Source organism: Saccostrea cucullata, unplaced genomic scaffold, assembly GCF_032062105.1.
Source record: "Saccostrea cucullata isolate Sc308-1 unplaced genomic scaffold, CSIRO_AGI_Scuc_v1 ctg432, whole genome shotgun sequence".
NCBI lineage: Eukaryota > Metazoa > Mollusca > Bivalvia > Ostreida > Ostreidae > Saccostrea > Saccostrea cuccullata.
In genome coordinates, this window is record NW_026931879.1 from 160,359 (window position 1) to 232,447 (window position 72,089).

Sequence of the window (72,089 nt, forward strand, 5' to 3'; positions counted from 1 at the left end):
TAAATGACTTAGAGTAATTAAATGCATCCTGGGTCTTTAAAGTTTGTAAACTAAAAGGGTAGGTCACCATGACCTATTTTTTTTTAATTTCTTTTCGGCCAAGGCTTGAAGAGCTAATGCCATGGCCATTTTGCAGTGTGCATCAACTTCTTAGAATATGGGCCATATCTCAAAAGCCCTCATCCAATCTCTGTCAATATGTCAAAGAGTATCCTTGGTCCAAGGGCTCTCATTTATACCTAAACTAGAGATGTGACCCTTTCACTAAGGGGAATAATTAGGGAAATCAAAACAAAAGTAGCAATTGCCCAAAAATCTTCTTCTTGAGAACCACTGGACAGACTATCACCAAACTTACACACAAAGATGCATCCTAAAACGATGCTAGTCTCAGTTTAAAAACACAAAAATATGTCACAAAAATGAAGCTTATCTTGAAAACGTCTGTATATTCAAAGATATTAAGTGTTAAATATCGGATTCTATTCTATGGCGAATGAATGAAGCTGCAGCTGCAACAGTGTTTCTATACAGAGATTTCGCGCTTTTCTTTGCGTAGGAATCTCAGGTAACTTTTTACAGTCGCCGACAAAGCATCCTTGGAGGAGTCCACTGCAGACTCTGAAAGGTGACGCAGGTTACCCCATCGTTAACAAATTCTACAGTGCATAGCCAGAAAATGTATGGCTGTATACCCCCATTCCCCAACTGAAATTGCTTTTCACGGGCCTGCAAATGATGTGCACTTTGAGTGACAGTAAAATAATAGCACAAAATCAATATTAAATTCCGTATTATCTTAAGCTTTGGTAACGTAACCTATATTATAATAACTTCTTTTGGATTCGTACGGAAGATGTTTTGGACATGCCGCTCAGCTAGATGAACCCCATCGTCTCAAGCTACGGTCCGGAGTAGGAGAGGATGGTATATTTTGGCCTTTCGTAGATTTTTTGAAGCCCCCCCCCCCTTCCACTTTGAAAAACTTTTCTACAGGCTTGTAGCAAGCTATTTAGATTGGTGTATAATTATATTGGTCATTAAGCAAAGAATACAAAAATCGTATATAGTTTGAAGTATAATAAAATGTAGAATATTTCAATTAAGAAACGGCAACGTTACTATGCTCTATAAAATATTCTTGAAAGTGTGTCACGTAAATTCATCTTAAGAAGTAGTTCGATTAATTATATTTCTTCAATATATGAATTTTGTTTCATGTACATGTAGTTTATTCAATAGAAGATTGAACTCGATCAATAGCCTTCATCTTATATCATTTTAGGATATTAATGACACTTCCTATATTGACTTTCTACAGCTTGAGTATTTCTGACGTTTTGTCAGTATATACTTGTTTAAAAAATAAATGTTCAAGGCATCACCCTGGGGCAAAAGGCGGGGTCTCAAATTCATATTAAAGTTGACCAATTTTTTTTTATTGATACTTTACTTACTATAAGGACTAGGATCATCAAATCTCGTCAATTGTAGTATTTTAAGAAAGCATATCAAGTTAACTCAAAAGTACTAGTAGGTCATTTTGACCTACTTTTTTGACCTTTGCATGTACATGTATTTATTTTCAATTTAATTTTGAGGTTTGTCATCAAAACTTCTCAGTTTATACGTCATGGGGCATTGAAGTGTGTCAACCGAAAAGTAGGTCACCATGAATTTTATGGCCCATCATTTTCTGAACATAAAAGGTCATTATTTGGGAGACTGAGAGGTTTGCAAGTTGACGCATCTTGGACTTTATAACATATTTATTAAAAGTAGATCACAGTGTCCTCTTTTTATATTTGCAGCCATTCATTTTTTTTTTATTTGTTTTAGAGGCATATTTTAGTCACTTTAAAGCCTACGATCATCAGACAATGTCACTTGATGTATTCCAATGCCCCAAAATTAGGTCACTGTGACCTACTTTTAGAATTTTATGGCTATATTTAATTACTACGGATACTAATTGGCATAAAATCATCGAAGTACTTTTTAATTGACGCATCTTTGGATCTCAGAGTGTGTCATTTAAAAAGTTGATTACCATGACCTACTTTTGGGATTGTATGGGTATTTTTAACTACTTCAGAATTTAATTGGCTCAATCATCAAAAATTGTCAGTCGAGGCATCTTGGGTCCTCAAAGTGTGTCCATTGAAAAGTAGGTCACTGTGATCTACTTTTAGAAATTTATGGCTATATTTGTATATTTCAGATAATTGGCTTAGAATCATCATATTTGTCAGTTTATGTATCTTGGTTCCTTGGAGTATTTTAATCATCTTTTTGCATATCATTCAAGATTTTAGCTCTACACTGAGTTAAATAAATGCTGATATTTTGAATGCGCCCTGGGCTCTTGCCACTACTGCAGATGTGCCAGCTCCAATAAGATTTTCTTTTTTGTATATTGCACTACAGTTACTTTCCCTTGTATTAATACATTACATTTGGCTGGTTAAGTCAAATGACAAATCAAAGTCTGAGAAGAACCTACAAAAACAAATAAGGCTGAGCAATGCTTTTTTATAATTTTTATTACTGCTTTATAACAATCGTTTTATTCTAACAATCTGGGTTCTCTTAAACCAATGACTTATAAGAATAACTGTTGTTAAGCTGAACACTTATGTGTATATAAAATATTTAGCACAAGGACATCAAACTATATCGTTATGAACAGCAGCCATGCAGTAAATCCAGCAGGCTAATTTTTTCCCCTCATTTTATTGTGTGTTGTGAATAAAATTCTATATGGGGGTTAAATTGATGGAATGTTTACTTCAGCAGGTGATTTTGAAGCCCCAAATTAAGATCATCAATATAAAAAGAATTTAGTTTTGTTATTACCTTGCAAACTCTGCACAAGGAGATAAATTATTGCACCACCAAAATAACCCTCTATATTTGATATACTGTACACTGTATATTCTCAGTTTTCAGTACTGCAAATAAATAATAAAATAATACAAATAAATATACTTGTTCACATCAAAATGCTATAAAGTCATTATTGATTCTGCTGTGTTCATACAACATGACAATAATTTGGCACCAATGCTTACATTTGTTTCGTTTGCCAGGTAGTTATAAATCTATTATGCTATCTTAGCAGAGATTCAATCTGACTCAAATAAATGAAAAACTCCAAATTATAGCATCAACAGAAGCACTCATTATACACAAATAATAAACTTAAATCTCTGACGGAGAAGACAAGCATTTGGCATTTTTCTGATTCATATACAAATTCGTATATAATAAAGAACACACCATCATAACAAAATAATAAAATTAAAAACAGATATACACTGTATTTACAATTTGTGTATTAAATGTGAATATATTATTGTGAATAAAAATATACCATAATAAAGCAGATTAAAAATATGCATTCCTCCAGAAATATGCACAAGTTACACACACCAGTGAAGACAGTAAAAATTTATACATGTATTTAATGTCACACAATATATTTACCAAAAGAATACAGGTATATTACAAACGATATTATGAAATAAAGCACATTTTATTACGAGCAATTGTAATATAGCAAAAATGCTCCATTTTCAACAAGTAATCTTTTTTTTCGAAAGGGATCTAAGAATTTATTTAAATTACAAATGAACGAGTTAATGGTATTTATTAGAATAAATATTTCAGTTTGATATTTTACAATACAGAGGTAAAAATCAGTAGTGTCCACATTATTTTATGATTTAATGACAAAGATAGCATTATCACAGTCAGATGGTTATATTAAAACAATGTATTCTAATGCACTATACACACCCATAAAACCAATATACAGAAGCCAGTAGGTCTCCTCATCAATCAAAAAAACTGTACAAAGTATCCGATATAAACAAACTGCACAATCTAACTACTTGTTTTTGCCCATAGGCCTCGATGGTCATGTGAATTATCAGGAATATTTCTACAGATTCTTTAAGACAGGTGCCCCCTTTGCCATTTTTCAGGTGTCTGTTTAATAAAAACTTTTTTTAAAGCCCCCTCCCCCCTCCATGTCCTTGATGAGACTGATATTTTTATGAATTATCTTTCATGAGTACCGGTAACTGTTTCATCAGCAAGGAACCCCTATTGTTTCCCTCTCATTGGGGGTAACTTCATACTTTTCCCTACAATAACCTGACTTTGGAATATTGTTGTAACAGACCCTTGCAGCTTAACCTATGAACTTTGATTCAGTACCTGTCTGTGTTAAATGGACAGATTATTTCATCTTCAAAAATTGTAAACCCCTAATATAATGCCCTGTTCACACGGAGAGTTTAATTCGCAGTACATTAATGCGAAGTAAACTAATACGAATCAAGCTAATGCAAATTAAATTGCATTCACATGACAGCTAATGCAAAGTAAACTAATGTGAATTAAAATTTTATTTCTGCAGCCTGGCGTCAGCACGGCTATTATGACGTCATTTGCAAATCACGTCACCTTATGCAGAAGCAAATCCATTTGACATAATGGCAAAGTGTCTGTATACACATTCTAATGATTAACAAAATTTTCCTTAGTTTTTCACTCAAAAATAGCACAAGTACCTATAGCTGACCACCGACAAGTGGCATTTGACTTAATTTTGCCATTACGCATGCGTCAGAATTTAATTCCAATTAGCTTCACTTAGCGTTCACACAGAGCTAATGCAAAGTAATTTAATGCGCAGTAAACTAATTCGAATTAAACTAATTCGCATTAAATTGGCCGTGTGAACATTTAGCGAAGCTAATTCGCAGTAACTTTACGTTTAATTCGAATTAAACTCTCCGTGTGAACAGGGCATAAGTTACTTTGTTTTAAGTCCTTTCCACCAGCTTGAACCTATAGGCCCATGAATTCAAAAGTTTTTGTAGGTGTCCAGGAGTAGAGATGCCCTTGCTTAAACCCATTGAGGACAGGGACTTTGAAATTCATGATTTGTTTCCTCTTTATCTCTAATAATGCTACAATTTGAAAATATTGGAAATTTGTTCAACAGTTTCAAAAGAGACAAATACTTTCTCACTGAGTTTACAACCACAGTTAGCAGTAGGTCACCTGAGCTATTCAGTTGGCCTCAAAATGAATAAAGGTTTCATTTCACTTAAGTAAAATTGAAAACCAAAAAAAAAATTACTAAACAATTCTTTGAAAAATACACTGCTACAGATTTTGTTATATGAATGCAGTATTCTTTCATATGATGACAAATATGTCTTCCATGGCTTCAACATGCAAAATTTTCCCTTTTATGCATGGAAAGGGGATATAATTTTTGGTTTTTTCCCCCAGTTTATCTGTGAACAATTGACCAATTAATATATAATATATACATATATAGCAAAAATATACATATATAGCAAAAATCAAATTCATATTTTACACATATAAACAAAAATGTTGAAAAACAAATTATGTACACAAATTCGTGCAATGTAGTTTTGGAGCTAAGCAGAGCCATCATTATACACGGGGTTCTGTATCCTGTGATGGCCTCCTTATCTTGATCTCGATAACGTCAGACATGACTTGATTAGGTACCAGACTCTCCACTGATCCGTGGATATCCTCCGAATCTTCTTCCTCTTCCTGTCCGGATGTGCTCCCCCCTTCTGTGTCCATTTCACTGACTACAAGTTTTGCAATGTCACTGATCCTGTCACTTTCATCCAGAGAAATTTGACGTAGACGGTGCTGTATAATGCGTTCCATCTTTTTATGTTGAAGTTCCTCTGCATTTTTTAATCTAACATTTTCCACGATCACAACTTCAGATTGTTTCCTCTTTTTCTCCCCTTCAGTTGTTCCCTCCCCGAAAAATGTCCCCGCAGATGTTGGACTTGCTGACGGACTTGTATCCACCACACAGGAAGTGTCTATTTCATCTGTGATGGTGGTGTACTCGGAACTGATCGAAGTGAGAATGGGAGTCATCTGAGAAACTGAAGCAGGGATTAGCAGATTTGTTTTACTGTTGCCATAGACAGCAGATGTAATGGAGATTCTGGGAGAAGTGGGAGCGCGGGCACTACCAGGCATCTTCATCTGATCTTCAGCATAGTTGTACGAAATGTTCCCCGGCGCCCCAGTGGTCATGTTTGTCTCTGCTGTAATGTATGCTGTGGTGTATACTGCTGACTGATTTTTGTTTATTTCTGCATCAGGAGCATGTGTGGCAGCAGACGCAGCATGGACACCTGCATTAGCCAGCTCTATGTTAACATTTAGTTCTGTTGGAACATGTCTGCGCTGGGTTAATGGAAGGCTTTCATCATATTCAATAATAGGACTGGATTCTTGTAACTGAGGGAGCATTTTCTTGCCCTTTATGCTCAGATTGTATTCCAGTGACTTGCGTCTGGCAGGACTGGGCGGATGCTTGGAATAATCTGTAAACTTTTTCAGCTGTTCTTCCTTGACCGGATTTTTAGTATGAACTAACAATGGTGATGGAATGCTTCTCATGGTGGAATTAGATTCATTGTGTGTAGGACTGGGAGAGTCCTTGCCCAGAGTGAAAACAGGAGTTGTCATGGATATGGTGTCCTGGTCAGGGTCGATTTTGGCGGGGGTGTCTGAATCATAGATTACAATATCATTGTCCATGAAGGAGTCCTGGCTGACCAAGCTGGGCTCATGAACCTGACTCTCCACTGACCCTCCACTGAAATGTCTGACGTTCCTAGAAAGGTAGTTTTTCAGCAGGGCCAGGGTTTCGTTGGTCTGTAGGGCTACCTCCTCTAACTTAGACATTCTATAATCTACAGTCTGTAGAGAAAGCTTGATAGAGTTCTCCTTTTGATTGACATCATCCATTCTCATTGCCATGTTCTCAACTCTGTAAAATACATAAATTCTAAGATGAAATAAACTTTATTCCTAAGCACTATATCCATCACATTCGCATCAAGAGACTTATCCCAAATTGAATTCTCAAACCAGTGTGTAATTTCAGAGACATTCTGACAATTTTGAGCTCCAATGATGAACCTAAGCTGACAAAATTCGGTAGAAGTACATTACCTTTCATTAATGACCCTGATTCGTTCATCTGAGGAGGACTGGAATTTGTAATCCTTGTAACGGAAGTAGTCTTCTACACACTCTTCCTCGAAATCGTGAAGTTTCTCCTTATCATCAGGTGACAGGAACAGCTCTGTAAGAAAGGGAAAAAAAGTTTCTGTTTAAAGTCCACATCTAGTAGCTTCATGAAGTTTTAGATATGAATGCCCCCAATATATGCCATCTACAGCTACCATTTTCATGGATATGAGATCATATTCCTAGAGAATAATTTTACAGATGAACAGATTTTAGTCTAGCATTTAATATTTTTAAAGTAGGAATTTAATACTTTTCTAACTTTATTGGTATAATTTTCAAACCTTTAAAACAAATTACTTTAAACACATATGACCAGCCCCCCCCCCACCCCTTTCTTCATCTCATTTTTCAATGCCAAAAATGAAAGAAAACAACATACTCAGCCCATTGTCAAAGAAATCCCTCTTTCCTTTGCAGCGACGAATGATGTACTTGAATGTGAGGTAAATATGGCTGATAATTGTGAAAGGTGGAGGCAAGATTGGGCGCATTTCATATTTTACAATCAATTGGTATCGCTGGAATTTCCAAATTTCCCGAGACTTGGCATTGTTTCGTATGAAAGTGGCACTGAAATTACAAAATGTTATAAATTAATCTTAATTTAGTTCATGAACATATGATACAATGAATTATTTGTTCAATTTTTTCCGACTTGTAACATTTTTCATCATTTTCAGAGAAAATATTTTTTTGGGATTATGGAATAAGTTAATGGTTTTGATTATCTTTTATTGCCTGGTACTTACTTAAATCTGGCAATAAGCAGGTTAACCAGGAGTACATTGGACATGAGAAGGAAAACGAACATACAAGCCGGGGCCACCCACGACCCATACACACAGCCATTAGGGTGACGTTCAGGGTCCGTGCAGGCTGAAATCAACAGGTTTTAGTTTAACATATCTGTTTGGCCTTTAGTTCCTTAATCTAATTAGAATATCTTTCCCCAAATTATTTAAAAGTAATTCTCTTAAGGTAATTAAATGTTGCTTGAAAAACAAATCTTTGTGTTAAACATCTATAGACTAGCTATTTCATTTTTTTAAAAAAAAGTTTTTATGAAGATTAACAAACAAGAGTTTATAGAACAACAAAGGTTACACAAAATGTAAAATCCAAACTCAGACTTACTGTCTATTTCATCTGCAAACAACTCTCCATAAATCATCCAGTAAGGGTAGAAGAACATGTTTCTGACAAGGAACCAAGATGGCTCCTCATTTTGGAAATGTACTGCCTGACGGATGATTCCGAAACTCATCACCACCAACAACATGATGATCAGGAAATAGGACATGTCCCTCAGCTGAAAGACAGAGATACAGGGAATATATCACATGTGCAAGTACACATCATCCAGTAAATTCATTACACTTTTTCAAAGGAATATGATGTCATGAATTCTTTTTCTAGGAATTTAAATGAGATTCTATTTATAGTTAAAAAATAACATAGTGTGCATGCTATGAATATCTGGAACTTTTTGACTATATAATAAGTATTGCCATAAAAGTCAAAATAATCTCAGTGACCATATACATGTAGTTTTGAGTTGCGACACACCTAGCTTTTCTCTGCAAAATGTATCAAACTGCATTAAAAACTACTGGTATAACAGATTTGACTATCTGATCTTCAATTTGTTTTAGTGAGTGCTCACCAGTTTGCCAATGATTTTAACATATGGCCCCAGATACTGGTTGACGGACAGAATTTCTAGGATTCGTATGTAGAAGAACACTATGTTTAATGTGTAGATAATACGAGCTGCTTTCCGTGTTTCATCAAACATTCGAAGTCCAACTGCTGTAGAAAACATCAAAATGGCTACCATGTCCCAGATGTTCCAGTACTGACTGAAGAACACACGTAACTTCAGACTGCACTTCACAGGTTCTGACGCCACAATCTAAAAAAACATCATAGTTACCACCATAATTAAAATCATATTTATCAAACCATCTAGAGAATTCTAATAGGATTTTTTCTCAATTTAATAAAAATCATAATGCATGCAGACCCAGCTTTCTGGAGAATGTTTAATCACTTTCTTTTCCTTCATTAAATTCAGGTACCAGTAAAAACAGGCTGAGAAACGCTAACAAATCAATACTTAAGTACATGTATCATATTCAACACTGTCAGAATGTTCTCAATAACAGACCAAATTGTTTGTTTTCATGACTGGAAAGATTTTGATAAAACCTAATACACTGTTTAGTCAGATATATGATGCATCTTCACATTCATGGCTGACAGTCATTTAATCATTTATAACACACTTCTCTACAAAACAAAATTTGACTAGAAATGAGGAAAGCTAGCTCTTACAAATACTTTGACTTTAGCAGTCACATAGATACAGAGATACAGAGAAGTTCATGCAGCTGTAAATTGAAAGGATATAAAAATTGTGTCTGACATTTTTCTTCTTATCACACAATCTTTGAAAATTTAATATCATTAAGCTATTTTAGGTAAACACAATAGGTAATTTTTCAACAAAAATTATTTCTTATGAAAGGTGAATTTATAATAACTTGATCAATACTTTCTTTCATTAGACAGAAGGAAGGAATTATTTTAAAGAAGTTAATTACACATGTCATACAAGAAATAGTCAGAAGGTCAAGTCTTTTATGCAATTGAAATCTTTTTTTTTTCCTTAAGCAACACTAATCTAACAACTTTACTAATCTATATTCATTACTTAATACACTTTTCTTATTTTTACATGGAGAACATTGAGTGAGTTTTACAAACTTACAAAAACAACTTATTATGACTCAAGATTCATCATGGAAAAGTTTGGTGACATCATAGGCATCTTCACAGGGAAAAACAACCTCTCACTAATAAGATATTGGTCAAGTATGGATTACTTGTCTGAAAACCTTTTATATGGGAATGTTCTAAAACATCTGGACAATGGTACATCAGATAAAATACACAGGCTAACTTCTTATACAAACAGTAAGCTTTTAGGGTCCATCAGAGAATCGAATTCTCTACACCTACTCCCCTTTACTCTGACATCATACCCTCTCACATAACACGAGATACTTGTAACATTTCATAATAAAAGTAGCTCTGTAAACAGAGAATATTAGACAAAGTAGCCCTTTTTCAATATTCAAAAAATTTATTACCTAAGTTTATTTGACACTTTTTGAATGTTTTATATACAAATACTAATATATGAAATTGTAATGGAAGTAACAATCAATTTGATGATGTTATTTGATACACAAGGAAAGCAATAGTCACGGGGTTCATACATCAACCTCAATATCCCATTGTCTGACATAAAGAGAGCATCTCATGAACAAAATCAAATGGTTCATATGACTTGTTAAATTCACAAGGGCCTAAAAATGATCTCCTACCAAATTTTACAACATACTGATTTCCACATTATGATAGAAAATATGTCACAAAGAAAATTTTAGGTCTGACTAGATACAACATAAACTTTATAAAAAATAATATACAGCTTACAAAAAGCAAAAGATGGCAACAAATATGGCCAAAGATATGATCATCAGATCATATCCCACGCCATCCATTGCTGTTTTAAATCTATACATATTCCAAATTAAGACCCAAAGATATATGAACTTATAAGATTTGACCATCCTGAGCTTAAGTTCCAAGCTAAGAGATTCTATGACAATCAAAACAAATTAGAATGTAGGTCTCTGTGACCTACTTTTAGGGAAACATTGTCATTCCTGTGCCCCAAGGTGCATCAACTTTCTAGGTTTAGTGACCTCAGTGTTCATAACATATACATAACAGTATCTATATTAAAAGATCTCAAAATTTTAAGATTTGAATGAGAAAAGTTGTGACTTTCATATTTGACATGCAACTAACCTGTTTCAAGACATTTAGAATAAATGATTTTTGACCCCGTGACTCTAACTTGTAGTACTTTCCAAAACTTTAATATTGGTATTTTGAAAAGACAGGAATTTCATATTTTATAAGTTACATGTAGCATCTTTCAGAGAGAATTATAATCCTTGACATCATAACCTTTACGTAAAAGTTTTATAGAGTTTTATATGATGGACAGACAAGACAAGACAAAAAGACTAAACAAGACAGATAGTCAGGTACAATATATCATTTACAATGACCAATAAGACACTGGAAGACCCCTTTGAATTCAATTGTCAAGTTACATTTTCTATATCTTCTCATGTAAAATTTTATTTTCTGATTTAATTGGCCCCATCGATCTCCACAGCTGTGATTTGAACAGTGAATCTGCACTTCCTGAAGGATTTCATTCCATCTCCATGGTTATGTTATAACTTGTAAAAAATTTTGACACATGCACAGATGGACAAACCTCCACTTCTCATACATTTCTCCTACATTTCTGATGGAGGCATTAAAAAGCCCATAATGGAAGGAACTCCATTTAAAACTATTGAAATTAATGTGATTTATAGCACTTCAACTAGACATTTGCTCAGTAATAGTCAATAATTCATTGTTTTGATATGAATTAAATTTTTTGTATGTGAAAATGGTTTACTCAACGATCATAATTGATTACCGGTAACTCTAAAAGTTTGTTGCAATGAAGGTAGTCTTTTTTAATACTTGGGAAAAAATATACAAAGCTGTCTACTCAATATAACACTTATTAATAGGTCAAAGTTGAATTCTGTGAATGTACACTTTTCCTAAATCTTTCAATTTTATTAAAATCCTGATATGTCTTCAATAGAAATGCACACAGTTAAACAAAATTTGAATGGGAAAGTCACTACTAGTGAAATTGCAAATTTCTGTGGATAAGTTTTCAAACTGACTCTTCAATAAAACCTAGCTATCATCCTAACCAAAAATAATAAATATCTATAATTATTAACACATTAACATGGGTCAAATATTCCACTAAAAATTTCATATGATATAGAACAATTTCGAATCAATAACTTCCATTTCTACATTAAAATCACTTTTGTTGAAAACAAATTTATAGTGAAAGTTATAAATAGATATTACAGGATAATAGTAAGTTTTTCTGTAATTTTATCAATTTAATGATCAGCATTGAAATTAAAATTTGTTTGAGAGATTTCTACTATGCTGTTGCTGCCAACTGCTATTGGAAACTGAAAATGACTTAAAAGCCTGGATATTGAAGATAAACAGAGACAAATCATCAACTATCCGCTGTATTTGCAGTGGACTTGGAAAGCTAATCTCTACCAATATTCTAAGACCACCAGTGCATTTAGCATGGTCGTAGGAGTTAACAAGAATTGTTAGTAAAATTCTCACTTTCGAAAATTTTTTAAGTGTTTGGAGTATTGTTTTTTAAAAATGAATTCATTTGAAGTATCTGAAATCTGTTGATCTGGAAGAAATGCGTCTACCTTATATAAAAATACGGATTATAAAGATTGAAAAAAATATAAGGACTTCAGTACTTAAAGGGGAATGATTTTTACACAAATTATTTCAAAGACTTAATGCAGCATCAACAAATACATTGCTACAAGACAAATCTGCAAATATGGAGACAATTTTAAATGACACAGTATCCTTCACAGCAAACCTTACAGGGAAATTAAATGGAAGCAAACCTTACTTTTCAGGAGACTTGAAATCAGAGCCTTTCTATGCTCTGGCCATAGACTTGATAAGGTATGTGCTCCCCATCATCATATTTGTTGGAACATTTGGAAATGTAATGAGTTTTTTGATCATGGTACAGAGAGAAATGAGACAAACCTCTACGTTTTTCTATTTGGCCACTCTGGCAGTGGCTGACACAGGAGTTCTATACATCAGCGCATTCAAAACCTGGATTACTGTGCTTACCGGATATGAACTTCTACACCAGAGTGATGCTGCCTGCAAGATCTTGATATTTCTGACCCATTTCTTTGTCCATTTTTCTGCCTGGTTGATTGTGGCTGTTACAGTAGAGCGCTTTTTGGCTGTTTGGTTTCCACTCCGAGCCACAACAATGTGCAGTTTGGCGAGGGCCAAATTTGTGACAGTGATGATTGCAATGATCTTCATCTTAATCAACAGTCACATATTCTGGACAGCTGAACTGTACTCATTATCCAGTGGCCAGGTTAGATGTGTGTCCTATGCCTATCAGAACCTTGTCTGTAAAGTTTTTCCCTGGATATATCTCGTTTTGTACTCCTTCCTCCCTGTGTTAGTTCTGTTTTTATTCAACACTTTGATTATTGTAAGCCTTGTCAAGAACAAACCCTTGTTTCAAGCCATGACCAAAACTGACCAACAGATGCGTTATGATCACCAAAAACTGGCAATCTGTTTACTTATCATTTCATTCACTTGGATTGTCACAACCATGCCGAGACCACTTTACCGATTCTTTATGGAGAAACCAACAACTATTGAAGAACAAGCAGAGGCAGTCTTTGTCCGAACCCTGTGCTTTATACTGATGTACATTAACCATGCTGTGAATTTCTTCATCTATGGACTTACAGGGCAGAGATTTAGGATGGAGCTGAAGCGTTTTCTGTGCCGTGTTCACCTCAGAAAACAACAGCCCAAACCCAGACTGACCTTTAAGTCCAGTGGGAGTGGTTCGGGCCAGGAAAGCTCTTTTCCTCTGGTCAGCACACCTCAAACTGAGATGGCCACCTTTGCATGAAATACATTTTTAGTATTTTCATATTTAAAGGTACAATGTGTTTTTACTGTATGTGTTAGGATGCAATTTTATCATTTTTTTTTCAATCATTTGTTGTATGATTATCAATAAAGCTGTAAGTATTTTTTCTTTGTACATTATTTGTTTAAGCATTATTGAAGATCTAAATTCCAAGCTATTTATTTGTTTGTGAAAAATTATTACTGATGAAATATCATTATCATCATATATAATCCCATGATGCAAATGAATTTTTTCAAGAGTGCAATGTACTTGTATAGCATGTTAAAGCTAGAGCCTACAGGCCAACATCACAGGTTCTGCTACCTCTAATAAGAAGTTTTTGACTTTACCGATACTTTATAATGCTTAAAAAATGTTATAATAGGGTGCATTTTTTTGTAAAAATATTGAACAAAGCATACTGATCATTCAACAAAATATTTGATAAGAACTTGTCTACCATGACAAATAGCAAAAAGACACCTGAATTTCTCTATTACTCAGATATGATCTGGAAACCAGTTTCTACTGTATATATCCTTTGATCTTTATGAATGACAGGAAATTCTTAAAAAAAACTTGTGCCATTCCCTGTTTTGAAAGTTAAGTATGGTTCATCTATAATTTTTTATTCTACTGATGCTCATTAAAATGCTTCTGTTCCTAGGACAAGTGAGATTTTTATACAGTATGTTCTCTCTCAAAAGCAAGAGGACATGCTTTGGTTATGAATGAAAGGTTATGTAACAGGTAATTAAAATGAATATTCATAGAATGACCATAATACATAAATAGCCTTCTTGTCAACTTGTCTAGCATTATATTTGATCCTTCCAGCTTAGAATTATGGATTTTGTTTAGTAATAGTGGTGCAAATGAAACAACAAGAAGATTTAAATATTATACATAACACTTTGTTATTTTTTTTTTATTATTTATTATTTATTTTATATATTTTTTAATTTATTATTTCTTATATTCTTTATTATTATTTTTTTTTTTTTTTTGATATCTTGAACTTAAAAGAAATTTCTACAGATGCTTTTTATGCAATACAAAAACATTAAAATCTTAGGCTGTAACATCTAAATTGTTCATAATATTTCACATGATATTGATCTAAGTTTAATCTAAAATTTCTTATGATTGAAAAAAAAAAACTTAATTCAATGATACAATAACTCTTCCCTGTTAGGCTCTTCAATCTGAGAGGAGTGTAGCTAGGGATCAATACACATGATGCCTTGTATCTAAAGTACAACAATCCTTTATACAGAAAATAGGGATGACGTTAGCACAAACCTGGCTACTTCAATGATGACATCCGAGGTTTTATAATATTTAAGATACTCTCCACCAAACGACCCCATCAACATATCAATATTTTGCAAAAAACATGCTTTCATAATGTTTTATTAAATACTTGTTCAATTCCAAAACTAATATTTGACTTAACTCTTGACCAGTGTTGCTTAACAAAACAATATTTTATTATCAAATGACAAAAAGGGTTCCATTAAAGACATCTGCACAGTAATGATTTCACTGAAAGATGTTAGTTGGTATAAAGATATGCCAAACTTGACCTATTTGATTTCATTACTTAATAAAATGACATGTTAAAATTTGTGAAAAAAAATATCAATATTAACTTTCATTACAACGATTCTTGGTAAAAAAAAACAAAAACCCAACAACACTCAATATTAAAATCAATTTATATTAATTCCAACTAGATTTTATTGAACAAGAAACAGATTTGGACGGTTGATTTAATGCATTTGCCCTGCTCTTTTCTTTCCCTTGTGTATTATAATATAGATAGTTAACAGGAAGGAACACTGTTTTATTATCCACAAATGGCATCCCTAATACTTCTAAAATACCATTATTGATTTCCAGACCTTTAAACATTGTGACAAGAGTTGCTCTGGTCAGTTATAGAAGCCAGAAATCTTAACCCTCCAAACTGCATGGTCAGTCCACAAGAACCACAAGCTGTCTAATTCCTGAGTGTTTTGTACCCGTACTTGTCTTAATGTCCTCTCCTATTTTATAAAAGTAAGCAACCTTGTTGCAGATATTCATGTTTTTATTAGAAAGATGTACTACAATTTCCTAAAAAACTCATAAAGTCAAAATTCACCCAAGTCATCTCAGCACTGCTATATGTATTTACCGGTAGATTTTTTTTCTATAGGACCTGACTTGACAAGCTTTGAAACCACTCTAGACTAGACATTGTTCAAGCCATGAGGATCTCAGGGCTGCTTGCTCATAATCCCAGCTAGGTTTCAGTTTGCTAAGCAGATAAATGTCTTTGATTCCCCCTGAATGACCCCCAGGTTTATTTCAAACATCAGCCGTAACCATTTCAACGGGGGACTGAGACAATGCAGATTGCCCTTTTTAATGCCACAGCATACACATGATACTCACTGTGGTATTCCAACTATACATATTGATCTCTCAGTTACTAGCCAAAGTTCTACAACCACTACACCATGAGCTTTACTCAAGCTGCACTTCAAAAATTACACAGAACTTTTGATCTCTTCTGATCCAGGTGTTAAAATTAACTCACCCTATCTTTATTTCTTAATTATCTCTCCTAGAAAAGGAGCTACCTTTCTCTTTCATATAAAATTCACATAGTTCAAAAATGTTTCAAGGCAAGTTTGAAAAGCAAATTCATTTATTGTTATCCAACAATGTTACTTCAAAGACACCATGCTAAAAATCTAACTGTTAATTGTATGTTTTTGAAGGAAGACATCATTTCTTATACATCATATACCCAACAGAGATTGCATGTGGTTTTATTAAGATTCTTAAACATTCACATATGTGTGCATATTATGGCCATGCATGCAGAGAAAAAGTGCTTACTTGTCTAAACTTTTCAGTAGCCAAGGAGAACACATAGGTCATTAAGAAGATCTCGGGCCAATGGGGCTCGGGGTAGGTCTTCACTAGCACCACATACGTGTAGGCCGCCAGGAATGCAAAGTAGGTCATCTACAACAAATCAGATTTACCTAAACATCATTGTTTTAAAAAGATACAAAGTTATTAATTTTTATATTTGAAACATCTTTAATGTTAAGTTAAAAAATTTATATTTTTGGGAAAAAAAAATTGAATTGTAATCAAAACATTTCAGAACTTTAAACAAGAATTGTCAATTTTATGGCAACTATAGGCCTATATCAAAGTAAGATCTATACTCACTGTGTAGAACCAGAACTTGGTGATAGGTGAGTTGTAGAATTCGTAGATTTTTTTGCCAAGCCTGAGTGGGCTCTTTTTTTTCTTGCTCTGTAAATGAGAGTACTCCAATGCGCTGTTGTTGTCAGCCGGACAGCTACCGTTCTCCTGAACCTTATTTATTTGAGCTGTTTCCATCGTCATATCATCACAAAACATACTCTGTCAAATAATGAAAACAGCTGGTTAAACCATCAGGATGGAAACTTTTGTCATATCCCACATAATACTGGTATGTAACTTCATTACTTAAAGCACTGTTTTAACATTTAATTTAAATTCTGAATTGATTTTATTATTATTAAAAAAATAATTTCAACTTGTTTGTATAGTTTAAGATGCATTAATCTGACCAATTTGTTAATTTTAAAATTTGTATATACTAAGTCAGTACTAGTGAATTAAATGATAAATAAAGAATTTACCAATTTTAATATACATTGTACCACTACCTGGGACATTAAGGAGTATATAAATCACAAGTTGTACATTAAAAGCTCTTTCATGATAATGTTTTGTCAACATGCATTTAACTTAAAATCTTTGCAGTTAGCTCCCTTTATTTACATTGACATTTTCCTATCAATTCATTCTCATGCAGTTACTGAATACATAATTTTGTTACAATACATTCAACCATAACCAATTTCATTATAAACAATTGTACAATTCCCTGGCCCTTTGGCCAAGCCGTATATAAATTCTGTATATCATGTTTGGCACCTTTGATTTGTTTAAGGACTGTTTGAGTTGGCCATTAGGCTGTCCGTTTACACTAAGGCGGGGCACAGAGTGGGACGTAGGAAGGGTGTATACACCAGAATACTAAGAAAATAGGAGATCAAATGAACTGAAATAAAACTCCATGCAACAAAAAAGGAAAGTTTTATACTGAAATAAAATGCATAAAATAAAATTCAGCCAAAAAAATTTAATAAAGTCAGTACATTAGGAATTAAATGAAAAGAAAAACAAATGCAAGTTTATGAAGAAAAATACAGTGAGAAATATGAGATGTATTGTGTATAAGAGTTGTCCCTGTGGTGTACCTCGTTGACGTTGTCGTCGTCCAGGGAGCTGAAGGACAGGTCCTCTGTATCACTGTCGTCGTCCTCCAGCTCCTCTAAGTGCTCCTCCATCGTCTGAGGCATCAGCTGTAGCTCCTCCTTAGTCTTAAATTCCAGGGCCATCGCATAAGGAGGGATCAGGATCCCAAGAACCACCTGCAACATGTTTCAACATTTCAATCATACAGTTAAACTTCCAATATCTCGAACGCTGATATCTTGAATATCATTAATATTTCAGAGGGCTTTGGAAATCCAAACTACTTATTCTTTGATACTTAGATATCTTCTCAATCCAAAAAAAATATCAGTCCCATCAAGTTCAGGATAACAAGATTTGACTGTATTTATTTATCAAATCTGACCAAGGCAATGATTTGGGGGGTAAAACCCAATTTGTTGAAGATTGGTCTTTTTAATGAAAAATACTTTGCTTGAAAATGCAGTTACATCTTAATTAATTGTCCTTACCTTCAGACTGCTGTTCTTTCTCATTCTAAGACCCCCCATCCACAGGTCGTTAATCAGGGTCTGACAGCAGGTGTGAGCCACGAAATCCTGATGCATGGCATCCACAGCTAGACTGAGGCAGGTCTGGTCCGAGAAGTTCTTTAATTCGTAGGTCAACAACTGCTGTGTGTAGTCGTCATCTATCTTATAGCAATGTTCCAACATCTCCAAGGCCAATTTCTCAAACTCCCTATTTATAATATAGGTGTCACTTTGAGTTAGAATTTAATGACATTTTATCTGTCACAGTAACAAATGATATACTATTTTTAAAATATAGCATTGTCATGTCAGTGCACAAACTGTTAATGTTTTTTACCGAAGGCCATGATATTTATTACAAATATTTTCAAGAGAGAGAACTCTGGCTATTGTGTAATGATCTCTTTTTTTTTCTGACTTACTTTCCATCGTTTAAGAACTGCTCAGAAATGTCCACTTCTAGGTTATCTTCATCTGCTTCATGAGCCATGGCCTTGTACAGCTTACATGCGACCAAAGCCTGTTATAGAAGAGGGCATCAATATAATTTCCATAAGCGTTATCCTTTGAAAGCCATAAAATATTTGTAAAAACTAAAATAAAACAAAATGTATGTGATTTTAGTAAATCTCCAAAAAAGATAAACGTAATATGATGTTTACCTTAGCCATGGCCTCCTCTCCATGCTGCCACATAAACAGCGCCATCTTCTGGCGCTTCATAAGTACTGCCCAAATCATGAGATCATGGAAGGGGTAAGGGAAAAGCTCCTGAGCTTCCTTTGTGTCGAGTATCAGAGGTAGTTCAGTCACAATACTGTGAAGATTGCCTGCAGTATTCTGGAATTACAACCAAGAAAACTAATAGTTCATATATCAAGTAAAGCCGAATACACTGGTTGTATTTTCAATGTAACTATTCATAAACTTTGCTTTTGTTTTTTTAAAAGTGGAGCAATACATAAGATTTTGCTTTATAGTTCCTTCCTTTATGGAAAACACTGCTTGCAAGATCTTTAAAAGTAAAATTGCACAACTTTTCTACTAGGTTTTCATTAAACAATTTACTCATTTATTAATAATATATGGAGAGAATTCCCTTCAAATAATAAATATAAACACATTTTAAAAACAATACATGCCTTGATCTTCAAATTACGTTTTAAAGGTGTACATCCTTCAGTGTGTTTGCTGGACCCTGCCTCTACGAAAAAATTTCTCTTGTAACAATCACTAAATAGCGTTGTATTTTTGTTCGGAATCTTGTTTTGCTTACAAGCAATAAGCTGTTGTTCCGAGTGACAGTGGTAGGTTGATCAACTGGAAAAGGCTCAATATATCACCAAAACATTAAATGTTCCATTACCATCCCTATATCTATCAGTGTGTAGTTACAGGCTCGTAATAGCAATGCTGTGGAAAAATACATTAATTCTTCTTTTGTTGTAGTGTTACATCGTAGTGTTTTGGTTAATTATATACATTTAATTTGATAAAATTTAAAAGTGAAAGAAAGTGTGACCCCCTTTCGAGTTCGGACCATTTTCCTTGGGGTCGTTCGTTTGCTTCATTTTTTTTAAATTTTATTTTCGTGTCAAAGTTTTATCAGATAAGTTGTTAATTTATTTCTTCTGATTTCCCTCCCAAACCCTTCAAAATTGCCATTTCTATTCAAATAAAATATATGCAAGTTCAATAAATTTTAATCATATCTTTATTCTTCATAAAAATCTGTTGTTTTTTTTATTTTTCCCTTAATCTCTCTTTCCTCTTTTTTGTATTCTACATAATAAACACATTTTAAAAAACAATTCATATGCCTTGATATTCAAATCATTTAGTTTTAAATTTGCAATGATATAACACACTGAAAAAATATATTAAAAAAATCCATTTCTATTGATTGAGTACCCAGTGTTTTTGACTGTAACCTCAAATATGTCGAAGGTTTCCTAAAAAAACGAGACTGAAAAATAAAAAAAATTAATTGTAAAATGTTATTGATTTTGCTAGTTCTTGCTCTCTCGATGCATATTTGTAAGGCCATGTTTCACTCGAAATCATCATTTGTTTCTATACCACCGCATATTCCAGCAAAGCAAATATAGTTTTGCTTTAGAAGATCTGATTCCTTTGTTTGCAAGTTCGTGTAAGCTTCAATCTTTTCGTCTTCAGTGGAAAGCTTGGGCTTGGCATCGTCTCTTGCTAATTGTACTAGAGAGGGATTCATATAGGTTTATGTCTATACCATGTCAGGGGCGTAGCCAGGGTACATGTGGACGTTAGGCGGGGGGGGGGGGGGGGGGGGGGAGTTTGAAGATTTCAATGTGCATATTTGACCCTTCTGATAGTACACTTTTTCAGTTTGTTAGACAGCCACATTTGAGGTATGTTCTTTCCTTGTACAAAATGTAAAAAATTGAGAAAGTATATGTCCAAAAGTACTTGACTGTGTTATGTTGATATGGTGATGTGACCACGTACTGACTGTGTTAAAAATTATAAAGATTGAAAATAACTTTTAATAAAGTGAACTTTACCAATTTTTCATTTTTTGTGTTCATATAAAGCTGAATTATGATTTTTGAAGTCTCGCATGAATCTGTAGCTTAAAATTTTAGTGGTATGTGAAGTTTATTTCTTAATAGTGAAATTTTTTATGAAATAAAACTATCATTTGTTTTAAGGGTACTGTGGTTTAATTCTGTGCAATTACAACAGAAAAATAAGAATGTGGGGGGCAATATTCGATAGTAAACCAAAATCCGTGAAAATCTTTCGATTTCAGTGAGGTTATAATATCGTGTATTCTGTTGATTTTCATTTATTTTTTATTGTTAATTCTAAATTGTTTCTGTATTTTTTTTTATTTTTTAAGATTTTGCAAAAATATGTGAGTACTTACCTTTTCTTTTTTTTTTTTTTTGAAAATGTTATTATGGTATGCATGTCCCATAACAAGGTACGTGTGACTGTGATTTTGTTTAACACATAACATTGGCATGAAGCAAATTGAAAGGGGGGGCTATGTGTAAAAAAAAAACACAGGGGAGTACAAAATTTTTTTTCCAAACACTGTGTTCCCCATTTTTACCCAATACTAAGACATATCTGTGGAAAGTGGGGAGGCTAAACCTCCGAAGATATGTTCAATGTCTATACTAAGTATATATTTGTAGGCCTATGCTTAAGAGCCGATCATTGTCAGGATAACCTTTATCCATTTTGTTTTTTGGTTCCATAATAAAATAAATAAAAAAGTATCTTTTTTCTGTTTTTTTTAATTACAAGCAATGAGTTTTAAATTATTATACTTCTGGGCTGTCGACAAGTTGTTCGAATTGAAATGCAATTTATTTTTGCTAGGGGTGTTTTCTTCAACTTTCTTCCGCCTTTTGCAGGTTGGCCCTCAGTTAATTTTCGTTCTAAATAAAGAAATGACCAATGCACACGGCAAAGTCTGCATGTCAGTGCACGATTTTCATAAACTGCAGTAGCATCAATGCATGTCTTTCTGATTATTGCGCATGATTTGAACAAATAATACACTAGTTATCTAGCACCAAAATACAACACATACCGAGACCATACACACCCTTCATTATGACGTTTTCCATTTCTCAATAGGGTTTATAATTTCATTGTATATCTACAATTCGAAGTCTACATGTATTAATTAAAGATGTAGCCGGCACTTGTTCATTTCTAAACCAATCAAAAGTTCTTTGTGCTATATAGGGATTTGTTTTAAATGCTAGAAATAATAGTATTATGATTAATGAATTGGTTTAAATTTCAATTTATTGAACACCATTTACTTAATCAATTGAATTAATTAATTTTATTATATCAATAAATTGAAAAGTGCATATAATAATATCATATATGTCAATTTTGAAAATACTATACTGTAGTACACGTATGTACATTTAAAAAGATACACATCTTTTATATATAGTTACATGAAGTATCATAGTATGATTTTTTAAAAACAATATTATTATCTATATGCTTTGAATATCAATCACGTAATTTATTCACTCTCTGATATTTTTAATTAAAGGCGATTTAAGTAGCTTTAACTTTTTTGCGCAATGTACGAATTTTATTTAGGTACATTTAATTTTCATTCGAGGAAGATTTCACAACAAAATATAGAAAATAGCTTATACAATTTTTTATTAATAAATGATTAATTAGAAACGCAAAAGAAATCAATCAATGGTTTAATAAAGGTCTCATTCATTTGATTTTACTTGCAAGTGTTTGTTTACTTTTCCCTTAAACTGCTGACGTAAAACAAACTACACATGCCCTAAATCGTAGCGCCACCAGATTGACTAAATAAAAAATCCGATTTATTGATATATTTCCGTATTATGCTGATAACCAATTTATTTAACTGAAAAAAATAACGGTAAAGTTGTCCGAACTTAGGTCAATTTTTCTGTATGTCCGAACCATGGTCAGTTTGCCCTACTTACTTTGTTATTGTGGTATGTGGGTACTTACTGTGTTATTGTGTTATGTGGGTACTTACTGTGTTATTGTGTTATGTGAGTACTTAACTGTGTTATTGTGGTATGTGGGTACCTGCTGTGTATGATGGTATGCAAGTACTGTGTTATTGTGGTATGTGAGTACTTACTGTGTTATTTTGGTATGTGAGTACTTACTGTGTTATAGAGCTCCTCCAGTCTAGGTATGGTGAGGAATGTGTGCATACTGACTCCATTCTCCAACAACAACTTGACAAAGTCTACCCTGTCATTAATGAGAGCATCCATCATGGCTTGTTCCAGAGATCCCTCCTACAACACATGGACCAAAAGTCTTAACTTCTATCTGTTTTTAACTATAGAATAACAACTTTAATTCATGCATGAGAAATTCCATGGATTGTTAAATCGGGACTACTTTGATGAAAGTCTCATCATGAAAAAAAAAGGATTTATCCATTAATTTTAATCAAATGGGCTACCTATGAAATCCACTCAAACTGAACTCTACATATCTGTTTTAGTTATTTTATTTGTTTATTCATTGATGTATTCAAATTTAGTTGCAAAATTTGTGGTATCAAAACCTGCCATCTTTTTAAAAGATAAACCTTAAAACTTTGAAGATTGTTAATTTTATTGTTGACATCACGATGCTAATAAGTAACTTACCGGCCATTCCTGTCCGTAGGTGAAAATGTGACTGCGGGCAATGTCAACTCTGTCCCAGGTCAAGGCCAAACTTAGCTGATCAGGGGCACTGGCATTGGTTCCTAAAACACAATTAACAATTCACTACCACATAAAATTAAAAAGCATACTCAGTAATTAGTATTGAATCTCATATTGAGATAATTCTTATGCTGAATTGTAGGCTGTTTTACGTGGGGTTTCATCTGTGCATATACATTTATCAAAAAACATATTCAAAAGGTTAAAAAAAGTTCCAATATCTTAATTTAAAAGTTGGTTAAGATGAGCTGACCTTTAAGGAGAGCTGTTAATATGGCCAGGTCTATATCTTGAGCTCCCTCCCCCATCCGGAATACTGTGATCTGTAACAACAAAAACAAGAAATATTATGTGTGTCATCTTCTTTAACTATTTTTTAAAATGAAAATAAACTACTAGTCATAGCCAATGTATAAAACTCTACAAAAATAGTGTTTTTAAAGCACTGAATGGACAGCATTTGATGTTGTAGTAGACCTTATTTGGCCTTGACCTAGAAATCAATAACATCATCTGCTTTTCAGGGACAACCAAAGATTGGTCAGATGACAGTACTTTTAATGGCTATTTTTAAACCATTTGGCTGACAGCATTAAATGAGGGTATGTGGTTTATGTTACAGTTCTAATGGGATAGAGCAGAAACTATAGAATAAATAAAACAGACATTTTAGTCATTAAAAAAGCTCTTTTCTAACTATGTGCTAAAATGACAATTTTACATGCAGATTTTGGAACTAGATGTCCGAATTTATTTCTTTTGCATAAAAATGTCATAATAAACAATAATACACCAAAGATATTCGTGACTACATATAAGATAATCCTTGGAACAAGACTTCAACAATTTGAAGTATTAAAAAAGAGAAATTAAGTTTCTTTAAGATGAAAATTCATAATTTCATTTTTTACATGAATATTTAGCCTTTATTCCTAAAATAGTTGACGAGTTTTTATTTCGCTTGGTACCATGTCCCTTCCATGTCTTGTATAAATTATTTGAACGTCTTCAAAGTGACACTAATGATCTGACCTTGACCTTGTAAGATCATGCCTCTACAAGCAGGTTCCTGTTCTTTCTTTGCATGTTAAAATTAAAAAATTTGGCCAATGAAAGAGCTTGAGGCAGAGCACCTTATAAAACAAAGAATTAGAACAAGAGGTTCATGGACATGATGCCCACACAGTTGTCTTTCCTCCCTAACAAACATATGACAAGCACTATTAAATTAAAACCATCTGACAATTTTTTGACAAGTATTTTTTACAACAAAAATATTTGAAGACCATTTTTGGTTTGTCTAATGGCACTTAAACTGCCTAGATTTAAGTATAAAACTGAAAACTTCAAAAGAAAAAAAAAGAAGAAAAATTTTAGCCTGAATTTGACTCTCAAAAACTTTTTTAAAAATGATTGAAATTTTTAGAATGAACTAGTTTCCAATATGTTTTTTAAGTAATAGAATTCAATGAGAATTATTTCACTTACAATAATATCATGGTAATGTAAATGCTCAAGTAAGGCTGTCCAACTCTTGTTGGCTGCATTGTGACATTAGGATGAAAGTTCTTGAATGTTCTTAATATTCAAGTGTACGAGTTGAAGCTCTTTGGGTATTTTCTCTTTCTTTTTTTCAGTTTGTTTCCCAAATAAATAACTCTTGATTTAATTTTAATGACACTTCCAACACTCTTAATTAAGTCCTATGTGTTGACTTTGTATTGTCTTTATTAATTATAATAAGCAATACAAAATACCTCCCTAAAGTTATTTCAATGCAGTTTTCCACTTTTTTTGGAAAGTCACAGGTATTTGACTATTCTTAGCAGTATGCACTATATACTATAAAACAAAAAGTAGCTTTTGAACACTTTTATAAAGCTAACAGATGTTTACTGTAAACTGTTTTAATTCCACAGTGTTAAAATTTCACGATATCTCAAAAAGTACCATTTGCAATGGTTTTAATTTCACGCTGCAAGAAATTAATTCAAAATTTCCTATAAGCAATTTAACATTATTAAAACTAATAATAACATTCACAATGGGTTTAATTTCGTGAACATAGCGAAATTAAAACAATCGTGAATATTTGCCAGTCTACAGTATTCACTGTTCTGGTAACTGTACACTTACTTGTGTGCAGTTAAAGGCTAGGCTTAGTATGAGAAATTCATTGTGCTGAATTAATACATGTACTAATAAATTATATTTCGACCAAGACTGACATCCTCTATAATTTCATTCAAGAATGAACTGTGTGGTCACAAATCAGCCTCAAAACTTTGGGATATTGAGTGTAAAGACTCCCATGAGAAAGAATCAAATGAATGAATTTCTCATAGTACGATAAAATAGCTAAAGCTAGTTATTTTGATATTAAATCAAAGTTTTGTAGTTAAATATACATATATACAGTAACTAAAACAAGCTAATGTATTATAGCAAAACAAAGAGACTTAAGATCTGCTGAATAAAACAATCAGCACTATTTACTTCAATAAATAGAAGATAGAAAGATGACTGTACGTATGTTTTTGTGCTTAAAATGTCAGTTTTTTTTATGGCTTTTCATTTGCAAATGTCAAATATTTTTGTGTATATATAAATTCAAAAATTTAAAGTAAATTAGGCAAACTAAAATATCATTGTAAATCTATATATATGCATATACTTTTTATAGTTAGTAATAGTAGGCTAATTTGAAAGTTTTGATAATTTCAGACTAACTAAAATAAGAAAGATCTTTCTATTTGTTTTAATTGTTACTTAATTTACATAAAGATAGGACTTTCTTGTAAATTACACAATTTAAATCAATCTCGTTTCTTAGATATCTGCAGAGATTTAAAACAAAAACAGATTTATTTCGGACGTGGCATTTCGGACACAGTTTAAAGTAACTTTAACTAAAGAAACGTGAAGATATTTAAGTTCAAAATCATCGAAAAATTTAATTTGAACATAAATAGCAAATTTCATGCAAATCTACACATAATCTCATTTTTTTTTTTTTAGCTCATACATGTCATATATAGCTTTAAGTAATCAATGGGAAGTGTTAGAAATAGTGATACTTTGAATTTCTAATGTCATATATTCCATAAAACAATCCACCAAAAATGGTGATATTAGCGACTTGATCTTTAGATAATTATAGCGGTTTATAATTTTAATTTTAGCATTTTTTTTAAATGTTGATATTGTATTTCAAGCAATGCAAATGAGAACCACAGACTGACATTTTGAAAAATTCTAATGAGTGCTGTATCATAAATGGAATATGTCTTTTACATGTAGATATAAATGAAACTGTGGTTACCAATCAAGGTTACCACAATTTTTTAAAAGTTTATTAAGGCTTAATGTAAGCTTGACAAATGACACCCTCCCGTTTTTGTGAATGTCTATGATTCCTTGTAAAACAATCCTTCCCGTTTGTAACTTAATCTTAGTCTAGGCAGTACATGTATTGATTTCAAGCTTCAATCTACACAAGGATGCTTGAATATCAATACTGTGAGTACAAACATGACCTTGTTAGTCTTGAAAAAAAAGATTTTGAGATCTTTATAAAATTTCCTTTTATTTTCTCAATTAAACTTCGCCCCCCTATTTTGGTTTCCATCCTAGATCCAGGGGGCTACGATTTGAATGAAATTGAATCTACATGATATCTAAGTTTTTTCCTTGATCCTTGGTTATTGGGAATCATGATTTTCAATTACTGTAAACCAACTTTTATTTGCGACTACTTTATTTAGCGATTTACTGGGGATAAACTAGTTCGCGATGATAGATTTTCGCGACAAAGATTTTTTGGGATCTGTTGTTAATACGCACAAAGACTTTAAGGACGGTTCGCGGCAAGAAATATATTCGCGATGACAGAGCTCTCGCAAACCTAGCGAAAATTTCTCGCATGCAAATAAAAGTTGGTTTACAGTAACATTATCTATTTTCTGTACTCTTTATTATCCCTCTTTGGAAAAAAAAGATGAAACTCTATTAAACAACTGGATTTCCAATCCCCCAAGGATGCTTGTTAAAGGGTTTGCTTGGATTTTTTTGTGAACAGACAGATGCTGGACAAATGGACACACATATAGACATACACTTAGTTATTCTTTTAAATCTAGACTTGAACAAAATAAGGCCAAATAAACTAATCTTTAGTTTCTAAGACACCATCACATCAGGTAATACCAGGCTCAGAGGAAGCAATTTCTTTTTTGAGGATCCTATCAAAATTCCATGGCAAGCAAAAAAGGGGGTCATCAGACATAGTTATTGAATGAGCACATCCCTAAAGTAGCTTTGCCAATGTTAATTTTTCTTCCAAAAGCAAGTCAACACACACACACACACTCCCCCCCCCCCAAGACCTGTCACATGGAATACATATGTGAAATACAGAAGCCCTAATACCAACCATTCAAAATTATAAGGTTAAGGTTTGAGTTTGCTTCAAATCTATCAAAAGTAGGACAAATTACAGAAAAAGTTTGTGTCACAAGGAATAAACTTTTGAAATATAGAATCAATTTTGTCCAACCACACAAAAGTTATGACCATGCAAGGTTAGTGTTTGTTAAACAGACAGCTATTGACAGAGAGATGGACGAATCAAAATCCATGCTCCAAAATCTTTGAACACTTGGGCATAAAAAAAAGTCTGCCACGTTCAATTTTGAAATTTTTGGCCCGAGAAAATACACATATATATTTTTTTACCTAATCTATAAAGACGATTAATCTTTGACTAGACTACTTAATTTCTATCTTAAAAAATATGAAATAAAAATCCATCAAAGAAGGTTATTATTAGATCAATATCCTTTGTATGTTGATAAGTAAAATCATTCTCAAAATAGCCCAGAAATTAAAAACATGGAAAGAAAAACAAGAAACATTTGTCAAGTGCTCATTATGTAACTTTTCATTCTGACAATCCTGCAGGTGTTTGTAAAATGCCACCTTATATTTTTTCCAAACAAGTAACCTTGTTAAATTTGGATGTTTCTATTTTATGCTTGGTAATTTTTTGCCCATCTTTTCTTCACAAGAGTGATTTATTAATGCATATCCTTATACAGTCAAACCTTGTTATACTGCACTTGATGAGACTACAAAAACGGTGAGATACCCAAATATTCAAGATACAAGTATACCAAAGTTGAAATAGAGAAAAATCACAGGACTGGTGGTAGACTTTGATTTAAGATAGCCATGCTAATTGAGATAGCAATGTTAGAGATACAAAAATTCAACTGTATATCACATATGAAAACTGTTTATAACTTTGTAAGTTAATCCTTCAAAAAACTAACTGCTGAATTAACAGAAATTCACCATTGTTTCTCTGCTTTTATTCAATAATGTTTCTTTGTTTTAATTTCTAGGTCATCCTTTCCATCCAAATACCAGCAATATTAAGGCTAACATTTTTTCATAAATATAAAACCTGTAGACCCCCCCCCCCCCCATACCTGAATTTTTCTAGTATATGTTTGCAAACTTCTTTTTATGATAATTTTTCTCTCCCATTGCAATGTTCATATAGTTGTTGTGAGTCTATATAAGGAACAAGCTCTAATATAATAATAAAAAAAAAACTTGACAGAATTTCTGAAAGTTAACTCAATCATGTTCTGTCAGATAAATTTATGAACCAAAATAACATTGTTAGCAAATCAAAATATCATATCCTGACCCAAAAAATCCCCAAAAGTGATTTGTTATTCATTTTTTCAAATAGGAATTTAAAAAGTCATGGATAAAAAAACATCCAGGATTGTGCACATAGAGTCAGACAGACTCCCAGACAGACAACAATATACCATAATAAGTCCATCTAAAAGCAACATTATAAAATATAGCCAAAGGTCAGCTCAGTGCCTCAAACCAACCAAGAAATTTATAAAGTGTTTATTTACATCCTGTATATTGTGACGTAGTTAGGTTCATAATATCAATGTTGATTCCTTTTTAATTGCTTGCCACCATAATAACCCTTCTTCAAAATCATTTTATTAAAAAATCACATTTTTCATACTTTTCCTAAAATGACCAGTAGATGTATGAAGCAAAGGAAATTATGTCAAAACAAAATGCCTGGAGTGACACACAAAAATGTGAATAATAATAGCATCAGTCAAACTAGACAGCATCTTAATTGTAAGCTTTCAGGAAACCAAATCCATCAGTACAAAAAAATGTTTCAAAATGACAACAAAAACAAACAACCAGATAGCTACAATTTTTAAAGTAATTTTACAATAAACTCAGCTGGTGACCTGCAGTTCTGCATATAGTGTTAGAAATGATCCTTTCCTTGTATTACTTACCAATTCTCTTTTCTTTACACAAAGCATGAGTTCCAAAAATAATTTTTCCGCTTGCTCTGGTGAATACTGGAAGGTTTTCTGAATTGTGAGAATGAGCTGATCTCTCAAACTCTCGACCATTGTCCTGAAAGAAAAAAAGCCCAGTATTTATAAAAGAGAAATATAGATGAGACAATATACTTCAGCTTAAACTAGAGGATTTATGCCACACTATCAAGTGCTTCATCTGAAACTTGGTTGTTGGTTTGAAACCATTCAGGACAATACAAATGAGGAAGGGAATTGCACACCATTTTATCACTCGAAACTTGTTATCTAAGAGATGGGGCTGACAAAAAGATTGAGGCATTCTAGGACATCAGACATTGATGTTGAAATATACATATAGTAAAAGAGAAGTTGGGACTTCCAATTTACTTCAGCAGATCAAAGATATTCGATATATTGGTGTTCAAGATAACAAAGTTCAACTGTATTACTAGACTGTTACCAATTTTCAAAAAAACTCATTTCAATCAAATGTCATTTCTAAAATATTATTACACCTAAATCATAGCTGAAATTTGTTATTTCAAGGGTTGACTACAGGTATTGGGATATTCTGAAGCTTAGTTGACAACAGGCACAACTTTACTATCAATTTGAGTCTAAATTTTGATATTTTGAACCTTAATATTTGGAGATCTTCAATTCTTGTCAGTCTCTCAATACTCTGAAGGCTGAGTTTTGACTGGGTTATTTCTAATTCTCAAGTTCTTTATTTTTATTTCACCTTGTAACATTTTGTCAAGCTTAAAACTGGGGGGTTCCATTTTATGCTAGCTAATTACCTTTCAACTGCACAAAAATAAATGACTACACTATAAAGATTTATGCATGAAAAACGGCAATGTAAGCCAGAAAATTTTAATTTTGCAGAAGAAATATTACACACAGGATTTTATGTCTAATTTTTCAGGAAGTGGAGAATTTTTTTTAATGTCTTACAATTCTTCTCCAAACATATTTTTTCTCTCATTTGTAAATTTGTCAAGATATGAATAATGAATCTAGTTTACTGTCATTCTTAACGGACAATTAAAATTTACAAGTTCATTAACTACAAAAAGTGCAGTCATTACGACAGAAAGTGCAGGGATAAAAAGAATTAATTGAAATCTTTTTACTTTAACCAACAAACACCTCAACACTAAATGGAAAAAAAAAACTGTGAAACTTGCCAACAAAATGTTTTTAATATGTCCTGAATATGGAAAGATAAATTGAGTTTTTTTGCAAAACATGCCCGACTGGAACGAACACAATAAACAGTACTCAGTGGCACATATATATTCTATCTTTATTACAATTTTTGTTATTCCAGAAAATAAATGAATTAGATTATAACCAAAATTTAAAAAATGGGAAGCATATACTGTCCATGAGTATAAGTTTTTTTTGTTTGTTTTTTGCAAACAAAAAAAGTATGTAAGACTCATAAGTTGCTCATTAACCAGTCATAATAAATGTATGAAATAAAATTATTCATTGTTACTCCTAAATGTATCAAATGACCTTGTCAAATTTTGAAGCAATATATGTTTTAATCATTAAATATACCAGAACTGTCCACACTTATACCAGTAACAAATTCACCTAGCATTTCTGGATTAGCCCCCGTGTAATTAAGCCCAGTAATTTTCGATTTATCCACCTAGCTAAAAACAAATAGCAAAAAGCTATTTTTTATCTTAATCTGACAGGAAACCCAGAGTACAGACTCTTTAACTACAAAAAAACTACTAAAACTAACAATAGATAAATTCTATGTCATAATGCATGGTCTTGCAGTTTTGTGAAACCTTTGGTTCACCTACCCATCTTCCTGAGCATATTTGTGTGTGAATGCCAGGAGATCTGCAGCTCTACCGCTCCCATCACAGACCACCACAGGTACCGGTGGTTTGTCTGTCACATACTCCAGAACAGAGCGGATGGTGTTGGCACCACCTTCCAGCACCACACAGATTACTGGTACACCACGCCCCTTCACACCACTGGCTGTAATGACAGAACAACTGCAGGTAGATCAAGATCATGTACTTTATTGGTGATACGCATAACTAGTATTTCTAATCGCAATGTAATAAATGAACTAAAATGAAAAGCAACACATTAATATCAAAATAAAAATGTATTCTTTCTATACACTTTTTTGTGTATGAACTAAATACTACAGTAAATAAATCTCTTTTTATTTGTGAGAACTTAATTTATGCAATTAAGTGGGGAAAATCTGCTTGGAAAATTTCATAAGGGTAACTATGATTCTGCTGTTAGTTTACAGCAGATCTCTCCCCCCCCCCCTTTATCTACTCTTATGAAAAACTTTGTAAAATTAATGCACATGGTGTATTATGATAGTTGACAACCCATATTTTCTTATGAAAAAATATGCTGATTATAACAATATCATTTGGAAGATTCCCTAGATTATTCACTGTGTACTAATTACATTGTATCAAGTAGATACAAACTGGATATAAACTAGAGTTTAGAATCAATATACCATAATTCTGTACTTATCAAATACAAATGGCACCATGATGAACCCTTTTAACATTCAATACTGCCAAAAGGCCTATAAGTTACATGTCTACTACCCATTCATCCTACTCATTGGGACAACTGAAGGATTTGTTGACAACACATGGTTCTAATTACATGTAGAATGGCCTCATCCATTCTCATATTCATTGTTTTAAGAGAAGTCAGCCAAGAAATCATAGGCCTGATTTCCCCCAACTCGGTGACAGACAGAGTGTAAACTAATCGCAGTAGCTATTACTGCATCACTAAGGCTATCTCCCTTTAATGGAATGGGCTAACAGTTCAATATGACAGCTGATAGCCATGCTCTCATGACATTCAATCCATACAAACTATTACTTGATGTGCAGTTATGATATCAATAACATGAAAATTAGCTTTAAAACAGATTTATGAGGCCTTTTAGAGAACTGCACAGTGTTTGTTTTCGTTGATGATAAAATTCCAACACTCTCAAGATTATTGCTTTATAAATTAAGGCTAAGAAAAATCAATTCAATAGAAGCAATTTTATTCTACAAGTCCTATGGATATGAATATGGATACTGAATATACCTTTGAAATAAAAAAAGTGTTTAAACCCCCCCCCCCCCAAAATATGTCTACCATGGGTATTCAAAAGAGAGCAGATCAGAGACATTCAGATGGACCTTTCTAACTACATGAGTCTTAGTTCTAGGTGTCGATAAAATCCTTAGAATGGAAAATCTTTTTTTATTTTTGGGCTGCTGAAGATGACTTCAAGTAAACTAGCTGTCACAAAAGATTAGAAGTCATTGGCATACCATAATGAGGTCATAAAATTGGAAGTAAGACTAGGAGTTTGTATAACTATCAATAATAAGACAAATGGAGATTGAGAAAACAGGCAAAACTTCCTTCCATGCAAGTAATCACAGCTTTAAGAGTCATCCCAGTTTTGGTCATTAAATCTGGTGACCGGTAAATGAGATTTTTAAAACCAAATTTCTAGAAGTCTCAAAGCTTCTAGCCGAGTATGCCAATATAGCCGTCCAAAATTTGCCTGAGCAGTATTCTAATGGTATACAATATATTAAAATGAAGCAATTCTTATCAACTGCATTCTTCTGACATACAAGATTGATTATGGGTGGGCATAAATTTCATAAAGCATATGTGGAAAACCAATTTATTTTTCTTGCAGCATTATAGTGGAAATTACCATATTGTTTAGAATTAAAATGCAATCAAAGTATATCTAATTGCACGATAGAAAATAAAGTACTGTACAACTCCAAAACTTGTAAACCCCACTTCTTAGTTTTGAAATCTGCTATTAACTAGAACAAAGAAGGTTCACTAAGGACACTATTTGGCCCTAGCTGTAAAATTTCATGAATTTTAACTTAATTTCCAATTCTAATAGAAATTTCTAATATTTCAGTTCGACTCTTGATGACAACAATTTAGTAAAATACGACGGAAATTTCTCCTTGATCTACGCATTATGATTTAATTTACTACAGTAACTTCCATTGTATAAAATTTTTCTTTGATATAAATGTCTAAACTTTTATGCTTTACAATAATATGAATGAAGCTTAACCTCCAATCCTAAATTAAGGATAACACTGTAATAAAATTCTAAATTAATCAAGTTGGAAGTTTATCATAAATATTATAATTCAAGAGCAATACTCAAGTTTGTTGACTGATAACTTTGTATTATTTTGTCAAAGACTGTTGTTCATTACATGGAAGGTCATCAGAATTCTTTCAAAAGTTTTGTTCTCTAGGAAATGGTGTAATCTGACTTCTCAATAAATAAAATGCATTTATATGTCATACATCACTGCATGAAGTATTATTTATGATCACTGCATATCAAGGCATTCTTCCTTATCAAGTGACATGTTTGACACTTATCTACGTCAATGCATTCAAATCTAAGATGAGCATCAAGTGCATGTTTTAAAAATAAAGTATATCATTGCCTATTCTAAGTCTTATTCATTTTGGGGAAAAACCAATCTAACAACTAAAATAAAATTTCTATCTTTCTCTTGAATCCGGGAAATTCTGCTTTTTCTCATTTAAATCCCTGCTTTAAAGCTTCTGAGACCAGTGAACTAATGATAGAAGCCTGAAGCTAGCTCTGACTGGACATACTCCCACGTTTCTTTGGAAAAGACAAAAACAACGCATCATCAAATTATTTCATACAAACACATGGAGACATTCATCTATCTGGACGGAAAATGTCTTATTAGAAAAGTGAGAGACTGACCATGAATTAATTATTTATTTTATTTGACTTCTCAGCATCCCTAAGGAATAAAAAAATCAATGATGTTCACATTTTTTTGCATTTCAGAAAGAAAGATCATTAACAAGAGAGGAAAAGCCCTGATGGCCTTTAGACAAAGTTAGAAACACCGCCATCAACATAAATTACCAGCATAAACTGAAAGCCTGTCACATGCAGGGTTCTGATCTTGTGATTTCAAACTTAAATTCAAAACAGAGACATAATGGCTTGATGTTATTAACAGAAGTACCAGTACAAGGAATCTAAAAAAAATATTTCCTTATGAAAATAATGTCTTAATAGTTCAAATCTTAAGTTATGAAAAGATTTAATATTTAGTTTCAATTTTAAACATATTGTTTATGTTTATTTTTATGGAAACCATATATAGAGGCCAATGGGCCATACATCAGCACTTTGGCTATGCAGTTCAGTATTTTGTGAGTGGTCTCAGCCTATCCCTACGAGGATGAGGCATGATTTGAACTTGAATCTACTTAAACTGAATATTTTACCATATTTCTTTGAAAAATCATTGCTTTAAAAGAATTTGAAAAAAAAATTTCCCCTATAAGGTTTGCCTTCTATTATGGCCCCCACTCTACCCCTGGGGGCATGATTTGAACAAACTTGAATCTACACTACCTAAAGGGGCTTCCAAATAAATTTGATCAATCATGGATCCTGTTGTTAAGAAGATTTTTGAAAAGATTTTTCCTATATATTTTTATGCGGAACTTTGATCATCTTTTGTGACTCCATCCTACCCCTGGGGGTCATGACTTGAACAAACTTCAATCTACACTACCTGAGGATACTTCCAAATAAAAATGACCAATCATTTTTGAAATTTTTGAGAAAAAAAGATTTTAAAAGAATTTTCCAGTATATTTCTATGTAAGACTTTGATTGTCCCCTGTGGCCCTGCCCTACCTCCAAGGGTCATGTATTGAACAAACTTCAATCTACACTACATGAGAATGCTTCTTTATAAATATGAAGAATCATGGCTTTGCTGTTCTTGGGAAGATTTTTAAAGATTTTTCCTATTTATTTCTATGTAAAACTATGATTGTCACTTGTGGCCATTCCCTACTCCTGAAGGGGGGGGGGTGTCATGATTTGAACAAATTCCAATGTGCACTACCTGAGGATACTCCTACATAAATTTCACCTTTCCTGGCACAGTGGTTCTTGAGAAGATTTTTAAAACATGCCACTAATTTTCAGCACTTCTATATTATCTCCCCTTAAATTAGGGCATTGCTTTGTGGCAAGTTTAGTTAAAATTGTCTTAGTGGTTCTTGTAAATGTGAAAAGCTTACAGACAGATGGATGGATGGACAGATGGAATGCAGACACATTGTGATCAGAAAAGCTCACTTGAGCTTTCAGCTCAGGTGAGCTAAAATGATTTCCTGTTTTTCTTTCCACTATGAATAATGGCAAAATTATTCAATGTGATTCCATTTCTAGCATTAAAAGAACATAAATAAGATATTACACCAACAGGAAAGAAATAAATCTATATCCATTGCTCCTAAAAATGTCTTCAGCACATGGTCTATGCACTCTTAAGATTTAACATTTTTTATGAATGAAGGAAATGTGAATGTCAGACAAAGAATGTCAGACAAAGTTAATCGGTTATTTATAGTCATAACATTTTCCCAGAGACAGACATAAAAAACAGTTTCACATCTTAATCAATAAAAACTCCAAGACTGTCTCATAAAATCTAACAAATAAAAACAAAAGAAATAACTTTTATTGAACCTAAGATCTATCCTTGTACAATACCTATGAAGTTATTCAAACCAATGACTGTTGACAACAAAAAGTACTGTATTCTTTACATCATCCTGGGTATTGTACCCTCAAATCTGAATTTCAAAGCTAACAATAAACTTAAAAAACTATAAAAAGTAAACTTGAATGAAGAAAATCCCTAGGAACATATTTGTTACAATGCTCACAAATCACCTTGCTCTTCCAGAGAAATGAACTCACTTGAACTTAAATAGTTGCAGATACTGTATACAGGGTTATTTTCGCCCCGTGTTGTTTTCGCCCTTTTGCACTTGCGAATAATTTTGCCCCATTTTAAATTCGCCCAGTTATAGATTTGTTTAAGAAATTATGCTGTGTAATTTGAATTCGCACCGTTTTAAATTCACCCAATCAGGAAGAGGGCAAAAGGGGCGAAAATAAAATGGGGGCAAAAATTTCCCTGTATACAGTACAATCTTAGCATACTAATCTGGCATTCATGCTATCTATACTACAACACTTACTTATGGAGATTTTTTGCTGTGCAATGAATCTCTCCAGTCTTTTCCTGAATATAATTTCCCCTCCATATTTTCCAACAGTCCCATTGTCTACCAACAGGAAGTAGGAATGGTTGCTGTTCAAAACCGCATAGTTACTTTTAGGTGAGGATACACAGTGATATGGCACAACAACCTAAAATTAAGGGACAAAACAATGAAACAGTATGCATTGTCTATTTACTTAAATTAAAAGACTGAAGTGAATGGTTGTAACCATGGTGACTTGTGGTGATGAATCCAAATACTGTAGATCACCAAATTTTGGGACAACTTATTTTCAAAAGATTCAAGTAAATAACTATCTATTATTAGATGACAGATAATATTTTTTTATTTTCAAAATTTTCAAAAGTGAAATGTAAGTTGTACAATTCAAATCTAATTTACTGGTTAAGTAAGAAGAATACTATGGCCAAAAATGTAAAGGTAATCTACAATCAACATACAGTTTGGTACTTAATATATTAATTGCTTCTTAAATAATAAATCAACAACTTCAAGTAACCACAGGAAAGGTTAATGTCAACCATCATTATTATCAAAATGGATCTTTCTAATATTTTCCCCGTTAAGAACTTCAAGTTCTTAGGTCATGGTTAATTTTAATAGTGGTACAGTAAATCCTGTCTAATCTAGACAACACTGGTTCCTTCTGAAAAGGCCTTTATGTTTAGATCGTATTAGACCATATTTCAGAATACACAACATCTGGATTAAACAAGTTCTACTGTATCTGACATGCCTTCAAATTATCTTATGTACTGAGATAGAATGATAATGAGAATGACCTTCCATATTGCTCATAAGCAATATTTTTTCTTTTAATAAATGTCCAAATTCAATGCTAATTAATGTCAACTTAAATAAATAAATATGAAAAAATCACCTTAGTTTACTCTCAACTTTGAAACATGCTAAAGATAATGATGAAAATATGTCATCCTCTACATGGTACATTTTGTTAATTTACTAAAATGAGGATCAAAAGTCAAGGCCAAGTAAGCACTGACAATGTCTTGAACACGTACACTGCACATCAATTTCCTTATATGTAGTTAAATGACTATATTTAATAGAAGTTACCTACAACAGAGGAGGGGTCAGAAAAACATCATTAATCCACATTTTACTTTGCATTCTGACCAAAATTTAAGATGCTTATATTTGATGGATATAAAACCATAAATTTTTTTAACCATATAAGTTATATGTCATATAATATTTATCCAACATGCTTGACATGGTATGAATACATGCATTTTAATTTCTAATTACCTTGCTAATTTAAGTTTTAATATTTCTTGCAAAAGTGACCTTCAATTTTTTTTTTAATCTTGTGCAAATAAATCAAGATGTACTGCACTGAAGTGTATATTAAAAATTCAACATTTTAGCACATAAAAATGGTCAGGAAATGTTGTTTTATCTGACACATGATAAAAAAGAGTAACATAAAAAAGAATTTACATCTTTTCCAATCAGCTCCTCTTTGTTTTCCACAATTCCCCATGGTGCTATGCCTATTGCCACTACTTTGTTCTTCAGTTTAGTGGTACGGTCACTGATAGCATCCCCAACGTGTCTAGTAACACCTAAATCAGACAAGGAACATCAAAAAGTCAAAATACAACAACAGCAATTACATTAATGCTAAAATTCTATGACACTAGGAAATATTGAAATAGAGTGACTGATGAAAAATTCATTGTTTCCTTTTCTGATCTAGTAAGTTTGCAATCTTATTATGATTTTACATTGCTAAAACAAGAGAAGTTTTTTTTCTTTTTTTATATACGTGTTCTTACTTTTAAACTTTTAGTTTAGATGGTGGAAAAACAAAGATGCAGTTAATACTGAAAACCTTCTGTTGCTTGAGGGTTTAAAACACCATAACATATTATATTCTTAAAAGGAACATTAAACAAACAGACAATACAATATAGACTAGACTTCCACTTAATCTGATATTCCTGTTTATATGCAGTTAACTTTTGGTTGACAGGAAAGGTCTTAACTCCTAACACAAAGTCTGAGATAAATAAGACAATCTATGAACACAGATCTACTCTAGCTGCTATGACATTATTCGGTGTATACCAGTATTGGTTCCTCCCGTTATTATCCAGGCCCCTGTTGTCTTGGCAGCCTTCAGGAGTCCTTTTCGGAAGACCCGCTTTAATTTGGGCTGGAGATCAAAGTTAAGGATTCCTCCCTGTACAGTGATAAGAAGTTTGGGGAGTTCCAATCCCCAGTGTTTGGTCAGAAGCTGTAACACATTCTCAGCTTTGGTATCAAAACTGCTCAGTCTCACATACTGAAAGGATAGCAAACAAGTATTTTGAGAATTAGAGGTTAAATTTGAAGGAAAGACATATACATGTATCTTAAATCTTCTTACTGAAAAGCATTACAATGTTTATTGAACAAAAATTTGATTTTTTTAAAAAGTAATACAATGTAGTCTTGATGTTTTTACAAAGTGAATAGACCAAAAAGCAAAAATCCTGTAATTCTTTATTGTTCATAACATTAATTTCCCATAAAATCTACCTAACAAAAAGATTTTCTCAACCCTGCAAAAATTGTCACTTAATATATAAAGTCATAAAAATCTACTCTTATGACATATTATAATGCAATAGACTGAATAGTTCTGGCCTGGTATTTTTTATCATACTTGTTTCTATAAATTTAACAGACACTGAAGTTTATTTATCCACTGTAAATATATTCTGTGACATCATTCTGTGGTTAACATTTACGTAATGATCTCAGAAGTTCACTATCCTAATGAACCTTGCTGTTGCAGAACATTAATGTTGTTGACTTGTACTGCCAGATTAGGAGTAAATAAGATCATATGTCACTTATAGTGGTTAATTCAAATACATGTGTTTAGATTTAGAATGCTCTTTAGTTAGATATGCATTTAAAGGTAGTTAGAATATGTGAATTAAATTTTAGCTCATATCACTTTAAAATGAAGATAAAAAATGAATGAATCTATTACCATGTCAATAATTAATTATCCATGTAAAGAAATTGTAAATTATGGCATGTATTTGTCTTAAAATTTTTGTTTTAAAAAACCCTGAGAAGTGTTATATAAGACATTCAGGGGCCTATAATAAGAATGTTTTTTTTTATCTCAAAATGATATAAACATCTGTTATAAGATTGTAACTTTTGATTCCTTAAAAGTAGAGACCTGATATTATGTATGTTGTATGTACAAGGAGTCTTAATTTTTATGTACAATCAGGTCAAGGTCAATTTGAAAGGTCAAAGGTCATTCAAATACTATGGTGTCCTCTGCGTAACCTTTTAACTGTGGGGGTGTTTTGTTTTGGGTTTTTATTTTTGTTTTTTTATTTTATTTAAAAAATTTTTTTTTATAAAGGACAAGGTATGATAAGAACCCTTTTTGGTCCCTGGTTTGGGGTGTCTTTTAGAGTGATGCAAGCTGAAAACCATTTATCACCCCTGCCACAAAATGAGTATTGCTTCTAAGTTATTGGATACATAGAGGTCACAGGAAGGTCAGAAAATATAAATTTCCAAATTTTCTCATTTTTATGCAAATTTTAATCAATTTTAGAGCATATCATAGAACAAATAGTATCAGATGCATCTTGTGTGTAAAAATCTCAGATAGGCAAGCTTGTGCTCTATGTTTTCTGAAATGAAAAGTACGTATCTCAAATTTGATGAAATTTAGTATCCCAAATAAATATTGTTGAAATCAAAATAAATTTAAACTGTCACAAAATATAACCTGTATTAGTTTTATTTTCTTAACAGATATTTTCTTTATTGGTAAGATACTGTTGTAAATTTTAGGTCTGCACTATGTTTTTGTATGGATATTGCGGGTCAAACTTGAAACATTGAAATGAATGGTAATTAACTTAGTTCGTTGAATCTTATATTGTAGTAAAATTTTGACTGTCAAAGAACCTCCCCTCTCCCCTCTTCAACTTGAAATGAAAAGTTATCTGCTGACATTCATATTCTCTAAAAAGTGTAACAATGTATAAACCCTGTCTGCGTGAGCTAACCTGAGCCTTGCTGGGATGGGGTGCCCCCTGGAATTCTAGGGTGCCATAAGCATCCGTAGGTTTGCTTTCTGTGTGGGAGTAGGGGTGCCACCTCTCAATGTGGCTGGGACTGTCTGTTGATTTGATCTCTGTTGCATGCCAACTTGCTGGTCTGCCACAGGAACACCTGTACAATTAACTCATGCATTCAGTTTCTCTTCTGAGCAAAAATAATTCTTACCTATAGATGCACACTAAATTGGACAAAAACTATATATATATATTTATTCTTATAACACTGTCATGTAATTGTATGAATTTAAGAGTAAAATTGAGTATTAAAACACAGTGGGTATGTCATAAATATGTCTACCTAAATTTTTAATTGCCATTTGTTTTTAAACACTTGCCTTCCAGAGTCTCTTGAACTCTTTATGAATTTGATGCAGTCTCTTTTGAAGAAGGTCTTTTCAATCCATGATTTCTGATTCTTTGAATGAAAAAAATAGAAAAATCAAAAGCATGAACACTTCATAAAATTGTAATAGTTATATTCATATGTTAGAACAATGCATATCGCATGAGAAAAATTAAAATGGCATACAAATTATACATTAATTCTTAAAGGTTTTCATTTGTTAGTAACAAGTACTAGAATCTGTAAATTATTGTCAACTCTTAATTGTCATCCTTTACAGTAAGATCTATTAACAAGATGCCCCATTAATTATGTTGCATGGTTTCATCATTAACATAGTCAGTAACAGTTCTAATGTACCACCATGCAGGGTTTCATTATTAGCATATAGTACAGGTGTTAACATCTTGTACCACCATGTTTCAATATCCCTTTCTTTCAACTGATTACTCATTTTTTCTTGAAAATGAGACTCCTTTACAGAACTCTATTTCCTTGTTTTGTAAATATCACCAGAATATTTTAATAATGATTAGATAAACAAAAAAATTAGTAGATAGAAATCAGGGATAAGGGGGGGAGGGGGTTAAGGATTTTGTGATAAGTGCATTTGTCCTCGTAGGCTATCATCCGTTATGTAAAAACAATTAAAAAAAAACTCAAAATTAAACAAAAACAATTCTGGAACAGTACATCATGCAATACACACAAAAAAGTATGTCACAGGCAAAATAAAAAATTACACGGTAGAAGTTTTTCCTAATTAATTGTTAGATTTTTAGAATACCGGATCATTATGCTTAACTTTTTCCAGTTTTAATGATCTATTTATGAATTTATACATGTTAAACAAAAACAATGTCAAGTACATCAGTTGATATTCATGAACATATATGTATTAAATCTATCCTGACTGGACAAAATTTGTACATATTACATGAAAAATATTACAAATCTATATGCATTGAAAAGGAAAAGATATAAATTATCATCAATTTGCCCCAAATTTGTTAATTACAAAGTTATATGGAGCAAAGGTGTTGGGTGCATGTATAGAGACAAATCAATTAATGTTAACAACAGTACTGGCATTCAAGATCAAGACATCTGTCCATCAACAAAGAATACACTAGCCAAAGGCTAAGGGTCAGCTATAAACTTAAGACACTGCCTTATAAACCTTGTCACCTCTCAGATTTCCAGAGACAAAATCTATGTACCTTTATAGACCAAATTACAAGACACCTGGAAAACTAATGCTAGAATGTATGTCTGCAGTTTCTGAGAAATATCTTTTATACAATTAACATCGCAAACTTAATAAACAGGTATCTTATATTTTCATCAATGAATTATCAAACACATCCATTCAAACCTGTACTTTGGGCAAGAATGAGCGCCGAATGATTGAAATGCCCTCCCAAAGGGAGGCGAGACTTGTTGAGCTTTGGGTCCTTCCAATGGATCGCTTCGTACTGCGCTGCTTCCTATATTCTGAGGCTGAAAATGGATCTCTTGCCTTTTTTCCCATCTTAAATGGTATCACTCACTTTCACAAATCTAGACTTGATAATTAGTTTCAAGCATCACAGAAGTTGCATCTAACTCAGTCCTATATTATTCAACATTCTCCCATGTTCCACAATAATTATATAGAGGTAACTGTCTTCGTTCTTTGTAATCTACGAAAGTTTATTAGTACACACATTATTACTCTCCGTAACTCTGCTGGTTTAATAAAAGTCTAATGTAAACTTTATAATTGTCTCCTGCTTATTTAAAATGGAAATGAACTTTAACCAGGCAGCAGCTAATGAGGCTGTCACTTCGAAAAATGACTGCAGCCCCCTCTATCAGAGATCGCAAGTACGCACCTGTAAAACCTTCAGTATCATTTGTTCTTTGTGACAACTAACCAACCAGAGTTCACGACCAGAATTTTAGATTTGAGTACAAGTAGGAAACTATAACTGAGAACAATATAATTTCCCATCATTTTCAGCCAAATTACCTGGTAATGCAAATTAAGACAAAATAAAGTGATCTTTTCCATCTATAACTTTTTGAGTTGAATATATGTGTTTATTGTATTTTCATGTCATGAGGAAGATATACCTTTTATCATACTTTTGGTAAATTTCAATACTATAAGATTGGTTGCTGTTATGTTAGGACATGGTATTTTCATTTTAGCTATAGAACCACATTGATTTATATTTTCTACCCTATGCAGTCTTTGAAAAGTTTTATTGAAAAAAAAATTACAAAATATCCACATTTTCCACTATAATAATTTATGCTCATTGACTTGATTTTTTCTTCAAACAATCTCAAAGAAAACAAAAAATCAAAGCCACACACTTTCTAACTCTAAACCAAAAGTTTCAATATGACTAACTGCCGGACATCAAATAGCCATAAATCAACATCAAGAGGTAGACACATATATATACTGCTGAGTAAGCATGGGGTCGCTAGTATAAAATGGAGATAATGCTGTCAGGGCATGGGGATGTGCTTTCCCAATCAGCCTTGAAGATATATATAGCAGGTATGGAAATTATTTATAGCTACAGGTTCTAGTTCTACCTTACTCCTCACATCCACTTAAATGGTGCATGAAGTGCAAGATACTGTATATGCAAGTATAACACTGGTACAAACATCCAAGTTAAAAGATTTAGTAGATTCTGAGAAGATTGAAACAAAAATTCCTTTTGAAACATTTGCTATTCTATATGAAATTTTAGCTCAACTTCAAACTTCAGTGTCTCAACCATCATCTTTGCTCAGAATTAAACTAGCTGTTCAAGATAGACATAATGTATTTAAAACAAAAACTACAAAGTCTCAAGTAAAAATTTACTATTTTTAAATTCCTAATTTTTTTAATAAATTACAAAAAGACTAAAATTTACTGGACCATTATCTAACATGCTAGCTATTAATATTGTCAAGGACTTTTCAAAAGCAGATGATACTACATATCCTCAAAACCATAACTCTTCTCTAATTTCCCTAAATATTTACATTTAAACAAGCTTTTAAATTAATTAGGTAAATAAAAAAATCTGACAGAAAACAGGACCAGAACAAATCATAGAATATATTCCTAGTTAATACAAAATATGCGCAGCACATTACTTAAAATTCCCCCCTATTAAAATTATAATACAATGCTTATTTTCATAAATTTAGAACAATTAAGTTTTTTTTTACGCAGCTTCATTCATGTCAAAAGATTAAATCTTCAGGAAATAAAACATCTTAGACTACAAAAATATACATGGTTGCAAGTGACAGATGCAATACAAGTGATTAGAGAAAATGGAAAGCTCCAAACATGGAATAAACCTCAATCACCAAAACCGCAAAAGCAAATGAACCAAGTGCCTGTCAGTTTCACAACAGCACCTAATAATCACTGTATTTCCGACTCAAATCCTGAACAATTTTATGTAAAATTTGAAATCCACATGAAAACTGACACATTCAATAATGATTACCAATATAAGGACCTTCTTCCAAAATTTTTTTTTTTTTCAAAAGAAAAAAAAATGAATAAAATTCACTTATCACACCTTCAGTTTCCTCAGCTGCAGGGAGCGTCGGAACTTGGAGAAATCATCCCAGAGGTTAACGAGACTATTCCGGGATCGGGAGCGATTCTGATATCCCTGCTCCACCTTGAACATGCTGACCTACTGCACCAATGAGTGGCCCCTTTTTCTGTATCTCTGGCCAGGTCTGCATTCACCCCCTGGAGCCATAAATCAGTCAGTGACCAGACAGGCCGAAAACAGGACTTCTTTCATATTTTCACCTGATCTGCTTATAACTTCCTATATTGCTGGTCAAGATACTTGATCAATGGATAAACTGTTCAAACGCCTTGACAGATGACTCTGGTAGAAGTCCTTATATTACAAAATCTTTCAAAGAACTTTGGCTGTCAAGATAGAGACATTATTTTGCGATAAACAATGAGTTTTGTATCAAATGAATTTTAATTAATTACCTCTTATCTTTTCATCAAATTAATTTTTATTTCAAAAGGTTTTCCCTTATTTTAATTAATTCTAAATTTTTTTAATGTTAATATACTTCTAAAAGTTTAAATCAAAATCGGAGAAACCTTTACATTTTTGAAATGAATAACGAAGAAAATAAAAATTTACCTGTAAGACACTTCCCACTCATTAACAAATTGTAACTAATCAAGAATTGCTCATTATTTTATCAATAAGCCGTCCTTGATATAAATTATTCATTCCATAAGACAAAGGGATCACATTATTTCTGCACGTGATTGAACTATAAGTTGATCGAACAGCGACAAGTTCACAATTTTCTCAATTTCAACTATAATAAACTATAATAAGCCTCATCTGATAAATTTAATAGTTTATTTGAAAGTTTCCTAATAAAATATTTTAAATTCAACAAAGTTAATGTCTTTAATGTTTTCCAAATGAAAATAGAAAAGAATGTCTTATTTTTTGAATGACAACTTCTTGGTCACTGACTGACAAGAGACAATTACTGTGACGTACCGATGTAACACAATGTCTGACAGTAACATTGAGAAGAAATCCATTTTAAGTTAGTCACTCTGCTGTTGAACATTTTACATCCTTTGGTTATTACATGATTCATCCCTTCCCTTAACGAGCAATTACTTGGTGTATTTCAAACTTTTCATGTCTTTCCTTTGGTGACAATTAATTTCTGTTGAACATGCATCCTATAAAGCATCAAAAACCACTTTAAACCTCTGCACTGTTTAAAAAGTTTTGTTTATTTTTTTTAAAAACTTCTACAGTAAAATTTTTAATTTATTATTCTTGTAACTCACAGAATTTGTTTTTTTTTTCTTAAAATAAACTTCATTTTAGGAACTAAAAATTGAACTACAGTTGAACTTCAGCATCTAGAACACCAATATCTTGAATACCACAGATATGCTGAACTGATTTGGAAGTCCCAACCACTTATTTTTTTAGTATTTCACACTCAATATCTTAAATCCTCAAATATCTTGACCTCATCAGTATGTGATTTTGCTCAGGGCTTCAGATCTGTAGCATGAAGGTGTAGTATACCCAGTCCCTATTTCAAAATTGACTCCATTTTTCTCAAAATTACCCCTGGTAAGGCCAAAAGTATCAAAGGACAGTTTTTCAAACACAGAGTTGTTAATCAATAATCTAAATAAAGATGTATATAAAGAGGTTTTTTTTCTAGGTTTTTTCCTCCGTATTTTTGTAGTACGTCATAGGGTGTGACGTCAAAGTTGAGCAGTTGAGAATTTATATTCAAATGTAGCTTCGAGATTGTGAGATTAAAAACATTGTAAACATAAATTTCATCTACGTATTTACAGGGACTTTGTCTGTCTAAGTTACTGTCAGTATGGTTTATTATCTCTGTATATATCTTATATAAAAGGCAGTCTGGAAAATGTTTCCACCTCCATGAAGGGAAGAAAAATCAAGTTTTTTCACACTTCTAGTATTCTTTCACACAGTGTCAAAATGTCACTTGAACATTTTTTTTCACATTTTTAAAAAAAAATCACTTTTATTCAATAAATAAATTAGTTTCACTGTTGAAAATGTCTTAAAAAAGGATTTGTACCAACAATCTAACCTTTTTTTTTCATTTCTATCTTAAAATATATAATGTCACTTAAATTTAAAAATTTTTAAAAATAAAAATTTTAAAAAGTGTCTTTACCAAAGAGTGTCAATATTAAGCACTGTTGCAGGTAATGAAAATCTCTAGGTGTTGTAATTAACTCTACTGACGTAGAAGTGCACAGACACGGGGTTGACAATACAGGCTGTTAAACGGTGCTCCAGGCCTAACACTGTCTTATTAACGGTTGGCCTCAGACATACAAGTGTTTTAACAAATGTTTTCTTGCACACGTACATGAATTAATTAATTTAATTCAAGACGTAGGTTACTGCTTGTTAGTTTTGAGATTGTCTTTGTCTGCAGATTTGTTTTTTTTTAAACAATGTGAATTATAGTAGATATTAGAAAAAAAATTATATTATAAAGAACTATATGCGGTATATTGCATATATTTGCCCCCACAAAAGTCAAATTTTGAAAACTTCCTGAAATGTACTGAATTCAATAAAATGTATGAGAAATATAAATTAACAGAAAATATTATAGTGTCAAAGCAGTGTATTCACAATTTTTATTTTTATGACGTCACAAACTAGTCCGATTTTATATCCTTTTTCAGAAAGACGACAAAATGGACAAAATTTCAACAATTTTAGCTTTAAAATTTATAGAGCGCAAGTTTGTTCAGGAACAATATTGACATATTTCATTGATATTATCATTCTACACATTAGGCGTAACAAAAAAATATGTTTGTTTACGGTTACCCGACCGACCCTAATTTTAATCGCCGACCCAAACTTTTTTTTCGTCATAAAAATCCGGAAGTTACTGGCCGGTCAATTTAACTTTTACATTCATCTTTGAAATCGAAATTGAAAGTACAGAAACAAAACCAGTGAGTTCAATTTCTACATCAACAAGTTCGTTGCAATTTGCTTACCATTGCGTGGCAGTTGCAAGGGTGTGCAACTAGCATCGCCCAATGCCCGGTGCTACCGTTTTTTGGGGGTAGCAAAAATAAAATTAAAATTATGCATGTATATAATTATAAATACATGAGAAACACAAACGGTATTTTCACTCATTGTTTTGCTAGTTAATTTCCAACTAATGAAAATTTTCCAGGCAGCATGCTTCTACTGTTCTTAAATCACTTTAATCTCATCCATTTTGCAGTACTACCTGACTTATTTACTTTAAAAAGTACGTAAGGGTTGCCCGCAACCCTGTGTCTCGCCTGCTGTCGCTGTGGTTAGTAAGAAATGATTGTCTGATAAACTGAAGCATTTATTGACATTTCAGAAGGAATAACTCAAAAATACAATAATAAAGAAATGGAACAGCTGACTTAATATCTAATCCCTTGGCGATTATATTGGCATTTATATATATATACATATACCCTGTAAATTCACAAATTATTGTGATGTTTTTATTATTGCGAATATTGCAACGTGTTATGAGTCGCAATAATTTGAACTTGCATTTTGAAATCAAATCCACTGTATATGTATCAAGTCATTCATGCAGAAAATGTAGGTGAAGATTACCTAATTATGGTACTGATATTGTTGGTTACCCATGATGTGTAGACTGACAAATTATCATGCCACTATAAGTTATAGTTGCTGAGATATGGACCTCCACCATAAATTTATGCAAAGTCACTCATGCGGAAAAATGTAGGTCAAGATGACCTAATTCTGGTACAGGCGTTTGTGGTTACCCATGATGTATCCACTGACAAATTATCATGCCACTATAAGTTATAGTTGCTGAGATATGGACCTCCACCATAAATTTATGCAAAGTCACTCATGCGGAAAAATGTAGGTCAAGATGACCTAATTCTGGTACAGGCGTTTGTGGTTACCCATGATGTATCCACTGACTAACTATCATGCCACTATAAGTTATAGTTGCTGAAATATGAACCTCCATTATCAATTTAACCAAAGTCATTCATGCAGAAAAATGTAGGTCAAAATGACCTAATTCTGGTACTGATGTTGTTGGTTACTTATAACCTGTACAATGACAAATCATCATGCCATTATAAGTTATAGATGCTGAGATATGGACCTCCACCAAAAATTTAACCAAAGTCACTCATGCAGAAAAATGTAGGTCAAGATGACCTAATTCTGGTACTGACGTTTGTGGTTACCCATGATGTATCCACAGACTAATTATCATATCCCTATAACTTATAGTTGCTGGAATATAGGTCTTCACCATAAATTATCATGAAAAAACTAAGTCCAACTTAAGGAAAAAATACGGAAAAATTTGAATTTTTTTTTTCAAAATCATACTTGGGATATAAATTTTTATCCATACTGAATATTGTGTCCAAATTTCAAGAAGACTGAATAAAATTTGAGAAAGTTATTGCAGTTTATAAAACTTTGACATTTGGGTTAACCAAAAGTTGGACGCCGACGACGACGACGACGACGGAATCTATGGTCGCTATGTCTCGCTTCGCGACATTCGTCGCAGGCGAGACAAAAACGATCGTTTTTTCCTAATCCGAATTTCCTCCATTCCTCTGTTAATGGTAAATGCATGCAGATATCTCATTCAATTATATACGATCCCCCAATCAACTGATAGCTAAGTGTTATGTGATTAAACTTTAATATGTATCAATTATACTTAAAGGTTTGAAATGAAAATAAAATGATTTTTGCTTCATTTTAGATCATGTAGATAAGCTAGACTAGTGCAGTATGTTCAGAAAAGAAAAGGTAATTTCTTGAAATTTATAAACTTCAACTTTAAAAGGAATGGCTTAGGACCTGGCCTGGCTTTCTCAACAATGAACTTTTTAAAATATTAGTTTTTACAATTTTTTGTTGCCCCTATATTTGGACTGGTCACTTTTAACTGCAGACTAGTAACTTTATTGCTGTTACAAACCTGTGGGTTAGTACTTGATTTTTTTTTCAATTGCACACCCCTGAGTTATAAGGCAGTTGGCAAGAAAGATAATATTGTCTACCACCCATATTACAACCCCAAACAAAAGTAAGGCACCATACAATGGTAAAACTGTTTTTTAATTCAACCAATTCATGTGAATTTGTGTATAAAAAAATTCAATAAAATAAAAAAAAATTCCTACCTACCGACCCTATTTTATTTCAGCATGTAACAGTAAACAAAGTTATTTTTTTGTTTGGCCTTATATCAAAATATTGATCCTGAACATACATGCGCTCGGTGACTTTTACTCAAAATATCGACGAAATATGTACATTTTTCTGTAAAATTCATAAAAAACTGAAATTTACATCATGTTTGTGACGTCATTACGTACATATGGCGTCATTACTTAAAAAAATATTCATTGCTTTGAAGTCAGCATATACTCCCCTGTTTAAGAACTTAATCAAATATATCTTCATTAAAGTTTGATTTGGGGGGCAAATATTGGTTATTACCGAATAAAGTTCTTTCCCTCCACTGAAAAGACCTTCCTTTTGTCATATACTATATATGCAAACTTTTTTCAAATTAGTTTGCAGCTCCAAGTTTTTTAGGGGTATAACAATAAAAATCATTAGACTAAGTTCACCTTTGAATTCAAACACATGTATAAAAATATCAATTTCAAATATATAGGTATCTTTGTTTAAAACCTACAGGTCTAAGCCTTTTCTCTGTTGAAGAACTTTGCATTAAATTTAAAAAAAAAAAAACTTCAAGAGATGCATCTTCATTAAAAGATTCCTAAAGACTTCTTAGAAATCTTAGTATTCGTGCTAGCTGGAATGATTTTTTTTTATTTAGCCTGACAATTTTATGTATACATACAGAATAACTGTATACTGATTGGTTAGTTGTTACAGGGAACTGTATGGTCTTAGGATCGTAAACAGAGGGAGAAGACCAAAGAAACTGACAGTTAGACAAGGAATTCTGTACAACTTCAAAGTAAAGATACAACAAATTTCTGCCTGTATCCTCTTTTGCTGATCATGAAAATGCAGCAGCAGCAGAACTTCGTCAAAATCCATCCACAACCATGCCCTAGTGAATTGAGGGCATGCAAGGATAAAACTCTTGCCATTCTTTAGACAGCTAACCAGGAATAAATGCATGGTCAAAATGTTCACCATACAATTCAAAATTAAGTTGTTATCAATCAAAAACAATTTATCAGTTTTAATTTTTCAGAGCAATATTTACATTGTACTTTCTGCTTTTGAACCATACAGGTATATTATATGATGTTGAATAAAACAGACTAGAATGTCGAAGTACTTTTTTGAAAGATCTCAAACATTCTACATATTGAAATGGAAACCAACTCAGAATAGAAACCACCCTTTGAGTCTTATTCTTAATTATAAAAACTCCATATACATAATTATCAAGATCACTGTGGTTCTATGACATGTCTTTGAACACCACTATCATTTCATAATTTCAAGACATTTAACAGTATTTTCAAATGTTTATATCTTCTACTGTCAAATTACAATATGTTTGTTATTTTCTTGGCCAAGCCCCTGGCCTTAAAATTAGAGGATCAACAAACTACAAATTTTACAGATGATAAAAAAGGAGTTAGCTGTCCATGAATTCATTGGAATTTCCTTTTCTATGCAATCATGCATTTCAATTTTAAAACAAAATCATACATATTCATTAAATACTTCTTTACAGGCCAAATAGAAGAATTCCACACAAAAAAGACAATCAGTCAATACATTGATCACGATTGCGCATTCTTAAGCATTAGCATAAATTGTAGTAAATGCGGGATTGTGCATGGTGCATTCTCTTACCGGTGCAGCTATTGACTTTTTCCTATTAAAGACATTCTGAACATCCTCCAGAAATGAAGTGAGACTAACACGGGAGCGAGATATTTCCTTGTCCACTTTGAGCATGATTCTGAAGTAAGCTTTTTTCACTTAGTATTCCGATCGGACAATATCGCAACTTATGTCCTCTTGTCAAGATCCCACTAACTCTATTTCCTTTTTCAGCTCTATTATTCATTGGAAGGCATCAGTTTTATTCCAAATACTTATCAATGTTCAGCAAAACAGAAAGCCTGTCTTTATCCAACACATCATTTAATTAGTAGTTATTTGAACTTATTTTCCTGGTTTTATTATACCCTTATTTCCCTATCAGGTTTTTGCAATGAGATGGGGCTGCATGCAGACATCGGATGTTGAGTTTTGCAAACTTCCTCTCATCATGTATTCTATTCACATTTTTTGGGGAGATCTAAACTGTAAACAATAGGACTGTCATCCATCTACCAGGACAGCGAATTCTGAACCTGTTTCAAACATTCCAATAATGCCCACATGTACAAAACACATTTCAAGAAGGTTTTCATATGCCATAACCTCTGAGAAATCAAAGTCAACAGAGAAATGATCATGTTATTCAGTCTTTTCTCTTCCGTAAATTCATAAATGGTTCATATCTTGGCAATAGTTCAAGAGGACTACCCAGATGAATGCTATTTATTCCGCAGTAAACTTATATTAAGTGACCCTTGTCAGGTTATTGTTTAACATTGTTTGCATTTAAATTTTAAATATCGTGCCATGTCTCACATATTTCTCATTGATATCATACTAGTGAAGGTGGAGGAGGGTCAAATTAATACACAGCAGCACCTAACATATAGTACAGTGCAAGATTTCCAAATGAAAGTTTTGAAATGTTAGGCATGCTCATCAGACTGATCAGGGTGGAAGTCATATGCAAGGATTTTCTCCAGTCATAGACTGACTCTCACATGATCATTTCAAACCAATTCAAGATTTTTTCTAAACATTTTCAACAATTTAAAAAAAAACAAAAACCTACTTTTGTTCAATGGCCAATATTAAATGAAATATTCAGGACTTTATATAATTTAAAAATGAAGCTTAAATGGATTTCAATCTTTCTAGATAACACTGAAATAAATTTCTTCTGGATTTATGAATTTTTAAAAGAAAAATCATACCAGTGAGACTTGTTCTTTTATTATGTCAAAGTACACTGTACATATTCAGAAATAGGTTTGTTGGAAATGAATGCCGTGCACAGTGGTACATTTGCATTGCAACTTGGGGGTATCTCCTTTAATACAATGAAGCGCATTGAAGTGGTAAAATTTCCCGTTTGAGTGGAACATTTTGAGCTATCTTTAGAACGTTGATTGTCATACAAAGACACGCCCATTTCTTTAGAAAGGAAAAATCGGTCAAATGGTTGATTTGAATACCTGTAGAACAGGTATTCCATAAATATAATAGCCAATCACATTGACAGTCTACATAAACACAGAATAAGCACGTGTTCGACCAATACATGTGTTATGGAAACTCAATTAAACATGATAAATTCATAATTGTGTACAAATTTGTTGCAATACGTGTTTTACGGAAGCTGGAACTCTCTAAATCTCTCTTATAACTTTAAAAATCTTCATTTCGGTATAACTCATGTTGCTTGTCACAAAGAGTGGGGTGTCCTAAAATGCTGCAACGAATATTTCTTGTTCGTTTCTAAAGAGAAAGGTGTGTCATTCTGTTACAATTGACATTCAAAACATGAATCAGAACGTTTCATCCAAACGGAAAATTTTACTACTTCAATGCACTTCATTGTTACCCACTGCATGAAATTTGATGAAACTTTCAAAGAATCTTTATTACATATTGCCATTGTGCACCTCCTATTTTACTTTTTGATATGACACATAGTTTGGGTTTCCTATAACAAGATGGACACTGCCATTTTATTCATATGGGAGGCGGGGGGTATCTTGTTTTTCATTTACAACACTGATATAACTTTAAGTTGTTCCATTTGTAGCATGCTATGTAGTATTGATTCTTCCTATCTTTCTAACAGGTAAATGATTAACAAATTGTCTCATTGTTTCAAGCTCATTCTCTCTACATGTAGAACATTAATATGATCTCTTAATCACAAATTATGGATGATATACTGAGATTTATCTGTGAGTGGCATATTGCATGAAAGAATCCTTTATGGAATTCAAATTTTACTACTGTAGACAGGGCTACTTTTGCCCCAGGTTTTTGCCCTGTCACACCTTCAAAATATTTTCACCCATTTTAAATTAGCTCAGGCACAGTTTGTTTAAGAAATTAAACTGTTTTCCATGAATTTGCCCTGTTTTTACTTCATCCATAAGAGATTAAGGCAAAAGAAGCAAAATAAAATGGGGGCAAAAATTTTCCTGAATACAATAGTAGCAGAAAAAGTCTATAGTTCAAAGTCATTATAGGGAAGGACAAAATGAAGAAATTGTGACTCAGATGAATTACTTTCACTAATTTTTTAAAAGTTTTTGGAAAATTACTTTGCACTGTTTCTACAAATTTCAATCTAAATTGATCAAATAAATTTGTACATTAATTGTACAGTTTCCTGGACCTGATCAGCAAATTTTAATGACGATCTTGCAAAGTTTATTTGAAATTGGACCAAGCTATGGAAAGACAAATGTAACAGGATAGAATAACAGAAGCACAGATGGAAGGACAGACTAGACAGACATGACACACACGAATTTCACAACAAACACAAGGCAGGGCATTATCGATAACAAATCATAAAGATTTTCGAAGAAATAATGGTTTTTCTTTCACTATATACAGTGAAAGATGCCAAAATTGGTTGAAATTGGTTAAGGCTTTCCAGAGAAGAAAGAGTTGTTTGGATGTCAATACATTACAAAGGTGTACAAAAACAAATAGTAAAAGGTTACCTAGCTGCAGAACTTTAACTCTCCGAAAAAAAAATATATTGGCAGACCGGAGAGCTACAGTGCCACCCATTGAAAAAAAAATGTATATTTATTATGTACTAATATATTACCAGTAAGAAAATCTAAAGCTAGGAATGGATGATTTTGATTTGTTATCAATGTAATTCTTTATCCATGGAATAACTTTACAATATATTTTAAAGTCAGGGACAATAAAAATCAATTTTCTGTAAGCTTCAATTCATTATAAGCCTTGGCTAAAGCATGTTTTACTGTTCATCATTAAGAGGTACATCCGCCGTATCATGTTACCATTTTTTTTTCTAATATTTCAGGTAAGATCGAGAACTACAAAAACCAAATGTTCAGATCATCGATTTTTTTTCAGCATTTATTCTTTTATACAATATTTCAACAAAGAGGTTCTAAGATAACACATGTTGTAAACTTTTCATATCAATTTTGCACACGGTTCCATTTCATTAAATAATATTATTTTTGAAATGCTTTAGTAATTGTATAATCTACCTACAACTTTCTCTTACTAAATTATATCAATTCAATGAAAGTTTTCAAAGTATTATCAAAGAAGAAAACACACACTTTGCAATTATCCCAGCTATTAAAGATTATATATGCCTTTAAATATAATATAGAAATCAACTTTAAAAACAATATATGAAATAAACTTACTGCTGAATCACTCTGTTTTCGAAGGAAAGCTCTGCGAAGTTGAACAAGATCTTCTAAAATGGAGACAATACTACTCCTTGATCGCGTCTCAAAATCATTGTCAACTTTTAGCATACCTTCCAACTGCGTTTTAATTGTTACTGAAAATTTCCGCACAGATTCCATGGAATCACAATTTAGCTAATACTTTATGGCTATTATCAGCAAAACTTCCCTATAATTTCCTCAATAATGTTTCCATCACAGTAAAATATACAGAGGCATGCTAGCTTTTTTCCTCTAGAATGCTCCAAAAGTAGCTCAATATAACATAGTTCTGTTCTGACAGTATTTCCAGTGAATTATTAAATCTCTGTTAAATTTTTCCACTCCATGACAATTAAATTTATCAACTCTCTAGTGAATTTTCAAAATCAATGTTTTTGTTCCATGATGAAGTGACAATTTACAGTTGAAATTCAATTTACATGGAAGTATTGTGAAATCATTTTGAATTGTGACACACATTAGTCCAGTGAGAGTGCTTTCTCTTCAAGCAACTGTTTTTTCTATCATCTGTCTATCACAAAAGAATTTTCTACAAGTCCTCATATAAAAAAAGTTGTACAAAATTACTGAGCTTTAATTGTTCCACATTTACCATATAACCAAGAGCATCGATGGGGCTTTGAATGAAGTTCAAAGAATCACAGAAAGTTGACCGTCACCATAGGGAATGGTACCAATTTGGTTATCCTGTATTCCACGAATGAGGGCTCGTAATTATCTTCAATATCAAACCCACCAAATCTTATAATACAATCCCCAGTGATGCTGTGACAGCCACCATCACACACAACAGCCTTGCCCAAAATCTGTCTTAACTAAATGAGCCCAAATGATGTTATGGACATGGTAAGATGTATGTAGCCTATATTTATCCAATAAAAAGCAAGCTGATCAGCCTGGGCTATTATACACGATGAGGAGTCCTTCCCAATTGGCTTAGTTTCTTAAAACCAATCACCTTCGTAACCTGAATGAGAATTCCATAGAATGTGGCCACTAATACATGAGTGCATGTGCATTATATTTTGTCCAAACGATTCTTCAAGCTCCATTTTTTAATACCTCAATCACCATGACTTTGAATTATAGTTTCTACATTCCTTCACATATATAAACACAAAAGAATTTCAACATTCTAAAGTCTTGGGTAAATATTTTGAGCATAAAAATGCCCTTGAGCCATGTACATGTCTGGTAAGTATTTTCAAATGTTTGCAACATATTGTTTAATTGGCAATTTGAAATTGCAAGTTCACCATGACAGGCAACAGAGGTCCAACATCCCAGTCGTGTGTCATTTAACGTACCAATATCTGAATAAAATCAGTAATTATTTTTCAAAAATATGGTGTCTCTTAAGAGCCAACCCCCAATTAATAAACCGTACATACTCGCCTATGAGTCAGTTTTTTTGGGAGTTAAATTTTGGTCCAAAATTCTATATCCCGCTTATAGGCAAGTCATAAATTTTAAGAGATTCATATTTTTCTGGAAATTGAAACATAGCATTTTATTTATTTTTCCGACAATTACTGAAGAACAAAGTCTATATATTAGGCCATAATAAATAAATTGCTAGATTCTCATCCGAATTTTTTTAAAAATCGAGGCGGGCGGGCGACTTTTATTTTATATTTTTTTCAATTTTGCAGATTTTTTAATGACTGGGGTCAATCGGTGTAATTTTATCTACAATTCCCGAATAAAAGTCATAGTAAAGGTTCAATTATCTCTTACTTCACATCATCACCAATCTTTTTCAACCAATGACCCTTGTTTAAATTATATACGCATGTATTACAGAAATTACCATCTTTTCAGCTGTCAAAATCATGTCAACTTTCCCTGGGTTTAAAACGAAAGTAGAATGGTAGATGAATACCGATCCCGATCAGAATTAAGACGAAGAAAAACAGAAATAAAAAAAATCAAGGCGGGGGTATAAAATCACGGTGGGCGGGGATGAGAATCTAGGAATATTTTTATTATGGCCTTATGTATAATTAATTATGCATTCAAAGATAATACAAAAAAAGTAATAGTTTTTAATAGTTTTATTTCTATCTTAAGTGTGCATTACTTAAGAAATAAAGTCCGCGTTTTCGTGAATGTTGCAGAATAACCTCCGAGGTGGAGAAATGTTGTTTGAAATATAAAAGCCGAGGCGTTAGCCGAGGCTTTTATATATCAAACAACATTTCGAGACCGAGGAGGTTATTCTGCATCATTCACGACAACAAGGACATTATTTCTATTCTACCAAGGGCGATAAATACGGCCGATTGTTTCCTCTATAGAGAAACGAATTAGGCCACCAATGTCTCGATTACGCTGTTCTATTTAACACCAGAGAGAAATTTTGTTGACTTACCTATATATGGAATGCAGACGATTTGAGCTTTCGTTGCATTAAAAATAGTCTTTTTAAATTACAAATTTGTTCGTAATATGTATTGATCAGTTAAAATGAATATACAAAAACAAAATCATGTTCTTGTTTTACTGCTAAAATCACGTTGTTTAATGTGTAGGGAGGTCCGTGGAATAGCCCCGCTTAGCTATAAAAACCGACATTCATCAGCAACTTGATGCAATTTACAGTGTTTATACTGCAAAAGACGACACATCGATGCGGTCTAAACAAGTATTTCATTCTACAGCCAAACATGCATTTGAATTGTTCAGATTTGATACGTGTTTCTGATCTGATAATTTTTTGATGACGTTCGTGATTTATTGGAGAATAATTTCCGGCGGCTTCCTTTGAAGTTTTCAATAACCGTGGTAGAATTACAGGTAACTCTCGATACCTTGAAGTCCGCGGGACCAAGGAAAAATTTCGAGAGATCAAGAGGTCGAGTTTTCAAGAGTCCGGAATTTTCCAGGTTTGTTTGACAGGTTTTAAAATTAGTCTTACCTGATGTAATGATTTTCATGCAGTGCTAACCTTTTACACATGGTACTGGTTTTTATAAAACAACGATATTCTTTCGTATTTTAGATGAAATTTATTAAACCGAGTAAGGAAAAAAATGTACATCATCAGTTCATATTTATTTATTTATTCTTTATGATACCAACATCATACTAAGCATTCGTTAGGCCTATATAGGAAAACAACATTTTACAGCGTTGCGTAGAACATAACATTGTGACTTTTCCAAACGTCATGTGCATTGAACGAAGTTATGTAAGTATTTGTCCAACAACAGTCGTCATATTGACTGTGTCTGAATTTTTATATTTCGTTAAACTTTGACATTGATTCGAAATAAAAATTAAATTTATTAAGTGTTTCATCTTGTAATCTGCAATTACAAGTTCTCAGCGACACTGCGTTTCTACATTTTCATATTTAGTCGATGATAATTATTTTAATAGCATATAGGCAACTTAAGATTAATTATAAATCCATTATCACCTTGCGGTGAAAGTGTCACCTGAATAAACATCCTGTTTTCACGAGACCCGCGTCTTCTGCCTGGGGTCATTAAATGTCCAGGTAAAGTTGCTAATTATGTAGTTTTGTATACACATAGCCACTTCTAGGTATCAAGGGTAAATTTCAATAGAATATGCATAGCGGGACTGCATTTTGACTTCGAGGGATCAAGAGTTTCGAGAGATCAAGAGTTCGAGAAATCAAGAGTAAATTTGCTTAATTATGTAGAGGAAAAATTCGAGACCGGAGACTCACTTCGAGCCATCAAGAACTTCGAGAGATTGCAGTTGTAAAAATAATAAAAAATAATACAAAATGTGTTTGTGAAACACTATGTGCCCGGGGGCAACAAAGATCGAAAAAAGCTATTTTTAGCATTAAGGTCACAGTCAAGATCACAAGGTCATTGACCTTGGTGTCATTTGAAAGAGCTTAATTAGCGGAGTGACATACCAATTATGAAGTCTCGATCTTTCATGGTTCAAAAGTTATGGCAAAGGTTAAAATTTGCAGAAAAAAGCTATTTTTAGCATATAGGCCATAGTCAAGGTCACAAGGTCATTGACCTTGGTGTCATTTGAAAGAGCTTAATTAGAGAAGTATGCATACCAAATATGAAGTCTCTATCTTTCATGGTTCAAAAGTTATGGAGAAAGTTAAAGTTCGGGACAAACAATCAAACAGACAGACAGACAGACAGACAGGACAAAAACAATATACGCCCTGGATCTATCAATCTGGGCGCATAAAAATACAACCGACTTATAAGTGAGTATATACAGTATCTGTTCTAGTCTTTTTTGTCAGTCTATATTAACAAGGGGTCAAAGGGATTTAATGGTCACCTGAATATAATGCAACAATGTAAAGGATCATTTAAATAATAATAAAAATAGGCTGGAAAGAAGAGAAATCGGATGATCAAAGATAAAAAAAATAGTATGCTCATCAGTAACAACTTAGAAACTTGCCTGTATATGACAACTCTACCTACTTGAGTTTCAAACTGCTTTAGACCATCAACAATTTGTCAAAGAATTTGAATTTAAATCAAAGTACTCAGAAGTACAGAGAGCCGGGCTCATTTACAGAGTAGAATGGATTTCTTACATGAATCACGTTTATATTCTGATGAAAAAATTATTTTAAAACTATCAATATAAAAGATAAGACACTGACAGTTAGTTTTTCAATCCTAATACCACGGTCAGATTTTGTCAGAATCAGAATTAATCTGGTACCGCAGCTGAATGTAAACAAACAGGCCAGTCTGGTTCCCTCTCCTGCTTTACCTCGTATGTGTAGAGAACTACGGTAACACTGATTATCAAAAATCCTTACGCTAATGAACTATGTTCTTTGACTTATGAAGTTTTCAAAGTCATTACTACAAATGTTTATTTTATATAGATAAAACTTCGTTTTATTTTTGTTGCTTTATTTAGCGTTTGTATTTTATCTCAAAAGTGGTTGAAAGTAAGAACTATATTTTTGCACGTAACTTTAAAATGGCGACTGTTGGGTTAACATCCTGCCTTGAACAGGATCACATAAGCCAGCAATTGCTCTTTGAGCAATAAGCCCGGCTAAAAATGGTGAAAAAAACTGATCAGATATATAATAACCAATAAACATTATTTACATAACAACCAATATCATAATTTTTTGATAAGATGGAATTCATTTGCAGATTTCATCAGTCAATGACTTTCACAGTTGTGCATTAAATCGTCATCAATCTTCAGATTGCTTCACATATTTTCTTTATTTACCAATATGCTTTCTTTACCAATTTTAACAAGGAGTGTGTGGACAAGAAATATTCTGCCACGGAATACACTCCTCATCCAATAACAAATTCCGGGTAGTGAACTCTTTTCATCCCATTAATACTATACAACTACAAGCAAAGCAAACATGGATCTCTAAAAACATCGGAGGTTTATAAGGATCAGGTACCATGGAGGAATGAGCATCCCCTGTCAACTGGTCACACCAGCTTAAGCTGGAACCTTGTCACCATTGGGGAAAATGGTGGTTCCAACTAGCAAACCAAGGACATTCTTTTTAGTGCTAAGTTTTATCAAAGACAGGCAGGCATTTATATGAAAATAAAGTCAGTTCATTTTCTCAAATTTTGAGATCTTTCAAAATCCATTATTAAAGATGTAAATTTCATTATATTTAACCTCTACAAGACTCAAAATGAATTCACTATATCTGTACATTTGTTACATCGGAGTTCATTATAACCGTAAAATTTAACAAAGCATTGTTAAGAAGTCTGCCAGGGCCCCCCAAAAACTTTGCAATATCCTAATGTTTGTACTAAACCAGTTAACTGTAATTGTTATGATCCTTCTCATGATCTAAAAGAGGGAAAAAAATCTGTAGACAAATTAGTGTGTAAATAATATGGCTTAACATTTAGTATGAAAAACATCCATCATCATTCAACTTAATGATAGATTGTATTTGCTTACAAGGTCATTACCATATCAACCACAGACCTTGTGAAATATTGACTTAATTTAGCCCATTGACATTCTTGTATCATCAACTTGTTTGTCAAATGCTTGCCTTTTTATAGGAATTGTTCATACATTATAAGCATATCAAATCAACTCAGACATGTAAACTTGACAAAAGTATATTACTATATATCGTTAAGTAAAGAAAGTTGATGACAGACCCGTTAGTCATCATGTTTATATAAGGGCTTATTGTTAGGTCACCATTAGTGTTTTTTTATGGTAAAATATCAAAATATGAAACAGTTGTGTCAGACTGTGTGGATCTTTTATTTCAAGTTCACTGGGATACACTAAGTTGTCATATGAATGGAAGTAACTATTGTTTATTGATAATATAGTGTCAACATATATCTCAGCATTAAGTTGAAGGCAATAGCAAATGTTTCATTCTTCTCCTGTATCAATTTTCTGAATAAATTCTGCTTTATATGAATACCAAACAGAATGATACCTTTAGCCCAATGAAACAGAGTCCGGAAAAATAAGACTGGAGTCAATCAGAAGGAAAGAATGTCTTAGCTTTTTAACTGGTTAAATAGCTTGATGAAAATCCTGACTTGCAAAAGAGCATATCATTCTATAATTCAAGGCAGATTCACATTGATCTCCATGCAAATTACATCATTTTCAGGACAAACTTAAACTCACCCACCCCCACACACAAGCAAATATCACTTTATCCCCCCCCCAACTCTGTTGCAAGGGATAATAATGTTTTCTTGGTCCCTTTATGGACTTCCATGTAAAATTAATATGCAACATTTCAACAGATTGATTTATAATTAAGCTTTCTTTTTGAAATTGATTTCCAAAAGACAATTTTCATATTTGTCCAGTTTGCTTCTGATTTGCTCAAATAAACAGATAAAATCAATTAAACCTCATCTTCTTGACAATCCCACACTGCCATTTTTCCAGTTCTGGATGTGTCATTAATCTCCAGAGGTATTACCCACCAAAATTCGATTATCAGGGGATTCTCACTATTTTTCATATACAGTTGAATTCTATGGTCACTTAAGGAGGCTCTCTACTCCATTACTTTTCCAGGGGATTATTTTAAGTAGTTCAGGTTAGCATCACGACAGCTAGTTCTCTCTCCATCACCCTTTTCCATGATATCATTAGTAAAACTTCTATTTATTATCAGGCCTCAGTGGCTCTAACGTCAGCCACAAAAACAAAGAAAAACGGTGATCAACAAAAATGAGTTCACTTGTTTGTATCCATCTCTTTAATTGTGCCTTTACATTCAAATACATGTCAGAAACTTCATATCTTCATGTTTAAAATAAAAACTCAGGAAGCTACATGTTTTAGAATAAAGATTAACAAGGACTAGGAAAGAAAGCAGTATACCAGTTTTAAAAAATGATATCGATCAACTTAATTCCAAAACCTCAAGATTTCAGGGTGGGAAAATAGTTTGGTAGCTGATGACTTTAAATGTCTTCTGATATTACTTATTCAATTCAAAGAGTTAAAGATTTTATTTTATTAGGTTGATTATGCAAGCTTATGTGCATGTAAAGCTTATGATCAAAGCTCTAGATGACATTTTCATTTTTAATCGTACCAAGAAGGAACTTTGGCTTAATAAATGCGATTACCCTATCCTCTATTTTTCCCTATACAGAACTTTGACTCTGGGGTCTTGGAAATTGAACCTAAGGACAACAGACTTTTACTAACTAATTACAACACCGATGGATAGCATCTTATTCTACAACTTCACTTGATTCCATTTGTCACCTAAAGTATGAATTCCTGGGAAAATCATTAAATCCTTGTTGAGAATTTGACATTCCGGGAGGAAAATATCTTGGAAGTTCATTGGCATTCATGACCATTCACAATTGATGATCAAACGCTGACTAGGAAGAATACGCTAATGATGACAATGATGTGCAAGACTTGTATTCATCAAAGGCATACAATGAAATTAACTAGGTACTTCCAATGATATCAAATGATCAAAAATCAATAACAGGAGGCCAGTGGGCCACAGAACTCACCAGAATCACATCCAGATTCATCAGCGTTTTTGTTAAGATAAAAACTATGAAGATCCCAAAAACAATGTACTGCTTTCTAAGAGCAGGTGATAAAAAGAGAAAGTCAAGACACAAGTTATAAGATTAAAACAATCAGAAGATATTCAAATCATTTCATCAGTCAAGATGTCATCAAACATTTAAGTATCCCCTCTTAACTTTAAATAGATGAACATGATGAACATCTGCCACAAATTGGACATTATACATATATCACATGGCTTCGAGGGTGACATACCAGAATATTTGCCCCTTGGTGACAGGAAAGGCCTGGAGTGTTATGTCACCCGATGCCGAAAAAATTAATTAATTTTAATAAAAAAAAAATTTTAATCATTCAAAATCGTTAAAATTTACACAAATAATCCAAAAATGCCTTCTTGAAATTAAGAAATATGCTGTGTTGTTTACTTTTGCTTAGCAACCGACGTCATAAAATCTCGAACCCGAACTAAATTGCGTAATGTAAAAACATATGAATGTGATCGAAAGGGTGGCATAACTGTTTCCGTCGGGGGTGACATAACTGTTTCTGGCATGACATAACTGTTTCCGATGTGACTAAGCATTTTTCAGGGTTTATAGCGAAACTTATTACATTTGTGATATAATAAGAAAACCTATTCCAAAATGTTATATTATATAAATGGTGCCTGTTTTGGAGGGTAACAGTTGAAATTGACACCCCAAGGAAAACCATTGTCAACCGACGTGTCAGCGGAGGTTGACAATAGTTTTCCGAGGGGTGTCAATTTCAACTGTTACCCTCCAAAACAGGCACCATTTATTTTATTATACTGAATGTCTTCTTGATTTAAGATGTCAGAAAAAAAATCGTTGATCGTCTTTAATTACGTTCATGTTTAGAAAGCTTTCAAACTCCACGCTACTACGAAAAAGATTTACTGACCTCTTTATTGTTTATTTGATACTCTAAGAGTCCTTTCTCATCTAAAGTTTCGTTATTTCTGCACTCGCAAGCATGTTTCGTCTGTCGTTTGTTGTTTTCAAGTAAGCTACATCGGACGCAAGCTTTTATTGACGTCAAGTTTATTCCGGTTCTTTGAAGCACACAACTGACCTTTTGAGAATTCTACGGTGAACCGTACGTGCATAATTTCCATAAAGCCCAATTAATAGACTGCTAATTATGCCTGTATTGACATTTCCTAGAAAATCTCTAAAATTTCATTATAATCTTTAACTTAGAAATTCCCTCCTTATAACACTTTTTTCCAAGAATGCAATTGCTCATTTAAAACGAGAAATGAAATGGTACTTAAAACATAATAAATTCACTTCAATACCTTTGAGAATTTTCACTTAATGCCAAAATTAATAGAACTTCAACTAATTTCAACACTTTTATTCAATGCATGTATCTGACCTTTGATATTTAAATTCAAAATTTAACAAGAGGCCCATGTGCCACATTATGCTTACCTGAGTAACTTTGGCCATGCTGTTCTTCACTAGATATTGATTCCTTTTGTAATACCCCCCCCAGGGGTCATGATTTGAAAATTTAATTTAGAATCTACAATATCCCAGGATTCTTCTACATAAGTATAAGCCTTCCTGAGAAGATTTTTTATGTAAAACTTGGATTCTCAATGGTGGCCATAACCTACCCCCAAGGGTCATGATTTGAACAATTTAATGATGCAATATCAGAGCTGCCAACATTCTGAAATGAAAAATAGTAAGGCGGGGTCCAGGGACCGCTTAGGCCCTATGTCGCTGAAGATGTTTTGTAAATGGACATGCAATCGGAACAATTTGAGGCACTTTTCCATTTTATTTATTTTAAAACATTGACATGAATGCAATCGGCCATCTGAAACCGAAACAACGATTATACAAGCAAGGGTTGTAAGGATTATGAAAATTTAATTATAATAGTAGAAACCAGTTATGAAAATTCCGGTATTGTAAACTTTGACCAAAAAAATCGAAATCGTAAAAATCTAGAGAGAAATCGTAAGGCGTATTTGGGGTGCTAATTTCGTAAGACTTACACCAAAGTCGTAAGGGTTAATGGCAGCTCTGCAATATGTTTCAAATAATATTTTCTGACTTAACATAAAAAAATTTAATGGATATATTATTTAGCTTTGCTTTTCTTCTTTATGTACATATGTGCAAGAGCCAAGACATTTAGTGTTGTACTTGAATTAGCAAAAGTTTCTTCCCACCTGATGCATTAAAAAGAATACACAGCCAAATGTAATATATTTACAGTAATTAGCTTTTCTAATATTCAATTCATCAGCAATCAAGTCCATGCATTATCAAAAAGTGCTTTGGACCTTCCCAAAAGTACAAAAGAGTGACTTGTAAAGGTATTTATTTACCAGCCCACATCATCTGCTTTCAACATCCAGGCAGGGCTTCACACATTAGGTACTATAAAACTTACATGCAGTGAAAACACTGAGGTTCAACAACCTCTAAAACAATTCAAAAACTTTTATATGATGTAGAAATTTACATATCATGACTAAGAATGCTCAAAACAAACTAGAAATATGTCCATAGGACATGAATGCCCTGCCAAGAGAATATTAGCAATGCAACATTTAAATTTGTATTAGTGTATGAAATTTGATGAGAATATTTTGAATAGTGATGCCGTTGAATTGCTTAAATTAGTATGTATCAGCATATGAATTTGACACTAATTTCAGAAAAGTGAGGTCAAGGTCAAAGGAAAGGTCAAGGTCAAAATGTTGATGCAGTTGAAAAACTCTCATCAGTATGTATCAGCATATAAAGTTGAAAAAATATTATGAATAGTTCTTTAAAACTGACTTAAACACAATTTGATAAAAAATGAGGTCAAGGTCAAATGAAAGTTCAAGGTTTAAAATGTTGAGGCAGTTGAATTGCTTACATCAGTATGTATCAGCAATTGAGTTTGACACTAATTTAGGAAAAGTGAGGTCAAGGTCAAAGGAAAGGTCAAGGTCAAAAATGGTGAAGCAGTTGAAAAGCTCTCTTCGATATGTATCAACATATGAAGTTTGATAATACTATCTTGAATGGTATGTTTAAAACTGAGCTAAACACTAATATTAGAAAAGTGAAGCCAAGGTCAAAGGAAAGGTCCAGGTAAAAAAAATGTTGATGCAGTTGTATAGCACTCATCAATATCTATAAAATGCTGATGAAATATCTTGGATAGTTTCTTTATAACTGGGCTAAACACTAATTTAAGAAAAGGAAAGGTCAAGGTCAAAAATGGTGATGTAGTTGAATAGCTCTTTTCAGTATGTATCAACATATAAAGTTTAATAACACTATCCTGAATGGTATCTTTAAAACTGAGCTAAACACTAATTTTAGAAAAGTGAGGTCAAGGTCAAAGGAAAGGCCAAGGTCAAAAAATGTTGATGAAGTTGTATAGCTCTCATCAATGTCTATCAGCGTATGAAGATTGATGAAAATATATTACATAGTTTCTATAAAACTGAGCTTTGAACAGAGCTAAACGCAAAGTGTGACGAAAGGACAGACAGAAGGACAGAAGGATGGAAGATCTGATGGACATGACAAACACTATATGCCCTATTCATGGCAGGGAATAAAAATATGCTTGATTTAATAAGAGGGAAAACCAGTACTGGTTTCTTACCTCTAGAGATGGAAAACTTTGTGAGAACAAAGTTAGGGCCATCAAAGGTCACCTGTAATTTGTAACTGATCAGGTGTATAAAAGGCATATTTTTCATATACAAAGATAATATTTTAAAAATATGACCCGAAATTTTTTTTATTATTATATGTTATATTTTACCACAATTTACTTATCTTCAAAGTTAAATTATTCTTTAAAACTGGTATCTAATGATAAATATTTGGCTGAGAGGATCTCACTAAGGCATGCTACAGGAAATGTCAACAAATGTACCTGAACTTCTGTCAAAAGATTCAAATATAATGCTGCATAAAAGGAAGGTGGCACCTGGACAAATTTTAGAATTATTAATCTTAAAAACAGACAGACAGACAAAGCAATACCTTCAATACATGTATAACCTAAAAATCTATAGGATACAGGATTTGCAGAGTTCTAATTAGTATAAAACCAAATACCCATCATAAAATGAATATTTATCTCTTCCTGAGCATCCAACATCATCAATTCTAGGCATCTTACACTTAATATAAAATTCTGTTTAAAAAAATTGAAAAAATCTCAAAAATATCAAGTGTGATTAATATTTATCAAATAAATGTCGGATACACCTGAGACAATTATAGAATTTTATTTACAGAATGTCCTTGACCTATTAATAGAAACAAAAAGTAAGTTGCGCTTTTAGTACGGTACCTGAAAAAGATTCACAAATCATTTACTTACATATATTGGTGCCTGAACAACACTATCCCAAAAAAATTTCATGTCCAGTGTCTCAGGATAAAGAATCTAATCATCTTCAGATGTTCTTTACAGAGGCTGAAGAGTAAGTCGCTTCACTAACACATCATAATCACATATGACTATCTGCAGGTAATCCTAACACATGCTGGATAAGTAATAATATGTCGTGACTACCGCTAACAGTATTCTATCTTTTAATATATATTTGTTTGAGATAATTCCATCTTTGTAAAGGAATGGGGACTAATCATTCATAATCAAGATAATATTATTAATCATACTTTGTCATACCCCATAAAAAAGGAATTTTGGAAGTTCTACGGAATGCTAACCTCATTTGACCTGGATTGCAGACAAGGTCAGGCGAATAGTCAGAATGGAAAAGACATGTACACAGAGAAGGCAAGGGGTCTAAGGGCTGCCACAAGTCCCTTAGGGGTCTAGGACAAAGCTTCAAGAAGTTCCTGGGTTTTTCCAAGTATTTCATTTTCCTGGGGGAAAATTGTGCTAATTCCCTTTTCTTTACAGTATAACAGTTTTATTAATTAACGCAAAGATAATATTGGATTACTTCACTAAGCAACATGTATAAGAAATGTAATTAACAAACAAGAGGCCCAAGGGCCTTAACGGTCACCTGAGTTTAAAACAACAATCCATAGAGTATAAAGCTAACTGATAAAAGAAGCTTTGTTGCCCACAAGCAAGAGAAAAAGGGTGATATTGATCATCAAAATAATTGGTCTAGTATTCAGTTACAATTGATAAATTAAGATTGTATGTTGTTTTAACGTCCCTCTCAAGAATTTTCACTCATATGGAGACACCACCACTTGCCGGCGTAGAGATACAAATTTTTTCCTATACTCGGCACTCAGGACCATTGAGCAGTGATGGATCTTTTTCGTGCCAGCACCTACTGCGACACAGGACCTTGGTTTATACGGACTCATCCAAAGGACTTGTCTCCACATCCCACAGTAGAATTTGAACCCGCGACGTAAGGATTGACTACTTACTTCATGACTCTAGGGCAGATGCTCTAACCACTGCGCCAAGCAGGCAACAATAAATTAAGAAATAATTAGTCTAGTTTCCCATTTAGTTTTTTTTCTGTTAAGTTTTTTTTGGTATACTGGCCCCTCCCTTCCCCCAGGGGTCATGATTTGAACAATCTTGAATCCACACTACTGACTATTACTTTTTGTTAAAAAGAATTTCATATTCGTGTAATAATGCAAGGCAGTGTGCTGGCAAAAATTTCATACTCATGTGTATTAGTATTCCTAAAGATTTTATAGAGCAGTAACAACAACTGAATATTCTGTCTCGCTAATAAAAAGTCAGTGACTATTTCGTGAAAATAAGGTGTCACAAAAATTGAATGATCTACATTTCTACAGTGTGTCTGAAGATCTTTCTGTATTAAAATGACTATCAGGTAATAATGGCTTCATTGTTTATGAGAAGATTTTTTAATAATCTTTCTAACTAAAACTTTGATAACCTAGGCCTAAGAAGTGGTCAAAATTAAATTTTGTTTGCAGATGCTTTCATACACAACAAATCATGGCTTTGCTATTTTTGAGAAGATGATTTTTCTTATGTATTCATATGTCAAAAATCATCTGTATTCATATGTCAATCTTTGATCATCCATTGTCACCCCACCCTATCTTCAAAGTCATGACTTGAATTTCTATTACCTGAGGATGCTTCTTTGTAAATATAACCAATCATGGCCTTGCTGTTCTTCAGAAAAATGTATTCCCATGTAAAACTTTCATTGAATTGTGGCAGCACCTTACCCCAGGGATAAAAGATTTGAACAAACTTTAAAATATTACTCCTGTGTATTCATATGTAAAATTTTGATCATCCATTGTGGCCCCAGGGGAAAACCTCTTTTAACTTGAATCTACACTACCTGAGGATGAATTGGAATCCATATATATATATAAAGTTTCATTTCTTGGCCCAGTGGTTCTTGAAAAGAAGATTTTTTTTAAAGATGCCATGAATTTGTCACTAATTCTTAATTATGTCACCTTGGAAGAATGTTTGGCCCTTCATTTGAAAAAAAAAATTGAATAATCTTTACCCAAGGACACTTTGTGTCAAGTTTGGTTGAACTTGGCCCAGTGGTAGAAAATAGGAAAAGTTTTTCCACAACACACACTAGGGCTGGGTATTGAAAGAAATTTTTCGATACGATACATATTGCAATACAGAGGTGCGATATGCGATACATATTGCCGATACAGACAAATGAGAAAACACTACTTTTTGCATGTTTTTTTTAAAGAGGTGATAGTATTTTTTGATTGCATAAATTTACAAAAATAAAACATTTTAAATCCTTGTTGCTTTTTGAATGGACAAGTGTATGAAAGATTAATGTTATTTGCCCATATTTTTTTGAGAAAAATCAAATTTCGATCCAGTTAGTCAGGTATCAGACAAGCCCTTGTGCATGTCAATTTTTGGTGATAAATCTACTCGTCTTCAGAAGCCACAAACGACATTGACCCGTTTGTCTGTGTTGATACTTCACTTGACGTCGTATTCGTGGAAGTAATGGCAGATAAAATATTTTACCAAATTGTTTTGAGTTAAAATAAACTATGACTTAAAAAATTCTGATTGATATCTTCTTGGATCACCATGTGACACGCCATTTTGACCGGAAGAAGATTTTTTAGCAAAAAGGTCAATGTCGCGATGCCGGCTGAGATGGGTAATAATATATAGGCTTGTTGTTCCAACAGAACTTAATTCTTGTTGACAAATATAATTACATTTTGCCTTTTTGCTGCTAACTTTTACGTAGGCGATCCTTCACTTTTGACATGTTTACATGCGTTTAAAATTTTAAATAAGTCGTTCGTAATATAAGTCACCTTGACGTTTTTCTTTCTCTTAATTAAACGTTGTTTTCAATACGCAAGCATCTCTGTATCGGTTATCGTATTGCTAAAAAGTATCGATATATACCGATTACCGATATATTGATCCAGCATACATGTTAACTCTACCGATTTAGGCGGGAGTCTACCGCTTTTTCATTCTATCTCCCGCCTACCGATTTAATGCAGAAATCTACCGCTTTTCTACAAAAGCTTCGTGTAAAGTATTTTTGGTTCGCTTGGGTATCCATTTTTGAAGCCACTCTCATAAAATCTCGCTAGATATCGCGTGATTTGACTCGGAATCATACAAACGCTTTTTTGTACTTAGATTTCAAGCACGGATTTGACAACGACAACAACACAAGACTACCAGTGATTACATTGGTTACGATAAATTAATCAACATTCCTGCCATGAAAAAGGAGATACAGCTTTTAAGAATAAGATGAAAACATTTGACAGCATTTTTATCAATAAAGTCAATAGAAATCACTCGATTGACCAAGCCATGTTGCACATCTCTACTTTCGTTTTCGATCATCGCGGGAAATCTGATTTATATTATATGTCTCTGATATAACGAAAGATAGGAACTTGTTTTAGATCTAGATTAAACCATTTTATCATTTGTTTTGTTTAAAAACTGAATGAATATTTTGAATTTTTGCTTCTAGGCTAAATCAGCAAAGATCACTCTTCACAAGGCTAAGTAAAGTAAAGTATAGCCAATCCAAGCAAAATGATGAGCATGACAAATATTTGAATTTGTACAATTTATGTCAAATTTA

The 72,089-nt window shown here is 32.7% G+C and overlaps 2 protein-coding genes and 1 long non-coding RNA gene across 3 annotated transcripts in view; 2 read left to right on the forward strand and 1 right to left on the reverse strand.

Moving 5' to 3' along the window:
- Positions 1 to 3,262: 3,262 nt before the first annotated feature.
- LOC134233873 (transient receptor potential cation channel subfamily M member 3-like) lies at positions 3,263 to 43,404 on the reverse strand. Its single transcript, XM_062715929.1, has 24 exons — positions 43,211 to 43,404; positions 41,828 to 41,907; positions 41,439 to 41,604; positions 39,478 to 39,694; positions 38,848 to 38,972; positions 37,342 to 37,513; positions 32,046 to 32,229; positions 30,190 to 30,313; positions 24,096 to 24,165; positions 23,783 to 23,883; positions 23,288 to 23,422; positions 19,275 to 19,451; positions 19,035 to 19,132; positions 18,592 to 18,820; positions 18,103 to 18,276; positions 17,777 to 17,878; positions 17,018 to 17,215; positions 16,676 to 16,804; positions 8,783 to 9,031; positions 8,254 to 8,428; positions 7,869 to 7,995; positions 7,499 to 7,689; positions 7,039 to 7,171; positions 3,263 to 6,853 (listed from the first exon to the last, which is right to left on the reverse strand). The coding sequence occupies exons 1-24, from the start codon at positions 43,364 to 43,366 to the stop codon at positions 5,479 to 5,481; spliced, it is 4,887 nt and encodes a 1,628-aa protein (XP_062571913.1). The 5' UTR covers positions 43,367 to 43,404; the 3' UTR covers positions 3,263 to 5,478.
- Positions 12,461 to 13,857, forward strand: LOC134233865 (thyrotropin-releasing hormone receptor-like). Its single transcript, XM_062715919.1, has one exon. The coding sequence runs from the start codon at positions 12,659 to 12,661 to the stop codon at positions 13,781 to 13,783; it is 1,125 nt and encodes a 374-aa protein (XP_062571903.1). The 5' UTR covers positions 12,461 to 12,658; the 3' UTR covers positions 13,784 to 13,857.
- A 24,981-nt stretch (positions 43,405 to 68,385) lies between the features above and the next one.
- The window catches only part of LOC134233880 (uncharacterized), a 14,746-nt gene continuing 11,042 nt past the window's right edge, over positions 68,386 to 72,089 (forward strand). Inside the window, exon 1 of the long non-coding RNA XR_009985085.1 lies at positions 68,386 to 68,474. This is a non-coding gene — a long non-coding RNA (uncharacterized LOC134233880). The remainder of the gene's footprint in view (positions 68,475 to 72,089) is intronic.

What these genes read in the sequence shown, in the direction of transcription:
- LOC134233865 (XM_062715919.1), top strand. Translation starts at nt 12,659, where the DNA reads ATGGAGACAATTTTAAATGACACAGTATCCTTCACAGCAAACCTTACA.
- LOC134233873 (XM_062715929.1), bottom strand. Translation starts at nt 43,366, where the DNA reads ATGGGAAAAAAGGCAAGAGATCCATTTTCAGCCTCAGAATATAGGAAG. An exon ending in CCTACGGACAGGAATGGCCG is followed by an intron (nt 23,423 to 23,782) that starts GTAAGTTACTTA and finishes CATGTGTTGTAG; the next exon opens with GAGGGATCTCTGGAACAAGC. An exon ending in CCAAGTTCTGGTTCTACACA is followed by an intron (nt 16,805 to 17,017) that starts GTGAGTATAGAT and finishes GATTTGTTGTAG; the next exon opens with ATGACCTACTTTGCATTCCT.